We start from the raw sequence: 71,395 nt of genomic DNA on the forward strand, positions 1-71,395 counted from the left end.
AGCCAGGACCAGTCACTTGATCTTGCCTTGAGTCCATCGTGTGCTCTGTGGCCGCGCCTGGTACAGTGCCTGACACCTTGGCTGTAATCATTATGTACTTGGAAACAGTGAAGTACTTTGTCCTCTGTGCCATGCTGCCACATCCTTTACTTCTTGCCTTCCATCTCACCAAGAACTCAGTGGAAAGTCCAACATGGCCCCAGAATCCTATGTATCCCCATTCAGATGAGTCGTGTCCTCGGGTCAAACTTAAGAGATCACCTCTGTTTTCACAGCTTTGGCAGGGATCACTGACTCTATCAAGTGTGAATACACTGTTTGTTTTCCTTCTTCTCTTTCTGTTTGCCATTGGAAAAGTCCATTAATGCTGAATGACATGACTAAACAGTCAAGGGGAGAACAGTTGATGTGTTAATAACTCTTAGGTAAATACCATTTGTTATTGTCACCGCTGAGGCTTTCAGAGAGGTGGCACCAATCCTGATCCAGGACTGTCCTCTTGTCAGCCCTCCATCTTTCAGCAACCTGGAAAGACGGGTTTGAGGCGGGAAGGAGTCTGAAAGGGACTGGTGAGCAAGAGGAAGGAAAGGCATGGGAAAGAAGTGAGAACTCTGAAAGAGACATAGGGTAAGAGCGAGGAAGGTGCATGCGCGCGCGCGTACACACACACACACACACACACACACACACACACACACACACATTGACGCTGAGCAGAGAAGTCGGAAAGCTGATGATTCATCACATCTTTTACTTGATTCTGTATTCTCCATGCCTCCTCCTCAGTAGTGCCAAGGTCCCTTGCATTTACGGTTTCTGAGCAGCTCTAACTTGGTCTCATCTGCTCTTCCACTGACATCGAGGAAGTGTGGGTTTTCCTCCCAGACCAGGCTAGGCTCCAGAGGGAAGATGATGTTAACTGGATTCAAAGAATCAGCATAAGAAATTTGCATGGCATTGCCTTGGAGACAGAGGAAAGGGAGGTTCCTTGAGGATGTCCCCATGTTGGGGATGGAAGACCCCTGTGATTATGAGAACCTGTAACGTGTACTTGTAAGGATTCATGAATGGGAAAACAAGGGAACTGGCTTTCCCTCCTAGCTAAAAGCCTGTGTGACCTTGGGTCTATGCATTAAGCTCTCTGTGCTCTTAGGACAGGGTTTTGCACCAAATGATCTTCCAGCTCTAACTGTGATTAGGAAAGGAGGCTTTTTGAACTGAAACCCACATGACTGGAGGTAGCCAGCCACATGACACTCAAAGGTGCTTTTTGGGCAGAGGGAAGAGCTAAAGCAAAGCCCCTGAGGCAGCAGTGAGTTTGGCTGTGACCTTCAACAGAGCATTTTCAGTGACTTGATGTGCACAGAGACCAGATCACGCTAGTTAATGGAAACGCATTGACTTATAAGGCAATAGCCAATAATGGGTAAATGATGATTCAAAAAGTGAGTCTTGAAAAAAAGGAAGAAAATGGTATTAGTATCATTTGTGGCAGACAGTGGGAGTTCCCAGCCATTCCTGCTTACGGACCTCTCATTTCCCTGCCCATTTCGGTGATCTTCCCTCAAAGCCAATATTGCCAACCAGAAAGCCGCATCCTTAGAACACTCGTATTAATGACTGTAGGGTATGTGTGGGGTTTGGAGATAAGAATAATAAAATCCTCCCACTCCAAGTCTCCACTGACAGCATCAAACTTGTTTGCACTGGTAGCTACTGTCACCATTCCAGCAAACACAGAGAGATTTGTTTTGGATCTTTATTTTGATTGTTCTCTACAATTCAGGGTCACCTTTCGTTTCCAAGGCTCCCGGGATCTTATTTCAGCCTGAGTTAGTTTTGTTCACTACCCTTTCCACCCTTAACCTTCTCCTCCCAGTCAGATTCTAGATCCCGGCTGTCCCTTCGATCTTTCTCTGATTATGGAAATGTTCTACGGCAACACTGTCCAGCACTGGAACCAGTAGCCATATGTGGCTGGGCAGCGCTTGGAATGCAGATGTGTGACTAATTTCTATAATTTTAACTCATTGATACTTCAACAGCCACATGCGGCTAGTGCCTGTAGTTTGGGACAGATAGTCCTAAAGAGTTAAAAATTCAGGGTGGTTCACAGTTCCCCAAAAGGAGTCACTTGGCAAGTCCACTGTGATTGCTGACCAATGCATCAACGCAAATAAATAACACCCAGGGCAGAGAGGGAATTTCTTCCTAATGAGAAAGAAATAGAATATATTAGAAGTTGGCCAAGTGTGATATGTATGAATATTACCAGCATACTAATTTGGCCCAAACAGGAAAATACTGCTTCTCCAAAGTCAGAGAAGTCATCTCTACATATCATCCTTTCCCTGGGTGTCCCTTGATGAAAAAGGTCCATTTTATGTACATTTGGGAAGTTGGGAATGCTTTCCCCTCTCTTACGGGTTCACAGTGCATACCATTATCATAAAGGCTCTAAGAATTCTTAAAGAATAACTTCGTAAGATTTTGTGTGACTCAGTCTTCCTCCAATATATTGAACCATGAAGCTGTGTGTGTGCATGTGGTATAAATTAGCATCCCAATGAACTAGAGAACATCAGAATTAGGAAGATGGGTTTTGGGGAACTGAGGTCTGGGTGCACAAGGACAGCTTTACTGCTAATTTCTAGCTGTGTGACCTTAAGAAAGTCATTTAACCTCTCTGATCACTGTTTCCTTCATGTGAAAATTGGAGATCATATCTATATATCTGAGACTTGTGGGAGGATTAAATATAATTATGTATGTAAAGCACATCCCATGGTTCCAGCAACAAGAGGATCTTCCCCAAATGCTCACCTATTATTGTTTTCATATTATAGGCTATGAAGTTAAGAACTGAATGACTGAGACTTTCTGGGCCCCAGGAGACAACATAGCTCTACCTATGTTATGAAAAGATAGAACTCACTGCCTACCTTGAAATATTTGTTAAGCATCGTATGGGAAGCCTGGGAGCGAGTGGGAGATTTTCTACCTCCTTCTGTCCATCCTTCCGTAAGAATGTATGCTTGGCATTGAATGACTCCCTGCAATTCATTCGCAACACAACAGCCAGAGGGATTCTTTTAAACCAGAGGTGAGAGCATGTCACTTCTCTGTGGCTCCCCACCTCACTCAAAAGAAAACCCGGAGCCTTCATAATGTTCTCTGTGTTCTATGTCATCTAGCCTGCCAGTGACTAGTTTACATCATTTCCTACTATTGCTTATTCTGCTCTGGCAAATAGACTTCCTAGCTGCTCTTTGGACATGCCAAGAACACCTGAAGGAAACTCAGGACATTTGCACTTGCTGGTCCCTTCAGTACATTATCATTCCCCCTTATCTGCATGGTTCTTTTCCTTCTATCTTTCGGGTCTTCACTGAAATCCTTCCTCCTTACCCCTGGTGAAACTTGCATATATCCCTATATATCCCAGCACTCTCCAGTCCTCTTGGTTCCACATTTCTTTATGACACCTCTGATATTTGCTTGTTAGTGTTTGGTTTCTTGTCTGTTTCTATCCAATGAAACTTGAACTTCATGAAAGTCAAGATTTTTATCGCTTTTATTTTCTACCATAGATTAGAGTCTAGGATAGTGCCTGGCACATAGAAGATGCTCAATAAATGCTTACGGAATAAATATGTGCAAGAATTGCATGCGTTTTGTTGCTGTAGACCAACTGCATTTCCTCTGGGTGATTTGCTGAAACATGAAACACAATTACAGGCTGATCTCTGTGGTTTTTATTCATGTTTTCTGGGACCCATCGAACAAAAAAAACCATACTTCCAAAAATAAAATTCTTTCATACAATAAAAATACTCAGTTTGAATTTCATATAGTTTAAAGGATAAGATTTCTGATTTTTTTTTTAAATAGTGGCAGTAGGATTGTTTCCCAGAAATTGTCAACCCAGAAGCCAAATGGGAGAAAAGCAAGAATTATGCAGATAGCTACAGAAAGATTAATCCCAATTAAGCTAAACTTGTGAGGGCTAATACGTTTCAATGGTTCATAAGGCACAGTCTCAAAATGGGTTTTTATTAAATGCTCTATTTCCTATTCCAGAAAAGACATCCTGAGAACCAGTGCTGAAGCTAATCCAGCTCTGGTATTGTGACTACTATGCTGTTCCTTCTTTCACAGCGCATGTATCCATGCAACAGTGTCCTGTGGAACATCTCTTACGTTCTGTAGAATTAAAGACACTCCTCACGTAGATGGCTCCATTCTGTGCCCACAGTAGGCACTCAACAAATGATTTTTTTAACTATAAAAGAATAAGATAATTGACTTTCCCTCTTACTATTTTGCCTTTTCCTCTATTGTATAGATTTGAAAAGCAACACACTTGCAAAATTAAAATCTAACATGCACAACTAACCTTACCAAAAGATCCCTTTTTTTCAAAAAGACAAAAATATATATATAAACCAACCCCCAAACACTAGAACTGCTTTACACTTAAATAGCAATGTACATCACATAAACACATTCATAACCTTCGTTGGTTAAAACAGGTCAAAGGTCCATTACTGGCTTCTCGTACCAGATAAGTCTCACAGCTCCTAACAAGGGAACAGAATTCTCATTCAACATATGTTGACTGGTGGAACCAAACAACCTGACTGTTTGGTTTCATTTCAGGACAAGTAGGAAGGCAAAGTAAAAAGTCTCACAGTAGAATGCTCATCTAATACATAATATATTCTCGAAGTTTTGGCCATTGTGCTCTTATTCCAGTAAAGAAATGATTCACATCCCAATTGTGGATATGGAGAAGTCTTCCAGAAGACGTTCATTTATTAAGTCAATACATACTTACCAAGGACCGAGCCCATGCTAGGTGCTGGGAAACAATATGGATAAGATCTAGTTCCTGCCCTCTAAGAGCTTACAGTCTAGAAAGGCTTGAACTTTGAGGAAGGACCAGCATGTTCAAAGGAAAACTCATCACCTGGGTCTGCCCTGTTCAGAAGGCAAGTTCAAGAATCTGTGGGTGTATGTTTCTGGGATCCAGGATCTTGCTCAAATTTTAAGAAAAATATCCAGGAGACTCAGATTATGTGAGTCTGGTAAAATCTTAGCAACACTTTTCTTGCCTCAGATTCCCATGAAAATGGCAAAAAGGCTTAAAGCCTAAGCCTTGGAGCTCAAGGAGACCAGGTGTAGGGATGTTGTGAACATCCAGCAGAGCTAAGCTTCTTGAGCGAGAAGCTGTGAGTCCCCAAGAGATGGGGGTTTGGGGGGAGGCTTCACTTGATGCTGGCTTATCTCTGGGATTTTGCTCTCCCTTGCAACACTGTGGTGGGAAGTACTCTGTTCACACCCCAAGCTGGCATGGCTCAATTCCCTTGAGTTCTCCAAGTCACGAACAGCACATAGAAAATGCATCAACTCAAGCCAAGACAATAGAGAGATATGCTGAGAACTTAATACTCCAGCCTATTTAAGCAGGAACTGGGTGCCAAGAAACCGTCACTTTCAACAAATAGCACAATCTGTTAATTATCTGCAGAACTGTTCCAATCGGTACTCCCCAGATTTACTTACTGCTGAGCAGAAATTGCTCTTCAGGGGGAGGGTGCAGAAAGAGCCAAGGCCAATTTGGAGGAATGTGAGAAACTTGCTGGTTTGGGGAAAGGTGAGCTCGGGGAAGGATCTAGCGCCTCCCCCCCCCCACCCCCGCCCCATGATGAATAGGCAAAGCCCGGGAAGAAAGAACAGAGAATGAATTAGCAGACGTCCCTAATAGCTCCACACGATTCAGATGCACACAGACATGCAAACATTTATTCATTTATACCAGTTCAGATGTTTAGATGTTTAATTTGTTCCAGGTGAAATGTAGTAAAATGCTGGAAACACCTCAGAGTCCTTCAGCTTCGCTGGGAAAGCAAGGTGCGTCTTTTAGGCAGCGTGCTTCGGGTCTGTGTGGCTCATTGTTATTTCTCTCAGGTCCCTCGGTAACTGTTACTTGACAACACCCAGTAACACCTCTGTGGAAGTGACCAAGCCAGGCAGAAGCAAAAACGGACTTGGTTGTACCTTCAGAAGATCATCTCGCTAAGCTGCCGCTCCAAGGTTACCATCCGTAATGGTTCTCGTTATGATCAGGACAAATTCTTAATTCTTACTTCCAACCTTCTGAATACATTACAAACACTCCACAACCTTTGACTATGACTCGTTCACCTTCGCTGGGTGAGACACCGCGGTAGGTGTTCTATTTGTTGATGACATTAGCTGTCTCCATCCCCATATTATTGCTCAAAATAGAGAGGCAAAAGGGGGGAGAAAGCGAAGGACGTGGGGAGCCAAAAAGAAAAGGTGCAAAAGGGATCTCAGTGTTCAAACCCATTTTCAAAGTGTCTACAGGCTCATGTTCCTCCCAGGCTGCAAGGCCCAGGAGTAAGTCTCCAGGCAGCCTGGAGCAATGCCACTGGAGAAATCCCCAACTCCTTACTGACCATAGCCCCTGAACTGAGCATTCTGTTTCTCTTCCATCTACCTTTCTTTTTTCTGTCTTTAAAAAAAAAAAAAAATCCTCTGGACACAAATCTAGGCAACACACCATTCACTTTGGGATGAGTCCAGATTAGACAGGAAAGAAATTATCCAAAAGAGCAAAGATTTTCCCTGGATATCTCTCGCTCTCGCTCTCTCTCTCTCCCCCCCTCTCATTCTTCTCTCAGCATTTCCTTTTGCAATGTAATTTTTACTCTGCTTTGCCATTCTAGTGAAATGTCTTCTATTATAATTCTTGTTACATTACTCTGTTTAACTTCTCTGACTTTGGCTCTCATCTGGGATTCTGAAAATCCCCTCTAGATTTCCCATTTCTAAAATTCCCATTGTCCCTAATATTTTAAAATTTAAAAATTGATTGACTTTGAAGTCTTACTTTTACTTCACTCTGGGAACTGAAAGATCTACACATATTTTTGTTCTGAGAGTAAATCGCCGTCTTCGTCTCGGCGGGCTGCCTCAGTGGTTCTCAATCAAGGACAATTTTGCCCTTTTTCAAGGGAAATGTGGCAACATCTGAAGATGTCACAACTTTGGGGAAGGGAGGGCACTGGCATCCAGTGGGTAAAGGTCACAGATCCCGCTAAACAACCTACAAGCACAAGACAGCCAAATAATGCACAAAAAAGAATTAGCCAAAAACATCCATTTTGTTCATCGAGAATCGATGGGCTGTAGGAATACAAGAGCAAACTCATCACCACTTCCTTTTTCCCATTTATTTTCAAACAATTGGGATTGAAAACAACCAAGGCTAAACTCTCTCTTAAATACCTAGAAGTGAGCAGAGACGGCATTTGAAGTTTTTTCCCCCAATCATCGAAGAGGGAGGGAGAGAGACAGCCTTGGCGTCAGGTAAATCATTCTTGAATGAGTAGAAAGCCTTCACCATTATTCTGCTGATTTAAACATGGCAAGTCATGTGATTATGAAGTGATTATAGTCCACTTGGATTTTGGAAGTCTTCATGCTCCCCTCACTGGCTCCAAAAGGTCAGGTTAAACTTCCCAGCATCCTTGGGTTCACCCTGTCAATCTGAGACCTTGGAGTTCACCTTAGTGACCTCTCCCGCCTCTCCCGATGAGGCCATGTGGATGCTTACACACAGAGGACATGTCACCTTTTCCTAATATAAAAACATTTAATGCCCTCTAATTTTTTTCTCTTTCTCTTAGCAAGAAGCACAAGGCTACAGATTCTGCCTTTCTTGCCATGGAAAGGAACTTCACAATAGAGGCAAAAACAAATCACGACCACATACAGCATCATATTTCACAGAAAACTGTGTACGTTTGTCCCCCATATAGGACATACTTCAAAGTAACAAAATAATTTTATCAACTGTAGTGTTCCTTCTTCCCATTAGAAGTAGATGGTTTTCCCCCTCAAGGTACATAAATATCAGAGAAAAGTAGTCTTTGAAATACTTATGTCCAGGAGCTCTTGGCTGGCTATCATTTGGGGTAATGTTTGGGTTCGTGCTCAAAGTGTTGGCAGGTTCAGTTTTCATTTTCTCGCCATCCACGTGCATTCTTCCCAAATTTGTATACGAGTCTTCTTCCGTCTACACGTTCCAGAATTTCTCTTTTGTAGTAATATCTGTAACAAAGGACATCACATAAGGTGGCCATTCAGACAAAGACCACCAGGGGAAACAAGCGGTCACGGTCAGGGCTGGAAACACCTCACCTCATCGCTCGGCTGAGTTTTTCATAGGTCATGCTGCTGTTGTTTTTCTTTTTGCCCCATAACTGAGCCACAGCTTCTGATTTCAAGAACCTGAAGATGCCCTCAGACCGGTCTTCCCACTTGATTAACCCTGGGTTCTTGTCTGGGTTCAGGAGGATGTCACGGATGAATTCCCATAAGTGGGTCCCTCGTGGATCTGAGGACAAGTTGGAAAAGGAATTTATAAAGGGCCTAAGTCACAGCAAAGAAGGGGGAGAGGAAGCATAGAGTTGCCACATCTTCTATCAAGGAGAACATACTCAAATTTCCCCTATCCACCGGCACAGTCAGATCACAGAATCACCATATATTATATCTTTTAAAAAGGCATTTGAGAACGAACTGGCACAATTGTTTAGTTTATACATCAAGAAACGGAGACACAGGGGCGCCTGGGTGGCTCAGTGGGTTAAAGCCTCTGCCTTCGGCTCAGGTCATGATCCCAGGGTCCTGGGATCAAGCGCGCATCGGCTCTCTGCTCAGTGGGGAGCCTGCTTTCCCCCACCCCCCGCCTTTTTGTGATCTCTGTCTGTCAAATAAATAAATAAAATCTTTAAAAAAAAAAGAAGAAGAAGAAAGAAAAGAAAAAAGAAAAAAAAAGAAATGGAGACACAGAGAATTCAAGTGACTTAACCAAGATCACCCAATTAGCTAGTGGCAAAGCTAAGACAAAGGAATAGATCTTAGACCTCCTATGCCAGGGGAGTCTCTTTTAATTACTGGAGGATTCCTTGCTCAGGATTCCTTGCCATCTGTCCTTTCCCAGAAGAGCAAATTTCAACCACTTTCATTTAGAACCTCAACCCAGGTAAAGCACTCTCAGCCAGCAACTGTGGTTGGGTCAAATGCATGTCAGCAGGGCTCTAGAACTCGAACTCCTAGATTATACTGGGACAGGGTCTGGTAGGAGTTGAGGGGGCCAATTTGACAATGAAGCAGCTACTACAGTAAGATTAGCAACCAAATCCTACTTGACCCCCACAAGACCTGCCCCACACAACCCCTCCCTGCCATTTACTGTGCTGTGTTCATTCAGTTCTGGGGAATGACATGGAGTAACAAATAGTAACAATGTCCACTTGATTTCTTTCTGAGCCCTCCCCTCCACGTCTCTGACAGCTCCTATATTTTCATAAGGTTTTATTATCGGGGGAATGACAACGTCCCAAGAACACTGTTGACTATTAAGAGTAAACAGTCCTTTCTTAGATCAATCACTCAACAAAGGTAGGAAGCCAACAGTCAACAAAAGAGAAAAAGAATACATCTCCATTGTCTCTGCTCATCTTCTCTTCCCATCCATTTTTCTGGAGAGAGCAAAATGGCTAGCCTCTTGCCTGCAAGCAGTTCTCACTCACTGGGTGTCCCAGTTTTCGAACAAAAAGAACAGCACAGGGAGAAAATATCCAGGGGAATCTCCACTTCGAGAAACTACGGAGAGACTCACCATGCCCGTGAGGGGTGCTCCCACTGTCTCACCCTAAACAGGCTGAGATAAATAAGAGGAGGGGACAGGCAGAGGCAATATTTGCATAAAAGCTAGAGGCCTCCGGTTACACCCACCCTGAAGGGAAGGGGCAACCGCCACCAGAAAGCCAGCCGACTTACTGTGCTTTTTGGCGTGGGACTTCGCAGGGTGGTCTTGCTCCTTTTTCATCTCAGGTGACTCTGCTGAAAGGAACAGTGAGAGCTGCTTAATTTACCTGTCACCTACAGTCATCCATGCCACTCATTCATCCAGTCATTCAATTGATATTTATTGAGCACCTACTATATGCCTGGCACTGTTTGCGTGTGTGGTATATGAGCAGAACAAAACAGATGATATGTACTATGAAGAAAAATCTTGCAGGGTAAGAAATGGGGATAGGAGTGTGAAGGTGGAAATAATTTGTCATTAAATATAAGGCAGTCACAGAAGACATCTCAGAGAAGGGGACCGAAGATGTGAGGGGGACAGCCAGCCACGCACAGAGCTTGCAGAAGAACTGCCAATGAATAAGAACAGTAAATGCAAAGGCCCTGAGGTCAGTATGTGTTTGGTACATTCAGAGAATACAAGGATGCCAACGTGACAGTAAACAAGGGGCCGAGGTTGAGATCAGTAAGGCTTTGTGGGACTCTTTTTGGATTTTAGCTTTTATTCTGAGAGAGATAGGAAGCCACTGAAGGATTTAGGACATTGAAAGAAGTATGTGTGTGTGTATGTGTGTATATGTGTGTGTGTTTTTACATAATACAAAATGTAAACACTTATAACAAAGAAAAATGGCTTTTAAGCCAGAGGAGTGCCCTTTTTTGGCATGCAAAGTTATATTTTAATCAGTCTGACAAAGGGGCCATTGACTGGTCTGCACTCAGTACAGAGGGCCACCAGTGGACTATGGAAACACAGATTAGTTAACAAATGACTCATTATGGTAACCCTTGTGAGTATCACCAAAGACACAATGACAGAGGCAGATCTGGTGAAATAAAACTTCTTAAAAAGAAAAATAAGTGGTCTAGTGATGCCTGTGCGCACATATGTGTGTGTGTGTGTGAGTGGGCACTTCAGGCATCAGGAAGACCAAGGCATAGTTTACCAAAAAATCTCTCAATCAGTAACCCAGCAATCTGAATACAGAGCAATCCCTAAATGCAAGCCAATCCTGTTAAGCAACCGGGCTGGTAAAATGCATCTCCCAGTGCATAGTACATCAGCGCTTCCTAAGCTAGGGTTCACTGATCCCCGTGTGGCCTTCCTGGGCATTATGGACTGACTGAAACTCCATGTAGATGGAGAGGACACATGGCATTCACTTCATTGTCAAGAGTGGCTGATGATTCGAAAAAGTTAGAATAACCGTTAGCTCCTACATACGACGGTTAAGAAGAAGTGCTACTGTTTACTGAGCCCTTACTGTGTGCCACCACTGGGCTAGGCTTGGTACAAGAATGACATAGTCACCTCACTCAATAGGCTTCTGAGGTGGGGACTATTACGAACCAAAGATCTGTATAGGAGCTGAGACACAGAGAGGTCAGGTGACTTGTCTAAAGTCACACAGCCTGAAAGTGGCGCCAAGATGTGAAGACACATGATTTGAATCCAGAGGCTTCAGTCACAACCACCATTCAGAACCAATCCCAGAGACAATGGCACCTAAGAGATTTCACAGAAGTCTTTCCTGCCGAGAATCAGGCTCGGTTTTCCAATGCCTGAGTTCGTGGGAAAAAGTCATTCCAGCTCAGTGATTCTGGATTCCCCAGCATGCATGGACACATCCTCACACACAGTCACCTATAGGAGCACCCGGCTCATCACAGCTCAGTGTTCCCGGCTGTTTCTCCACGAGCCGTGGTAGGAGGAGGACAGGGATGTCATAAGCTCTGGTCAGCTGAAAAGCCTCTTCATGCGGAGGATCTCTCCCCCCGCACTGTCGGCAGGCGGGCCTGCACCTGACTTGGGTTTCTCTGAAATCTGGAAGGGCAAATTCGCAGGAAAGGCAAGGAGACTCCGCTCTCCCGCCCGGTAGGTTTCAGGGTGAGATTGCGACATCCCGTCAGGATGTGACAATATTGCGACAGGTCTGGCACTCACCCCGGTTTCCAAGTGATACATCACTCTGACAGGGCCGCGTTGTTCTGCGGACAAAGGGTGGCATTTACCCAGGAGGCCACAAGCAAAGTTCATTTTCCAGAGGCATCCAGAAGGGATACAGGGCCATTACTTCAGAGCCAAGGTTGAATTCAGGAAAACTCAAGGGTTTTCAGCGTATTGGCCTCTATCATTGTTCAGGCATTTCGAGCTGTTATAGAATCAGTTACTTTGGAGGCTCAGGCACCTTTGTGACTAAGAAGGAAACCGTGGACCCTCTCCCCAGAAAAACGCATGTATGTGTATCCTCATGAGAATCTGTAAGCAACTTCAGGGATCTAGGCTTTCTCAAGGAGTCCGTGGACTCCAGACTTAAAGACCCCAGACCAGACAGACCATGAGAGAATGTTCTCTGTGAGATGCCAGCCATTTACCCAGAATGGACCTCCATCCAGCTTCAAGAAAAACCAAAGACAGAAAACAAAATAAATCCCCCAATAAAAATGTTTCCATCATCACATGGAGGAATATGCAGCCAAAGGCAAAAGAAACTCGGATTTCTTCCAGCCTCCTCTTCCCGTCCCCAGTGTGTGTGGGCAAGCTGTGGGACACCGAACCTGCCTTGGCACTGAAGTCTTTTGATCTGAAACCTCCCCTTAATACGATGGCCTCTCCCCCCGTGTCTTCCCCTCACCCTAAAATAAAAGCCAAAAGCTTTGAAGTTAGCCATGTGGTTAAGTGATTCACTCCTGTAAAATAATGGCTTGCTCTGGGGAAGTCGTCCGGCCCGGCTTTCTCTCGCTCTGCTCCCAGGCACCTGAGGCCGAGGTCCCGTCTGGGCAAGGGGAGCACCAAGCCACGGGTGTGTGACTTAAGTGCCAGGGCATGACTTCAGCTATGCCGCTTTGCAAGAAGCGAAGATTAGAAGCATTTGCATGTGATTCAGCTGTGAGCCATTTCTTTACGGGATATACAAATGTCAGTGTTATAAGAGACCATGACACCCTAGCTCTAGGCTCAATAAGTCAGTGAATAAACACATCATGCCCGAGTTGGCGTGATTGGCTCGAGGACTATCGGGCAGATCAGGAACATGGGCAGCGGCCATTTTGTGAAATGGGCAGATGACAGAGAAGTCAAAACAAAGCCCGCTTCCCCACCTGCGTTTATCACAGAGGGTATCAGTTTACGCCGAGCCTCGCCTACTTGGCTTGTAACTTGCTTCAGAGCATAGCAAGATGTTTAACTGCACCCAATTTCATGGGAACTTGAAATCTACAGACTCCGACGAATGACAAAGGTCCTTTTTTTAGGGGGGGTGGTGTTCTGGTCCCCTCCAGTAGAGATTAAACCTTTCCGAAAGGAATGGACCCCCAGGCAAGGCTGTAATTAACTAGCCTTCTGGAGGACCCAGGGCTAGTTAATTACTCCAAAGAAGCTGCCAGCCCCAGACACTGTGTTGACTCTATAAGGAATAATTCCAGTAGAGGTCCCCGGTTTCTTCACCGTGTTACAATCCAAGGATAGGAATGGGCGACAAGGGAATCCAGGGTCAAGGGAGATAAAGGAGTGCAGATCTGCAAAGCCCGTTTTAAGGATTATTTAAAAATGGAATAAGGGGACAGTGAGTTCCCTATTCCTGCAGATATGAAAACAGAATGGTCCCATGTGGACTGTGAAATTCTAGAGGGTTAAGTCAGGACACAGAAGAGAGAAGGGCGGCCAGGCAGAGAGGGCAGGAGGGTTGTGACTATGGCTTTTCTGTTTTCCAGGCACCTCAGGACCCAACAAGCCCCGAGGCTCAGGAAGTGGTCGGTGAAAGTTTATTCTAAGCTGCAATTTTTTGCCATAAGCCAGAGACAGAACTGGAAGGACACAGGAGGTGCCACCTGATGAGGTGGGAGAGGAAGTCAGAGTGTGACCTGGTGGTTTCCTCGGTTCTGAAACCCTCGGTCTTGACTGGGTGACAATGATTGTTGCAGAAATTCCACCCCCCCCAATCGGCTCAGTTCCCCCAGAACAGCAGACCCACTGCAGAGCCTTCCCAGTATCTGATCTGTTTCCAAAGTTGAACAAAAACTAAGAATGACACCTAACATGGTACCCACTGTGAGAAGTCGAGAAACGAATTGCCCTTCGTTCTTAACCTCAATTCTAGAACCACTGACATTGGTTCCCATCCCTGTTTCATTCAAAACCTCAAAACCTCATGATTTCATTTCTTAAAAACACACTGAACAAAAGCAAAAACAAGGGAAGTTTTCCGGGGAGGAGAGGCTGTATGATTCCAAGTTCCTTCACAGGCATGCATTTAAATCCCGATTCTGAAGATGCCCCAGCTTCAATTCCAGGAAAACAGCAATTGACCCATGACAAGTCTAAGCTCCAAATCTCATAGACCCAAGCGGTTTTACAAATTCGCACCCAAGTCAAGGGACACCACAAAACCCTCTGTTCACCTCCCCTGTGCGTTCATGCTCACAGGGCACGTGCCAGTGGGCTTCTTTGTAAGGGGAGGGGGAATTGTCATCTGAAAGCCCCTCTCTGGACTCCTGAGGGACCAACCCTCGCAGGGGAACCTTGACTGGGAGTCAAGTATAGCCCCCACTTGCATCCATTTTTAACCAAGCACAACTATCGTCAACGTAATTCATAAAGCGCAGGGGTTCTGACTAATCAGAGTCTTAATGAGCCATCAGGGTTCAGGCTTAAAGGCTGATCTGTGATAGACAGGGTTCTAGAAATTTCCAACAGCTACCCCACTACCCAGAGATCATCCCTTCAGGTTCTCTGACCTTTGAAGGCCACTTTTAGGTTTTCTTTCTCTGAAGTCAGACATAGTTTGTTGAAGATTCAATACAGCCTTCTTCCCCCATACATAGACCCAAGTCCGAACACTTTTATCAGATAATTCCCTAAGAGCAAGCTTTTGCTGACAGGATTTTTTGTTGTCACAAGAGACTGACTTGATTTCACGAGGGACAAACAAACACTTCCTAGAGGCTTCCTTGCTGGTCATTTTCAAAGTACAGATATTGGCTCAAAAACAGACCTTTTAAAAATAGTAACTCCATTCCCTTCCCAGTGTTTTAACGAGAAAGACTCCAGCAAAGTGGAAACATAGGGTATTGTGATTCTCATTAGTTTTCAGTAAGCACTTGCACGAGGCACCCTCAGCCCCTGATGTCAGGACAGCTTACCGAGAGGAAGGTGACCCATGCTCGTCATGGAGATCTGGGCCCGACAAAACGTCTTGCTGTCCAACAAATCTGTAGCAATGAAATGACAAACGACATTAAGAGCCCCCTCCTTAGAATGTAATTCTGTGGCTGTTAGAAAACAGAATAAAAAGAATGTCAAAGGCCCTTAAGTGTTGGGGAGTTAGTTACCTACTGTGCTACCATAGTTGGTGTCATATAAAAAGTTTTCTTCTTTCCAGGTGTTCATGATGGAAGGATCTACAAAAGACAGAAAATGGGAATGGTCAGCCATCATATTTTCCTAGGTGATGAGTTTGCCTTTTCTAACTCACTGCTCATCGGAGAGGTGCTGGACCTTGTGGGTGGTCCTCTGAGAGGCAGGATAACATTCTGCTTCTACCACATGTTATTTTATAAGAATCTTAACTCCTTTTTCTTCCAGTGTCCAACGGGAGATGGGCTTTGTTTTGGCCCCAACCATGTGTTCTACACCTACGCCTCTTTAGAAAGGTGAAAGGAACACTGTAGTGAGACCCTGTCCTAGGTCCATGCTTTGGCTTCCTGGGGATCTTCCCAGCATGCACACAGCAGGCAGTGGGCTCTGGAGCCTGGCCTCGTCCTGCCTGCTATTGTATAATCACCAGAATATTCTTACAGTAGAAAAAGAAATTATTATGTTCAAATAATTCTTAATTAATGACCATCGTTTCCTAGAAATATCTTCCTGGGAGAATTAATGTTTCTCTCAGGAAAGTCTAGTCAGTCTTCATCATGGTGTTTTCATGATTGAAATTCTGGAAGCTCTCCCTCCAGTGGAGTGACACCCCCCTTCCTTCAGCATTTCTCCAATTAACTCAAGCGATGACACAAAATTCTCAAAACAAAACAAAGGAGAAGGCAAAGAGAGTGTTACCAAATCAAGCAGACAACTTTTAAGAGGGAAGCCCCATTGCCTCATCTCTGAAAAAGAAGAGCGCTCCCTCTCCCCCCACCACACCCCTGCAGAGGGCTGGGGAAGCATGTCTGACTCTTTGGATTTCGGATTCCAAGGAAACTCCCGTCCACCTACGCCAAATGAAGCCCAGCTCCTACACAACCCCCACGTCTGGGCTGATCTCCAACAGGAGCATATTCTTTCCTAGCCAAGAGCTGTGAGACAGGGCAGGCGTTCTCACCTCGTCCCCACCAGGAACTTCCTGCTTTCCCCGCTTCACAGACGGAGGCTGCCCTCAGCTCCCCTCCTGTCTGCCTTCTGAATTTCAGGGTCAGGGTGGTAAGCCACTGGCCGAGTTTCATTTTGTTTTTATAGCATAAATAATATAAAGCCTGACTCATCGGCTAAGTCCTCCTGTTTACGACATAGGGATTTAGCTGGTATTTTAACTAATAGCTACGTGTTTGGGCACCCCAAGCCCGATCTCTTGGGGCTACACCCTCTCTCCTCGTTGGGTCACCTCGTACACCTGTTGTTGTCTCTGAAAACAAACTGAACCGAAAAGGTTTGGGGGGTGTTGGCCCCTTTAAGAGCCTCTTCTCCCCTCCTCCTAGGGTGGACCTTCTTCTCCGCCCCTTGGCTCAGCTTTTCTGAACTGGCAACACGAGAATGTCTGGACGGTCAAGGAGGAATTACCGAGTTATTTGGGCCCTCTCCAACACCAGCAGGCTCCTCCAGTGGGGCTATCCGTCAGGTCCCGGTGGGAATGGGGGTGGAGCCCGAGCCTCTGGGCCAAATCCTGTGTCTGCCTCTAGGGCAGTCAGACCCAGAAACACAGGCCATCCAGGGAACCCAACCCCTGGCTTCTGTGGTGGGTGGGCGTAGGGGGTTGTGCAGGGCGGGGTGGGGGGCAAGGCCAGGAAGACCTAATGAACATGCTTAACAGCTATTGCTTTTTCTTTAATAATGGTGACTAGCCCCTCATAAAAGAGTAAATAACTGCATGGGGCCAATTTCAGCCCCTAGCAACTCCCAAATCACCCAGGGTCAAATTCTGTCCGTGGTGACCCGCATGCACGCCTCAAGGAGGCCTGTGGCGACCTCGGCCATCCGACATGGCTCCCAGTCTCACTGCTGTGGATGTGGGGAGCGACTCTGGGGCAGCGGCGGTCTTATCATGGCCAGGGGGCCCTGGGGGACTTACGGAGCTCTCCCTGGACTGAGAGGTCATAGGTCAAAGGTCAACATGCAAGAAGCTCTAATGGATGCAAGGCGAGGCCCTGGGGCACATTTCTCCAGGCAGTACTGCCTGCCCCTCCCCCTCACCACCACCGCAAGTCCAACAGGTCCCCAGGAGAAAGATTTGGGACAGAGAAAGGAGGACTGATTGGATCGGGAAAGGAGAACAAAAAATAAACGTAGATCCTCTGAGACCGCAGACCCTACTCAGAGTCCAGAATAGTGTCATTTGTCTAAACGTGCACCTGAGGTAGGGAGTGGGTTCCGCAGCTGCTTTTGGATGTCCCCCAGACCCTCCAGAAGCTACAGAAACTGCAACAGCAAATCTGTAGTTTCCTCCTTTTTGGGAAATGCACTCCCACCAAAGGACGAGTGGGGAGGAAGCGCTGGACTTTTCTCTTCTCTCCCCTTGTTTCTCCTAACTTGGCCCAGCCCAGGACCCTGACTCTCTTTGTGTGAGAAGGAGGCCCTCCCAAACCCTGCATTTTCCCCAGCTCTTGGACTCCAACCTGGATGATGCCTTAACCAGCAGCGGGAGGTGTGGACAGAGGTGTGGACAGCTTCAGTCTAGATCAGAAATAGTTGGCAGTCCCTGGTCCCCAAGGCAAGGAACGAGACTCACGGTGGGGTGGCCCATTGGAGAGAGCCAGGGAGGAAGCACCCCTTGGCTTCCTGCCAGAGCACTAGACTTGCCCTGCTCCCACCCTCTCCTGACGCCCTCCCAGCTGTCCTCCCCAGGCTTGGCCTCCCAAGTTGGCTACTCACCACTTTGTTCTGTCTTGACGATGACATTGTGTGCGGACTGGAACAGGTCGCTGCTGCACTGGCCTGTGGAGGACAGATGGGGAAAGTCAGAGCCGGACAATATGAAGCCAGAACTAAAACCAGCTGCAAAAGGTCCAACAAGGACAAAGCTGGCCATTGGAAGGGTTTCTGCCAGTCCTGCCGCCTATCCACCTCTGTGTGCTTAGGTCAGTGGGCTTCCCTCTCAGCGTTTATAAACTGGAGCCTGGAGTCCCTGGCCCCGAAAAGCAGGAACTGGGGCATCTACATCCGATGCAATTATTTGACCATGTCGAGGGAAGCCATCCCAGGATGGTGGAAATAGAACTTAAGAAGTCAGAAGGCCAGTTTTCCCACTGATAGTCACAGGCACTTGGCCTTTCTGGCTCTTGGTTAGCTCGTCTGAAAATGGAGGGGATTAAACCAGATAAAGCCAGTAAAGGCCTCCAGGGTGCTTTCTCCTACTAATATAGATACAAGAAGAGAGCAAAAATCCAGGAAGAATCATTTTCATCAGCTTGATTCTTCTTCGATCTTAAACGTAATCAAACCCATTTTGATTAGATCCAATCTATGAAATATATCTGGATAAATGAAACAATATTCCTCTTTTATGCCTTGCAACTCCTCTCTTGGAGATATATATATATATGTATATACATATATATTTTTTATATTTATATTTATATATTTATATATCAAATATAAAAGCATATATACACCACACATGTGAATGAGTTTAGCATGTTTTTTCCTCCCCAGCCAGGTTTTTACAAATATCTCAGGAGCAGAGGTCATAACTTTAACCTTTCTGACCTTCATGTTTCCCATCTGTAAAATGGGTACAATATTTATTTTTTCATAAGGTCATTAAATGAATCAATTCACTTAGAGTGTCCAGTATTAACACTCAATGAATATAAGCTAATAGAATGTCTACAAAAAGGCGAACAATGAAACAAAGGAGAGAAATCTGGTCATTAGACAGTCAGAGGCACCGACAGCATGAAGTGGGGACAAAGAAGTTATGGAAGGGCAAAGAGGGAAGGTCAAAGACGGCCACCGCCCTTTTGCTCTCTGCCTCCTAAGCCTCTGCCCCTGGCTTCAATCAGGGCAAAGCTTTGAAGGAGTGGATCTAATTGAAGGTAAGGAGGTAGGTATATTTACATCTTCAAGTATAAGTCTGCTCCTTCTGAAGACTCCTGGGGGTTATTTATAGAGCCTTGTTTGGTTTGGTTCTAGTAAAAGAAAAATGAGCAACCATCTCTGTGAGGTGGATGGGAAGAAGGGAGTGCCCGGGAGCTGAATGAGGTCATCCAAAATGGCTTCCCCAGCTGCCAGCTTCACGGTCAGACCCTGGGTCCTCCTTAGTGTGGATGCAGCTGTCAGGGTCTGAATCTGGTTCATAGCCCTGGACCTCACGCTTCCCAAAGTTCCAGCTACCTGCTCAAACATAGGTTCTGCTCAGACGTGCCTGTTCTGATATGGACAGGCCGGCTCACTACTCCTGTATAATATTACTGTCTTCCAAGATGCTCAAAGCTCCCAGAAGAACTTACTTTTTTTTTTACCAGCATTGTCAGGAGAACCTTATGTCAGTGTCAAAGACATTCTGCAAGACTGGTTGTTTTCCCTGTCGTGTCTTAGAAGCCAGGATAGAACGTGTGTGAAGAAACTACCGTGGACGGACAGTGTTGAGGCGCTAGGCTGCCTCTGCTCTAGGTGGGGCCTCCAGATAGACACATAGGGGGCTCTAGGGCAGCACTAATTCCAGAAATCTGCAGAAACATCCCACACGTGTCAAGACCACTGGTTCTAACCTTTTCCCTCCCTCTCTTCTTTCTCTCTTCTTGAGTTTTGGACTCTTTAAGAATCTGCTGAAATATTGAGAGCCTTCTTCTCCCCAAAACAAACACAGACCTAATTAATCCTCCATCACTTCTTAACACATGTAAGTCCCATCTTAAGAACCTTGGTCTAGAAGTTTAAAGAAAAGAAAAAGCACCCATGATGATCTCAACAAGCAAGTGACTGGAAACTAGGCTATCCAAACCTGTTTGTAGAGGTGGGGCAGGGGGCAGAAGAAGAAAAGTTTTTCCTTTTTTTAAAGATTTTATTTATTTATTTGACAGAGAGAGATCACAAGTAGGCAGAGAGGCAGGCAGAGAGAGAGAAGGAAGCAGGTTCCCCACTGAGCAGAGAGCCCAATGAGGGGTTCGATCCCAGGACCCCGAGACCATGATCTGAGATGGTGACCTGAGACCATGACCTGAGCCGAAGGCAGAGGCTTAACACACTGAGCCACCCAGGTGCCCCAAGAAAAGGTTTTCTGAGAGCAAGTGTTCTGTGAATGCCCAACTAGCCTTGTCTCCTTAAAAATTAACCAGAAGGAGAAAAGCAATGACCTTGAGTTCCTGTGGGTTTGGGCACCTGGAACCTCAGATTGCACCTGTTCTCTCACCTCCTCTCTCCTTCCCTCCCTTGGGAGACAGTGATTTGGAGGTGAGACACACACACCCCCACCCCAGCCTTGGATGTCTAGCGGGGTAGAGAGAGGTAATCACCATTCCACTTGAGGTGCTGCAGGTTGCCGTAGAGAAGCTGGCCCGCCGCCCCCGCCGCCCGCGTGAACTCCTGCAGGCTCATGCTGCACAGGTGCTCGCCGTTGACATCGAACTCCTGGAAAGGGATGCAGGTGGCGTCCAGCTGGTTGGTGTCCAGGAGGTGCTGGAGCCACTCCCACACCTGGTACTTGGTCCAGTACTGAGGATGGATTTCATGCCACTGGCCTCCAAAAAACCCGCTGGCAACTGTAAAACAGGAGGCGGTCCCGTGAGTGACCCGTGGTTCTTCCGGTACATAATCTTGGACATGGGGAGGCACCGCTCGGCTGCCAAGTGTGGGCACAATGGCAGTGGGGATGTTGGAGCATGAGACGGGCTCTAGAGAGGAGGCCGTCTGGAATGTGCCTCCCTAACTCTTCCCGTCCTCCCTAGCAGAGTACTTAGCCCTGGGACAGGACACAGCCTGAATGCCCCGAGATTAGGAGGGCATCCCACAAAGTACAGAGAAGGCTAACACATCATTACAGTTTCACCAACCTATTACCTATCGTCCACACCCACACAGTTCCCTTCCTCTCTTTTCTCACTCCCATTTTAACTGTCTTTTACACACACACACACATAACCCCAAATTCAGACCATTTTCAACCAAAAACGAGGCCTGAGAGTAAGATTCTTTTTCTCCATGATGCCTTTGCTCCTCCCCAGAGTGGTCCTGCTTAGCCGCCGGCTAACTATGCTGATCTACCCCAGCCCCACACCGGTTATTACAGCCGCTGTGATGTCACTTCCCTACTCTGCTGCCTTCAGGAGCTTTCCGTTACTCACTGAAATTGGGCAAAAAATGGCCAAGCCAGGCATCGAGGCTCTTCTGTAATTCTCCTCCAAGTGACCCATCACTTCTGCCCTTTTTCTCTGGTTCTTTCAGCCTGGTTTATATTCTGCCAGTCATTCCCGGTTGAAGACTTAGCCAGCTTGCTGAGTCCGGCCATCCCAAAAACCCATCACAGACCATCCCCCCCCCCCAAAATTATTATTCAGGGCTTGATGTCCCCTGAATCTCCAACAGATGTTCTTGATATTTCTCCTAATGGCTTTTGTCATGTTCTGCTTTGCTTTACGCATCTCTAGGTTCTGGCTTATTCTCCTTTGTAAATTGTAAAGTCAAGGTCATGGACTCTGTCTTAGTCATCTTTGCCTCTCCTACAAAAACCACCTCAGAGACTATGCCATCATCATAGGTGCTCTCTGTATATTTCTTGGTGGAATTTCTTGCCAAAGAAGAGATAATGTAGAAATCCAGAAGAGTTCCAGGTGCATTCACAACCTGATTAAATAAATACCAGTGAAGAAGTCAAGTTCGTCCAAGCTAATCGATATAGCTGAACTGGAGATGGGCTAAACTTCTACATAAGGGAATTCCCCGTGTTCCCTTCAGAGAACATCACAAAGTTAGCCCAAAGTGCTGGGAGGGGATGGAGAAGAGAGAGATATCCTCTGAGCACATGGTAACGAACCTGAGATCTTACCGACCCCTTGAAAACAGAGGTCACAGGGAGGAACTCTCATCCAGGAATGATGAGGGGCAGGGATGAGGGGAAGACACTACTGGAGCCCACTGAGCTGAAGTGGGGAACTGAACTTAAGGATAGACCAACAGCGGAAAACAGAGGGCAAGAAAACTGTCCCTACTTTTTTTTCTTCAAAGGCACGTTAGATCAGTACTTCTCAAAGTCTAATGTGATTGTCAATCACCAGGTAATGTTGTTCCAATGCAGATTCAAATTCCATAGATCTGGAGTGAAGCCTGAGTTTCTGCATTCCTAGCAAGCTTCCATACGATGACGATGATGGTGATGATGACGATGAAGATGATGACTCATGAATACAGTTTGAGTGCCAAAGAGCTAAAGAGCTCCAAAGGTTTGAGTCTCATAATGGCCATTCCCTAGCCCTCAGCACCCCCAGAGAGACTGAAGGGGTAATGTGTCCAACCTAGTCCCACTTGTATTCATCCCCTCTGAATCCATCCCCTGCTTCCAGACCTCAGGAGCACTAACGGCAGGAGATGGAGGTCATTTAGGGACAAAGATGAGTGCCATGGGTCACGCTTACTACTCACAGTATGTCTTCACTCCTCATACATCATGGCCAGACAAAAGCAGCCCTAAAACCCTCTGCCTGGGGCCTGGAGGGGAAGCCAGTTGTGGTGGGGAACAGGGACAAGGATCGGAACAATCCTTATAGAAATCCTACAGAAATATTCCCAAATATACAAACACACAGAACTCAGACTGAATACTTCCATGTCCCTCCAATTTTGGGGTGTCTCACAAAAAAGAGCTGTTTAAGGATGGGATGTGGTTTTACGGCTCCCTGAGGCTTTGATCTTTTTTTCCAAAATAATTACATGACTACGACAGTACAGCTCTGAGTCTGCAAACAAGAGACAGTAACTCTCAGTAACCCGACAATAAGCTTCTCTATTTCCTCTTCCAACTTCACATGATCCAGACTAAAGAACAGTTCCCGATATCATATCCTGTTAGAACATGGGAGAACCAGAGGATTTTGTCTCAAATCGACCAGGGGATTCTTCTAGCTGCCGGGGGGCTCTTTACATCCCCAAAGTTTTAGGAAAAGCTGTGAAATGCCTCTGAGTTCAGCTCTTGTCTGTTGATCAACTTACCTCCCTCAACCTCAATCATGATTGGGGGCTGGGCCTTCTTTGGGGCCTCTGGAAGTTAAAACATACAAGTGGAACCCAAATACTACTCCCTGAAAAGCACACTGCCCCAGCTTTCTCCAAAGCATGCAGGAGGAACGCTGCCATGATCCAGGGCCCAGACTGGGAACGCCACAGGCTTTCTAGTCTGAAGAAACTTCCTACCCAATTGGGAACCCTCCTTTGAGAGCCTCACAAAGAAGCTGAGGCCTGCCACAGCAAAGTTCACTGCCCAGAAAGGACAGCAGTTTTGTGGCTAAGTGACCAAGTAAGGGAAGGTCCCCTGACCACGCTTCCCAGCCCTGTTTGACTGGGCTTCTGCTGGAGAATACAACCCTTCCATTATCCTCCGCCTCCTGCTTTACAGACTCCACTCAGCGGCAGGTCCTCTTCTTTCCTCAGAAGAAGCAGGAGCAGCAGGACCTCCTTCAAGGAGATCAGCAGTAAGTATGGGGCAGGAGAGGGCCTGGAGCTCCTTAAACCCAGGGCAGCCTGAGGCACCGGAGTCTGCAAGACCTAAGGCCTTCACGGCAGGGGGTGGGGCCAGATTCGGCAATGTCTGAATTCTGCTCCCGTCCACAGTAAGCCATGGCTTGATCCCCAAACCCTCTATTAAGCCCCCGAAGCAGGCCCTCCCTTTTCTGACCCAGGGCTCTAAATGAAAGCGCTTAAGGGAGGCACATGGTCTCCTAACAAATCTCTCCCTTTACACAGGGAGGCCACTGGAAGATGAAGCAGAAAGGATAAGATGCTGTGACCCTGTCTTCCCTAAGTTCCATGCTTCTGCACAACACACACGCACACAGGTGCACACGCACACATGAATGCAAACACGCACGTGCGTGCACACGTGTGCACACACATACACACCTTCCCCCACACACACCCCTTTCTTGATATCCAATCTTGATATCCCAGCCAAACACTGTTAAAAACATCAACAGGTGGCCTTCCCTTCTGGCATATCTTCTAGCACCTTCTCTGCCAGGCTGCCTCGGATATTGGGAAGAAACGATGGAAAATCTCCAACGGGCTTCTATCTGGAGCCCCAGCAGCCCTTGGGGACCTCCAGCATGATGTGTTCTCCATTTCCCCGCATCCCCACACCCCTGCTGAATAAAACCTGTATTTTTCAAACATGAAGTTGGGAAATGAAGCCTAATGAGAACAGAGGGGGTAAAGCCCCTGGGGGGGGTGACACTGACACCTGTGAGGTCCCCTTACCATTGCAGGTGGGGTAGCCGTCTGTCCAGGCTGGCTGCTGGTGGAGGAGGTTGTTGCTGGGGTTGAGATTCATCACACCACTTCCTTCCAGAATCATGATCTGTAAGGGGACCAAACAGGGCGCTCAGTCAGGGCCTCCTGGACTAACGTCGTCTGAGAGCACAGACCATAGAGTTAACCCAGGAAGAAAAAAAAAAAAGAATTTGTCCTTCCATCCATTGCCTCCAAAGCGTGTTACCACAGTGCTTTCAGTAAGAGCAAAACTCCCCGGCAATTAAAAATTTCCAGGTTCAACTTTCATGTGCATGAGGCAAGTTTTTACAGCCCCCTATTCATAAATGAATAATCTCTGATCAGGAATGAAGCAGAGGAAAAGGCAATAGCTGCTCGCAGGGCGAGTCTGGCCAGCAGCCACGGAGCTGGGTGGTTTTTTTTTTTGGTGTTTTTTTTTTTTTTCCTTTTTACAAAAGTGAAAATGCCAAAGAGATTTTGTGTGAAGTGGAATTACAATCAATAAAAATCCAAGCCTGTAGCAGCCAACCCTGGGCACCTGTGCGGGAGCTCGGATCTGAAATCCGACGTTCACAAGTCCCCACAGTAGAGCAGCCCTGCACTCAGACACGTAGACACTAAGATTTCTTAGTGCAGACAGCCGCCACGGCCCAGGGCCACGGCCACGGCCACATCTCTGAGGACTTGAGTCCTGTGTCCCTAGAGCGCCTCCAGTATTGGGCTCCATGATAACATCAGGGATCAGTCGGTTTCTCCAACAAGACACTGCCCCTGTCCTTCCTTCCTGGTGAAAATTCTGACAAGCTTTCTCTCTCCTTTTAGAGCCCTGGAGAATACCAGAGGCTTTGAAGCTCACCTGGACGTGACTTTCTCATCTCGTTTTTGTAGGAAAGGGCATGGAGGAAGAGCCTTTCTCACATGGGGCCGTTTGGATCTTTTTGAAACGACGTAAAAATGTTACACTTTAGAAACAGTCACCTCTGTCCTCGGAGTGTATATTGTTCCCTTCCCTGAGGCCGGCCACCCTCGTCCTTTCAGACTCAAACCCTAGAAATGTGTTCAATCACTCAAAAGAAGAGTTGCCTGTTTCCAGAAGGCGACCGAGCGTCCCTCATGGCCTATAAAGATAACCTGCTCTTTCTAAGCTGTTGGGGCTGGGAGAGGAGGTAACCTTATAGCAGCAGCTCATGGAAATTTTTCTGCCTATTTTGGGGAAATCTTGCATCCTTGGGTCTCACCAATGTCCCCAGGGTTGAAATTGATCAAACAGGGCAGTTCCAGCCCCCCAAACCCCTCCCTCTAACTTAGCTCTTACTTCTCTGGTTCTAGGTAGGGCTTCAGAGAGGGAAAGAGGGGTCTGGCATAGGCATACAAATTCATTTGTGTATTGATTTATTCAACAAATACTTACCTGCCTTACAACGGGCTGGGTACTGTTCCAGGGACCAGGGACAGAGCAGTGACTGGGAGTCAAGCTAGTCCAAACAGGACATTTGTGATTATTATTAACAGTGTCATGGTTGTTTGGCAAGTAATTAGGCCTGAATTCTGCCTAAGTAGCAGGTAGAGAAGGAAAGATAGGACCCCAGCAGACCACGGGCTGGGAAGAGGGCAGAGCCGGGTTCTGGGTGGTGGCATCAAAGCCAGAAAGAGCTTGATTCCAAGCTCTACCCCTTACCAGCTGCTTAATACTAACCCAGACAAGTCACTGTCCTCTCTGAACCCATTTCCTCCCATGCAGACTGCAAGTCACCGTACCTACTGTGTGCTTTGGCTGGAGGTTAAGTGGGTCTCTATGCCTGGAGTGCTCAGCACGAAGTAAGGCACAGCTATATGGCTGGTGTGATGAGAAGCAGACTTGCTCCCCCTCTGGTAACTCAAACCAGAAACAATCGCGGGCCTCAGTTTCCCCGCACAAAAATGTAAAGAAGGTGACTACTTCGATTCTTCCGTGCCCGGTCCCGAAGCCTCTTTGCTTCTCAATCCCGGAGAAGGGAGACCAACCCAAGTCAAACCTTCCTCTCCTTTTTCCCATCCAGCTTTCTAGAACACTTGCCCTCAGCTAAGCAATCCGATGGGGGGACTCCAGGGCAAAAGAAAACCTGCAGGTCCCCCAGAGAGGTGGCTGGGGGAGGGGAGGGGCATGGCCCGGTGTTCTGTTTGCTCAAGGCTGGGCTTGTTCCTTGGGCGTTTGTTCAACCACAAGCAGTAGAAAGGTTACTGTTTAACCGTGAAAGAGCTGAAGCTCAGAGCCCTGCCCATCTGCAGAGAGAAAGGACTGACCCTTAGGCCTGGGGTTGGGGGTGGGGAAGCCTTCCCTGAAACGCTTTCGGAAGGGTTTGCCTACAGGGCTGTTTCCAAGCGGCCGTTCAGTGGGAGCAGGCCGGGCCCTGGGCCAAGCCCCAGCTACTCCTCAGCCAGTTCAGGGTTTCCATTCCCCCTCCGCCCTCCACATCTAGAAGGCAGGCTGATATGAGGGCTAAGCACCCCAACTTTGGATCTGGGGAGAGGTGGGCTCAGATCCTACGTCCCCCACTTGCCATGCATGAGGTCAAGCCACTCCCAAGCCTGTATAGCCCCCAAAAGTTTCCGATCCTCCCTTTCCCCAGCCATAAAATGAGAACAACCCCAGACTCAAAGCTGAGAGAATCAAACGAGGTCGTGCGTGTGGAAAGCTTAGCAGGTTAGAACAAGGAATTCAATAAATGTCGCAGGACAGCACGGGCCACTTCTCCACTTGTGACCAAACGCCCACAAGCCCCTTCCCTTGGGGCAGGTGATCTTTTCTCTCTGCCATCTCCTGAAGGCATCTGGAACTACTCTCAACCCACAGAGAAGCCTTTAGGACCAGGAGGCCCCAGCAGCCCCAACACTGCCCGCCCCCCACCCAAGAGGCTGGCCTATGTGCAAGAGCACTGCGCCCTTCTGCTCCCCTCCCCCACCTCCCCCCATGCCCCCCCCAACCATGTCCCACCCCCCACCCCGCCAGGGAAAGCAGCCAGCTCAGTGAAGGGCCTTTTTTTTTTTTTTTTACTGGGCACAGTAAATGGTTACTACTCATAAAAGAGTTTTATGTATCTTAACCCTTACTGAGTCAGAGTTCACTTGAGCTCACCCAGGCTCCTGAGAAAAGGAGGTCAGCCGTCATGGCGCTGCCTGGCCACTGCCCTGGGGTGGGCCCAGGAGGCCCAGGGCTAGCATCCCTCAGAGCCTCTCCCCAAGTCCTACTCCCTCTGAGGCCCAGTCCCTCAGGTGGAAAATGAGGACATTTGCCCCCCACCGACAGCCTCCCAAGTGTCTTGAGGAGATCAAATGAGATAATAGATAATAAATGTCCCTGGAGAATTGTAAAAAAGCATGATTATAACCAGCTCACCCACACTCCCATATACTAAAGTACACTTTCTATGACACGTAGGGATTACTTTATGGGGTATAAAAAGCGATCCTTTTAATTACAAAGTAGGGGGATTTTTTTAATGCTCCTCTGTAAGCTTCCCAGTTTACCATCAGAGTAGATTTTATTGTTTCTTGAAGAAAAAAGCATCACTTAGATACAGGTAGAGAGCAGACGTCCCATCCATACACCACGTGACCTTGAACAAGCTAACCTTTCCAAACTGAGTTTCTACTCTGGCCTTCAACAGGGCATGGAGGGAAAGGTCGATGTCCTGTTTTGAAGGATGAATAACCTACTGGTTTGAAAGAGGGCTAGCCCAGCACGGCACATGTGTCCTCCAGCAAAAATTAGTTTCTTTCCCTTTCTTTAAACATCAATTCTGAAGGTGTTTCTCCACCACATTTAGCTTGTTCCCAAGACTGGAAGAAGTAAATTCGGAGCCTCAATAGGAACAATTCCACCTTTTGAATCAAAAGCAAGCAGAGAAAAGAACCCTCGTCTCCTCATCTCTATCTCAAGGGGGAATTCTGGCAATGACCCTGGCCGCGTGCTCAGGGTGAGAAGCCGACTTTCTCAGAGTCTGTGAAACTGACATCCTGGGCTTCGAGGGCTCCATGCTGTCCATGCAGGATGGTAGCTGTCTCCCCAGACTCTAGCCACTGCAAGCCAGACACAACCGCCACCAGGCCCCTCCCCACAAAATGTCCCCTGTGGCCAAATCACCACCCCCCCCCCAACCCCCGAGAACACTGGTTAAAAGGGAGCCTGTGGTGGCCGCAGGCTTTGATCATGCTGGTGTGGTGACCTTGGGCCGTCCCCTAACTTTTCTGAGCTGCTATAGCCTCTCCTGGGAGGCCGGCATGGCATTAGGACCCACCGCAGAGGTTTGCTAGAGGATTAAAAAAGATAAGGGGCTTTAAAGCCCCCCCCCCACCCCGCCCCATGCAGTGCTTGGTACAAATAAAGAGTAATTACTTGGTAAGTGGTGGTGAAGAAAATGCAGGGGCATCCGGGCCACCTTTGTCTCTTCCTAGGTGCTGTGCGTTCTGGGAATAGAGCAGAAACTTCTTTCAAACCCAAAGTGAAATGAAATATGGATTATCCAGAGGTTTTTTCCATCTGCATTCTCTTACCCCTCCCTCCCTTCACAAGAGGCATCAGGGAGAATGGTATTTGACTCTGCACCCCCAGCGATGGTCCCGAGTTCCACACGCAGCCAGGACCTCGCCCTCTGCACTGCATTTCCTTTCTTTCTCCCTCCCTCCCTCTCTTCTTTCCTTCCTTTTCTTTCTTTCTTTCTTTCTTTCTTTCTTTCTTTCTTTCTTTCTTTCCTTCCTTCCTTCCTTCCTTCCTTCCTTTCTTTCTTCCTTCCTCTCTTTCTTTCTTTTTAAAGATTTTTTAAAATTATTTTTAAGTAATCTCTACACCCAACACGGGGTTCAAACTCACAACCTGGATATTGAGAACCACATGCTCTTCCAACCGAGCTAGCCAGACGCCCCGATCTGCACTGCAATTTCTAAGACCGACACTTTTGGAGACAGAAGCCTGCTCTTCGTTTGAAAAGGGGGAGGCACGCACACTGCCAGTAGACCGCACCGACGCCTACCTCACGCCAGGCTTCCAGTCAGGACCTATTTGACCTTGGGCATCAACTCCCCTACAGATGATGAGCTGCTAGAGTTTGGCCAATCCCAAAGGCATTTTTGCAGAGAGACAGCACTGCTGTGTGCTGGGGCAGCCACAGCCCATGTTCTGGGGGGAGAGACAGGCCACTTTCTGCTCCCCCCACCACTTTATTCATGGAAAGCTGCAGGTTAAACACAATCCCCACAGTGCCCTAATCGATAAGGACTTGGACCACATCTGCATCATTCACACGGAGAGACGAGCCACCATCCTCGTGGCCAGTCCTCCTCCAGGCTTCCATCAAAGCCTGAGTTCCCATCTAATACCAGCTTGACCCCAACGCAGAGGATGGGGTGGGTGGTGGGGGTGGGAAAAGTGGGGGAGCCAAAGGGTTGACGGGGTGACCCAGCACCTGGCCTGGCCCTGAAGTTTAAGAGTCTCACACTTTGGGGGCACCTGGGTGGCTCAGTCTTTAAGTGTCTGCTTTCAGCTCAGGTCATGATCCCAGAATCCTGGGATAGAGCCCCACATCAGGCAACCCCGCTCAGCAGGCCTATTTCTCCTTCCTCTGCCTGCTGCTCCCCCAGATGTGCTCTCGTACTCTCTCTCTCTCTCTGTCAAATAAATAAATAAAATCTTAAAAAATAAAAATTAAAAAAAAAAAGAGTCTCACACTTTGGCTACTGCTCAGGGACGCAAATGGGAGATGGTGGAGCGTAGTCACAGAGACTGAATGTCCCTTATATAGTCAAGGTGTGCGGAGCTCCAGACCTCGCCTCACGTTCGCATCTCAAGAATGGCTCGTTAAGAGGAAGAGCTCATGCCTCCGATGGTAAGGCTAGAAATCTTTTTTTTTTTTTTTTAAGATTCTATTTATTTATTTGACAGAGAGAGACACACGAAAGAGGAAACACAAGCAGGGGGAATGAGAGGGAGAAGCAGGTTTCCCGCTGAGCAGCAGGCCTGATGCGGGGCTCAATCCCAGGACCCCCAGATCATGACCTGAGCCGAAGGCAGACCCTTAATGACTGAGCCACCCAGGTGCCTGGGGTTGAAATCTTGATTCTGAACCTTGGCAGGTTGTGTTGACCTCCAGGAAGTACTATTTTCTCTAAAGCTTCAGTTTCCCTATATGACAAAAAGTGGGGGGACATGGAGCTGATGTGTGGGAAAAGTGAAAATATTTGTAAAGTTCTCACATATTAGCTTGTGCGTGACAAGTGCCCCCCACGCGTCAGCTATTAGAAGTTCTGCCTGTGAGTCTCTCATTAAAGTGTATTGGTTGGCTTCAAGGACAGTCTTGGGGTCAGGGTAGACCCTTCAGAGACTGGAGAGTGCAATTGTTGGGAGCGCCAGGCTCTGGGGTCAGACAAACACAATTCACATCCTGGCTTTGCCAATTTGCTAAAAGGGCAAGTTTGGACAAGTTATTCAGTTTCTCTGGGCCCTAATTTTCTCATTTATAAACTGGAGATGATATGAAAAGGGTTGTTGAAAGACAAAATGAGATGATGCCTATAAAATCCTCAGAGAAGTGTTCAACACATAGTAAGGACTTGGGGAATGTTAGCTGGTTTTTATAATTATTATTATTATTTATTTATTGTGTTATTACTAGGATTTTATTGAATCTCCAAGGATGAAATTGACAGCCAAGTTTTTTCAAGCAAGGCCTGGAACTTCTACCATCTACACAATGTTTTGCAATTCTAGCTTTAGCTGGCACAGTCAAGTCTATGTTGGACCTCCTGCCTCCCCACCCCTCGTCTGGGGCCTCTGTGTGGAAATGCTGTTAGGCTCAGCTGTGAACCGCCCCTCTTGGCCCCGGCTCACAGAAGCCGTGCTATGGTCCTCTGGGTATGGTCCTTGCTCAGGGACTAAAAGCCATCCCTCCTGCTCCCCTTCCTCCCAGCAGACACACCATGCTTGGGACTGCCAGGAACCGTGGGAGAGCACAGCCCCACAGGCTCTGTGTTCTGGCCTCCGCATTGGACTTTCACCTGGTTTGCAGGTGCAAAGGACAGCAGCATGTCTAAAATGGGGGTTCCTGGCAGAGGGTGGCCAGAGAGCTTCTCTGTCCTCCAGGCTCCCTTAGCACAAGGAGCACTCTGTCACTGCAAAGCTGGGATTCCAGCTCACAGGGACAGAAAAGCAGTGGGAAGATGGCACCCCTGGGACTCTGGCAGGTTGCTGGAGCCATTCACCCCAGAACCTAGAAGGTTCTGCCCATCTCAGGGCCCCTGACAAGGCCAAGGACTGCTCGGCCGCTCTCTCTTCTTAAATATACAGAGAAAACCTGCCAGCAGAGACAAACACAACCAGCTTGGGTCGGGAGGGAGGTATGCCTTTTGCTCCGTATGTGGAGGACTGGACGCTTTAAGCTATAAAAATACATACGTACATACACACATACATATGTAATAATATACAATAGAAGCTGGGGTTTATTGAACATTTAAGATGTGTGAGCTCTGTGCTGAGTTTTACATGCATTATCTCAGTCAATACCCACAATAGCTCTGTAAGGTCTGATATCATTCAACAGATGGCCTATCTAAGGCTCAGAGAGGTCAGGTAACTTGTTCAAGGTCACACAGCTTAACAAGAATTAGAACTAGAAGAGATTTCAAACTCGGACTGTCTAGCAACAAACTGTGGGAAATGAGCCACTTTCTGCTGAGAAGGGGCTCCTTTGCCAGAGCATAAAATCGCCTTCAACCCATCCTCACCCCCACCTGCTGTCCATATATAGTCACAGCCTTCTCCCTGGGCCATCTGGGGCCTCACACCTTTACCAAGCTTCTCCAAAATTATAAAACTCTCTGGCTCATTCAATTATGCTGGGATCCCGGTTGAGCCCCTCTTCCCTCTTTGTCAGATCAACCTGTAGCCATCTCTCTTGGCAACGTATCCAAGCGAGCCTTCAGAATGAAAGAATAGAAAGTCGCCTTCATCTAGCCACTTCATGATATGAGCAGGTAGGAATGCATTCATGGCTTAAAAGCTAGGCCGTGATACTCCTTTAGCCATTAGAATAGATCTCTGCATATATACAGTATATGTACACACATATATATGAACATATATGCCATGCATACATACATAATATAAATACTTTTCCTATGACTCAAAGTTATTTTTATTTTATATTTTGGAAATAAACTACCCATAATTATTTTCTTCAGCCGAATTAGACCTCAGGACAGAAAGCCTGGTGTTTGCTGTGAAGGTGAAAATATACTGGGAGCAATCAGGGTCACAGAGTAGATCTTAAGCAAGGCTTGGCCTGCATTCCCTGTCACCAGGCCCAGAGGACTGTGAGTCAAAGTCACGGTCTGCCTTCCTCCTGACTCCTTTATTCATTCAACCACATCATCCCCAAAGTGCCACAGAATTGGCTATCTTGTGGGTATTTTTACTCCTCAAGCCAGAGGAGCAATTAGGCATTTTAAATAATTACTTTTGTGATGACAGCGATATACAGACCATTCTCAGGCCTTAATCAAAGTTACCAGCAGGTGAATTCACAGCATTTGCCCTAAGGATATTGTAACAGCTTGCTGACTTCCTGTTTCAATATGACTATCATTTCAAAAGAACTACTCACAAAGAGGAGAAAAGAAAATCCACAGACATGTGAAATTTAACTGGATTAAGACAGGCAATAATTCTTGCTTTCCAAATGAATCAAGATGTGAATCAAGCTTAGGGAATGCATTTGATCCTCTCGGGATTACATCACAGGTAATTTCATACCCTCATAATGTGTTTTGAAATAGACATTTCATGTTCCCAGGGGCAACATCTGAAGTATTATTCCTGGGCTTTCAAGCGTTTTCGTGAGTGATGATGTCGTGTCGGGAAGCCAAGTGTTGATCCATGATAGATACACTTTCCTGACGGTAAGCCATCTGGAAATATACATGTTATGCCGATCGTTATCATTCTTGGTGCCAGACCCAGACGAGATGCAGATACTGACAGAGAGCAGGCACCAAAGTCGATCCAAAGACAAGATCGCCTTACATGACTTTCAGGGCCTTTATCAGTCCCTTTCAGATGTGGCAAACTAAGAAGAACGAGGCAAGCTTGACTCTAAAAGGTCATAGAACCTTTTGACATGAGGCTCTCATCTACACTCATCCGTACCTTGCTTTGCATATATTCTGGGAGCGCTGGGCCCTCTGAAGACCATCTCTACAGATCATTGACCTCTACCTCATGGATCTTTAAGAAATCTCTCTTGCATCCACATTGGATGGACATCTAAAGAAAACTTTGTAGTGGAGTCAGGGTTAGGAGATGTAAATGTATTCCAACCTATGAGAGAAAGCCTCAGAGATTTTATTCTTGCCCTCTTTCTTAGCATGGGCATGGCTTATTCCCCTACAGTGACACCGGGAAGAGCCCCACTGTCCCTCTTCATTGACAGGTGAAGCAGGAACCAGACTGCGACCAGCAGGGCCATTCTGGACATCCATTTGTCAATGCAGTAATGAATTCACCATTTTCCCCACATCACTGTCTCCCTGCTAATCCCCCTTCTCTAGTCTAAAACCAAGTAATCGTAAAATAGAGAGGAAAATGAATAGGAGAAGAAAAAGAGGCCTTGCTTCCTGTACACCCGTAGGTCTCTGTAGGTCTTTGGAAAGGCACAGATATGGAGATGGGAGCATCCAAGATTCCCAGGATGCTTCATTTCCATCCAGGCTGAAGAGGCCTTACAGGGCTTCTCAAGGTTTGATCTATAGACCACCACCACCATCATCATCACCTGAGGAGGGGCAAAACGTCAGGTTTCCTGGGGTCCTACCCCAAACCTCTGAACCAGAATCTTCATATTTTAGAACTTTCCTTAACCAATCCTCAAGCATTCTCATGGTTGAGAACCTCACCTCCTCGCCTTCCCTCAATGTTCACAAGAAGATAACCGACTCCAGGAGATAGTATCCTTGAAGGTAACACCTATGAATGGAAATCCATGTAAAGCCAGAGACAACACATCCCATCCAGAGAATGGGAGCTCCAAACCAGCTGTGGAGACTCCGTCGATGTATCATTCGCCAACTTGAAAAAGATAAGCTCCCGGGGCTCAGTACCACCAAACTGTGAAATTCATCAGCGCTCGGTTACTCACAAGTACGAGATTCTGATCGCTGAGCGAGCAAACCTGGCCTCAGAACACAGCATTTGCCAAGGATTTCTACGACCATCACTTCCATCCAGAGAATCTCATACCTGGCCGAGACACCCCTTACCCAATCCCGCCCCCATCTTAGACCCTCAAAAGATGACTTAGCCCCCCTGGATTGCAGGCCTCATACCCCAGAAAATCGACGTCTTAGCCTTCAGTGGAAAGAAAGGGTCAAGGAGACGTGCTTGTCTTGCTAATATAAATATTCATTCATCCCCTCCAGTTACTATATATTTATTCAATGTCTACCAGATGCTGGGCAGTCTGCTAGGGATAGGAGACACAACGATGAACAAAACACAGAGCTGTCTTGCCCTGATGGGACTAATTCAGCAAAGACACCGCTTCCCAAATAATGGTGGCTCTTTCCAAAGTCTTCTGAGCTCATTCCCCACCTCCTGCTGCGGACAGAGTGAAGCTTGCCCAGAGGGGAGCCAGGCCACCTGTTGGCATCTGGAAGCAACCAACCTTGGAAAGAACTGTGACTGTGTCGAAAAGCAGGTCCTCTTCTGTCCGGTAACCCCAGGGCCTTGCCTTCACGGGAAACCCATACTGAGCTGTCGAGTTGGCGGCCAGGATCATGCCCCCGAGTTTCACAAAGCAGCCTCAGCCAAAACCAGTCTCCACTCGGGGCAGGATAAAGTAGTTAGTTGTCTGGGTGGCTGATTGTCTCTCCCGGAGACAATGGCGTGTTTATGTGCGGGAGGGTAGGGAGCAGGTTGTTAACACAAAACCCACCGTAAACAGAGCTGTTAATTCAGTTGCTGGCAGGGTCTTCTGTTATCTTCTGAATACCTCCCAGAGGGTATAAGCCCTACCTTTTCATTTGAGTTGGCAGTAGAGTTATTTTTTTGCACCTGTTGCTCTGCTCCAATAACAAGCAGTTAAGCATTGATTTGTTGGAAAATAAACAGAAAAAAGCAAAGAAAGGCATCTGCCCAAACAGCCTGAGCTGGTTCGGCTAAGCATTCATGCCAATTTGTTTTTCCTATAAAAACCGAAGAAAAACCTGTGCCTTCAGTTTGGATGCTACCTTCCCACTCCCTCAGAAGAAAAGGATGTATCGAATTGACCCGCCAGAGCTGGCAGGGCCAGGAAGCCAGAAGACACTGTACTTTTCCATTGGCTGGTCCTGTGAGGGCACTGAGGGGTGTCCGAGATCTGCAGAACGACATGGCCAGGCTCCAGTCAGCCCAGGTTAAGCTCATGAATCAGATCAACAGGGGCAGAGAAGGGACTGCCGGGATGTGATCAAAACCCAAACCACACCCTTCCCCATGGTTGACTTCCGAAAGTCAACACGGCCCAGGGAGTAGGTGTGGTCTACAGGTAACCTAGAGCAGAGACTCAGCGTGTTGTGGGGAGTCTCAGTCCCGCCTCTCCCACAGACTTCCTACGTCCAGCCCTGGGCAGCAGGCATAATTTGAAAACCTCTGGTCCCTGGACCAGTTTTTCCATCGGTGAAACGAGGCTAGCCATACCTACCTTGAAGGTGGGCTGTGTAGACTCGCTCATGTCCTGCTAAGTGACTTGAGATCCCACTTCCCAGGTAGAAAGGACCTGAGATGTCTGGGTTCGGGGTGTGATTTCTGCATTAATTCAAGCATCACCGCACTCCCTTTCTCATTGGTTTGTCAACATCACGTGATGAGCTCAAGCCAAAAAGGGCCACAAAGTGCTAAACAAATCACTCCAATGCAGGTCACAACAACACTAATTAAGCAATGGTATCATCACACAGCCTTCAACAGACACACAGTCGGAGAAAGCCCCCCCAACACCTCTTTGTAAGCCCTGAGAAGAAAGCGCAGGACATGGGCAATGTGCAATGTTCCCCTAGATTGCCACCTTCCCCTGGCTTTCTCTCAGCTGTCGGGTCTTCATTACCACCAGACCACTGGCTTAATGGGGGAGTCATGGCAGCCGGGGGAGGCCTCCAAAACACCGCTTCTCAAGGAGCGTGAAGAACAGGGTGTTCCGACAGAGGGATATGGCTGGCTGGGCAGTCCCCGGCATTCTTGTAGTGAGCAGGGCAGGGAGTGGAGAGCCTCAGAACCAAACAGGGCAGCCAGAAAAATAAGAGATTTAACGACACCCTCTGTTGACTGAAAAATAAACAAGACCAACTGTGCCGGAATGCAGGAAGGGTGGAGAAAGGTAAGAGGTGGGGACTGGAGCCAGGGAGGGGCTGGGAGGGCCTGGAACAAAGGATTTGACCGTTTCGAGATTGAAGTTTCTTTCCAAGAAAAAATCAAGATGTTCCAGCCAAAGAAACATCAATAGCAGCTACATGGCACCTCACGGACTAACGGCAAAATAACAACCAAAACTACAACAGCGATGATAGTTTCTATTCTTGGAGCGTCCCCAGTGTGCTAGGAATTGATCGAGCTACGCTTTACATGAATGATCTCATTGAATCTTTGCCATACTCCCGGACACGGGTACTCATATTACCCCCATTTTACAGATGAGGCCCAAGAGGTTAAGTGACTTAGCCAGGGACACAGAGCTAGTAAATGGACTGGATATATTACAATGAATGTCCTGGGGAGTTGGGGAGGCTGGAAATGACAGGAAATGCAACATCGTTCTCTGTCACTGAAAATGGATCCTTGTATTTCTAAAGTGGAAGAGGATGTCTTTTAGAACCTCACACTTCTGTTTTGCGAACGGAGATCCTTTTAGAATGGCTCCCATCGTTTTTTTTCCCTAAATGTGAGTAGGAAGCACACCTCTCCTTCTTGTGCCCGACAATAAAACATCCTTTAGGTGTCCAACTGTCCCAGCGTTATAGAAAGAGCAGATCACGGCCACGCCAACCCACCTGTGAAAACTTTCGTCTGACTTCTTGTTGAAAGCCCCAGATTGACTTAGGGACTGGGCTTGGCTGCTTGAAGCTACCTCAGACTTATTAGCCATGATAAAAGAGCAGTAATAATAACAAGGGGAAAAAAAAACTGTTGAGAAGTGAAGGGGAAGTTATGGCTCCTTTAGAAGAGCTCTGGACATCTGAGCCGTCACACAGGGATCCTGATGACAGACCTGCTGTGTCGTGTTGTAGACATCACACCGGGGACAGACAGACTGTGGAAGTGTCATTTGGGAGCCTGAATTCCATCACTCTGACCAACAGATCTAGGAAAGCTCCCCCCATCCTTCTTCCACCATGTCCATGACCCTGGAACAGTTTGTAAAAACATAGCTATAGAATGCAGACGGAACCTCACAAGGCTTATTCCATGATCATCTTTGAACTTGAGAAGCAACTACTATCTGAATTTCCTCATAGATTAGAGGATTTCCTCTTTAGAAATAGGGTCTTCTTTCTGCACAGATAATCGTTAAGTGACAATAGCCAAGAAGGCCAAGTTCATGCACATCATCCTCTTAACAAGAATGATAGATTCTCATCACACCCGGTCTCATTTTCCCTTCCAGTAACACACTTTGCTCTGCTTCTCCTAGCTCCCTGTGTATGTAGTAAACACCCTGGAGAATAAGAAATGAAAAAACCCATAGGAAAGTAAGCAACTCCCTACCAGAATGACTTTCCAAGGAACCAGGCACATTCCAGCTGGTTATTCAGCCTTTCCTCCAGTTGCTTTGGAGGAAAGAAATCTTTATATTAAAAAAAAAAATCACAAAATTCACCAACTCAGAAACTACAGCATCCTTCAGCTTTCCACCAAAGGTCAGCTAGATGAGTAAGGGGGATCTCCAAGCAGATTCCCAGCTTCCCAGTATCAGGAGCTGTCATACATCACAACAACTTCATCATATGCAGGAATGGACCAAGCTTCCTAATTCACAGGGCTCGGTATCCCGCATTCAAAAGCTTTTTTTTTAAAGAATTTCAAGACCGCAATAGCAGAGCATTAAACCATGCCCAAGGGGCGCCTGGGTGGCTCAGTGAGTTAAGGCCTCTGCCTTCAGCTCCGGTCATGATCCTGGGGTCCTGGGATCGAGCCCCACATCGGGCGCTCTGCTCAGCAGGGAACCTGCTTCCTCCTCCTCTCTCTTTGCCTGCCTCTCTGCCTACTTGTGATCTCTATCTGTCAAATAAATAAAATCTTTTAAAAAAATAAAAATAAAAAATAAACCATGCCCAAGACCTTTCTAAGCATGGAGCCCTGTGTTACCGCATGGGTTTTATATCCAGGACACTGACCCTGTCCAGGGGGTCAGTCCCATCCCTTCCCTTTACCTGCAGCCACACTCTGTCACCATGGGGAGCAGGGGGGAATCTTTTGTCTTTGCCCCACAAATGACCTCCTGAAGTAGGTGGTAGTATTAAACAAAGTATGACATTGAACATGCCTGTAATAACACCTGGCTTACAGCAGGCACCCAGCAAATGCTAGCTGTTATTACTATTATTACTATCATTATTAATTATTATTAATCATTATCTCCATTATGCCAAGATCCCTCCACAACTCCAGAGCTACCCATAGGCAAAAACAATGAGTGGGAAGAACATATAGCCTTGTTTTAACAGAGACCATCTATTAGCTGACATCATTCACAAATCATTTCAATGGCCCCATGCAAGAGAATGATATAAATTAAGGGTTTCTCGACTTTTTTTTTAAAGATTTTATTTATTTATTTGACAGAGAGAGATCACAAGTAGGCAGAGAGGCAGGCAGAGAGAAAGGGGGAAGCAGGGTCCCTGCTGAGCAGAGAGCTTGATGTGGGGCTCGATCCCAGGACCCTGAGATCATGACCTGAGCTGAAGGCAGAGGCTTTAACCCACTGAACCACCCAGGCACCCCGGGTTCCTCGACTTTTATTTATATACATGGACCCATTTTGCAGTCTGCTGAGACCTATGGACCCCTTCCCAAAATAATGCTTTTAAATGACAAATTAAAATAACAAGATTAGAAAGGAAGTTTATATTGAAATACGATTATGAGTGTACTTCTTAAAATTAATGTGTGAAATCATAATAATATAGGTGCTTCTTTATTAACACATTAAACAAGAATATCTAGTGCAGGTCAAATAATGTCCAGGAAATCAAAGTAGTGATGAACAATGATATTTTGAGACATCGTCAACAGGCATAATGTGATACGAAAATGTCTGTTAATCTCTCTTGGGGACAGTCAGTCACAGCTAATGCTATCCTAGATTTTGCCTATATTTATATTGAGAGAAAATGTTAAATTTTAGTTAGATTATTAAGAATAAAAACATCATTCTCTTACACATCCAAGTTCACCAACTCCCTGAATTTTTTCTACAGACACAAGGAGCCTCTTTGATCCTAGGTTAGAATCTGGCTCTTTTATTAACCGCAAGGACTATTTGTTCAACAGCTAGAAACCACGTCCCCATGACTAAAACACACTATCAGACACTACAAGTGTCATTTGAACAATGTACCAAGAGGCAGACCCCATGGGTCTTGGCGATTTTTTTTCAAAGCCTCTAGAACCCTGAGGGTAGTAGTCAGTATACATCTGGAGACCCTATCAAGAATTTTCAGGGTGGGCAATGGTATATGATGTTGTGATTAGTCAAGTGAACTGCCTGGAGGGGAATCAGTTTCTTCTGGAAACCCCTTACATGCCAGGCATCAAACACACAGACAAGTACGTGCTGGGTGCCCACATCAGGTCTTCCCTGGAACTCCCCCAGGCTGTGGTTTGCAGCCAGCTCAAGACAAGCTCAATCCGGAGGTCCCTCATTAAGATGGTTCATCCCATGTCCTGGGCAGAACCTACGTCGACCACCTTGAAAAACAGAATCCCAGAATTCTACATCCAGTCTGACCCAAACAAGGTCCTCTGAGAACGCCCATATTGAGGACTTATCCTCAATTTCCACTCTACAGATTACTAATTATTTACTCACAAGCATTTGTCCGGGTGTTTTCAGATTTTTCTGTAATAATTTAATCCTGACAACAGCCATGGGCAGATGCCATTAACCTCGTTTTCCAGATGAGGAAATTTATAATCTAGAGCTTACATAACTCACCCAAACTCACTCAGCTACTCAGTGGCAGAGTCAAAACTGAACCCAGGTACTCTGACTCTAGACCTGGTATTCTCTGTAACACATTCCAGCTGCTTCCAGGCAACCAAAATCTCATAGCCTCCTGCCCGGTTCAGATACACAAGCGGCCAAAGTCTACTACTGTTCGTCAACGTCGTTCCACCCACAGCCTTCCAGCTGGTGGAGTTAAGACAGGTGAAATGTGAGCTGGGACATTTGGCTGAACTTGGGGCCCAGTCTGAAGCCCCCTGCAAAGACAGAACAAATCTTGTGAGTGGTTATCATGAAGACTGCGCAGAAAATAGCCTTCACCTTCCAGACCTCACTAAACTCATCTACCAGAATCTATTGTTGGTCCTCCCGAGGGAGTATTTTCAAAGGTTCCTGAGAGGGATCGCAAAATAATCTCTACAAGACAACCATATTCTCCAAGCTCCATTGTCATATACTAAATGTAGAAAGCCCTCTCTGTGTTCCATGAAAGACCCAATAGGCTCTTAGAAGACGTTTGTATCAAGTTGAGAAAGGGCAGGCAGGCTGGCAGAAACTTCTCTTATCCACGGTTGACCCAATGAGACCCAGCCCTCAAGACTGTTTGTGGTGTGTCCATGACACAGAGTGAGGGGGAAGTGACAAAAGATGTAATTTTAAGGTCACCACAATCACAACAACTTCAAAAAAAAGTGGGCATCTAGACGAGGTCAGACAAAAGTAAAAATAAGCAGCTATGGTAAAATAATGAGGTTAATGAGGAGGTGTCTAAAAATATTATGATAAGCATTTAGGTTCCTTTTTATTTTTTGGCTTTGTTTTCCTCAGAAAACATGTTTTAAATAAATAGGTAGATACTCTAAATAATGATGAAGATGCTTCTAAGAAAGACAGAGAAGGAGGCTCTAAGGGTCAGGGTGTGCAGGAAGATAGGAAGAGGAGAGATAATGTGAATCCAATGAACCAGAACAAGGCGCCCAACCCACAAAACAAACTGAAGACCGAGTGTGGTTAGGTGCTAGCGAAATGAATTTTCAAAGGAGTATTTTACAGGGTGTCTCTTTCAAAACAAGACCAATTAACCCCCCTGGAGCCTCCTTAAATGGGCCACCCTGTCTGACCCTATTGCAAGGTCTGGTTACTCCAGATTCAGGCTGAGGCCCTCTGAGAACACCAAGTCTCCAGGGGGGCTGTCCAGCAGCCGGGCCGGCCATGCTCTCCTGCTTTCGTCTCAGTTCTCCTCTAGGAGATGGGAGTCCGTCTCTGGCCGATAATCACTGGGCAGCCAGTCAAGCAAGCTGATCAGCACCCCTCAAACGGCGTGGGCTCCTCCGGGTGCCCGAATGTTTTCAGCGGGCTACTCTGGTGTCCTACAGAAGACAGCATCAGAGCGCCCCGTGGCCATGCGCTTTGGTCCACTTGCACACCCCCACCCACCTCGGACGCCCGAGGCACACTGATAGAGATGAGACGTTGTCACGCGAGCAGACGCTGACACCCTTAATGAAGACTCCAGGAATCTGGGCGTCGTACCTCCCCCGGGGATATCCCTTCAGCCAAGTTCCAAAGACCTTAAGGAAGGGCTCCCGCTGACCTTTTTGCCTGTGTCATCCTTACCAGGGTATCCCCCAGCCCTTCTCAGCTGCCGCAGACTCAAGCAACACCTGCTGACTGCTAGGCTTACCTGCCTTCTCCCAGCATCAGAATCTGAAGGTGGAAACAGATCTTAAAAATAATCAGGTTCAAATGCCTTTGTCTGGAGGAAGGAACTAAAGCCCAGAGAGGTGGGGTGTGCCGCCCTGGGCACCCGGCTTTGCCAGGACTAGAAAACCAGGTCTCCTGACTGCCAGTCTGGTGGACTGCCTTATGCACACTCCACTCCCATCATTCCAAAATGTAAGTCTGAAATTCTCTGGGGGAAGATTCTTGAAGAAATTTTTTTTTCTTCCCCTCTGCAGCCCGATACATTTTTTATCAAATAACTCTAAGGGATCCATGGAAATTTCTACTCTAGCACCTCTCAGCTTCCTGACATCAATGCCATTTGGCTTGAACATACGCCTCACCCTAATATTAGCTGCTGTGGGAGCCAATATCTCCACTGCATTATTTGTTCCCTGCACACCCCAGTAACTTGGTCTTTTAAAACCCCATCAAACTGAAACAAACATGATATAGTCACCTATGTCTAGCGAGAGCCCAGTCACCTTCAAACAGATCATGTTATTTAAAATCGTATTACTAAAAATAAGACAAGAAAACACTAAATAAAATTAATTATCGTCCTCATCTCTTCCATTGTTCGGCAACAGATTTAAGACAACACTGGCAAGATTGTGCTTGCCATCCTCCCTCTGTCTTCAGAGGGCAACTCCCTACCACAGACTCAGTTTACTCAAGCTGGAAGCCTCGACATGGCATCAGTTACCCGGTAACAAACCAGGGCGGCAACGCGCACTCCCTAAACACAGAGCCCACAGTGGACTCCGTGCCTCCCGACCAGAGCCCCACCCAAGCAGGAATGACTATCACTTCAGTTTTACCAGAAAGAGATCTCAAACTAGGGAAATGGGCTGAAACAGCCACCAAAAGGTGTCACCGATATCAAGTTCCAAGTTCACATTTGGTTTCCTACAACCGTGGTGTTACTCCTCAAATTCGTTAGCCGGCTCTGCTGTGACTTTCTTGGTATCCACCCCACCCCACCGCCCAGGGTTCTCTGAAAATCACATCTCTTGGAAAGCGGGGTAGAGAGGCCTCCACCTGGAGAAAGGGGAACAGAGTGAAGGGTTTCTAAATGATTTGTTTAACCTTTTCTGTCTGTGCCTGATGCTTTGGCATTGAGCAGAGGCGGTCTAAAGCATACAGCCCAGGGCTAAAATTCCCTAATTTGTGGAGCAGGGGGAGAATGAGGAGAACATAAAACATTACAAGAGTCCAGAAAGCTAAATTCTACTTTCTGGAAGCGAACTTTGGCCCAAAGCACTCACATTCTGACCTGGGACCCAATCTGAGTTTCTTCCACTTTCCAATTAGCTAATTGAATACAGTTGAGTAAATATTTTAACCTCTCAATTTCCTTTTTGTCTCAGCGTCTCAAGGGTCAAAAAGATATTGAAAGAGGTAATTTAATGGGAGCCAAAAGGGCATGGAACCATTAAGTGTGAATGTAGGGCTTCTCAGAGGTCCAGAAAGATCCAAGACATTTCCATTTGGGGGAGCTCAAAATATATTAAAAAATGGAGAAAAACGATCAAAAACCTGTTGTTTGAATTTAACAAACAGATGCTTTCTAACACGAAAGGACAAAATAGAATTGAATTTGCGATCTTCCGTACATACAAGGCCTGAATCAAATTCCTTGCTCTGCCCACAGTCATTCTAGAAGGGGCCTAATGCCGCCATCCTGAACAGCAATGCAAGAGAACCTACAGCATTCATGCCCTCCAAGTTATTTTCTTTTAAAACATTTCTATAAAATACTTCGAAACGTGAAGAAAGATTGTCTCCATTATATTTGTTATTTTTTCCATTGTGATCACAGACTTCCCAGGGACCCTCATTTCAGGTTCCCTTGGTTTTTCACATCCATCCACACCAGTCGTCAGCAGTTGGTGTAGAAATGACAGGTCCTACGCCACGCTGGATTATAAGAACACAGAATGGATGACTTATTTCATAGTCTCAGAATGCTTGATCTCCAAAAGATGACAAGTGAAACCTTCTGTCAATTTCAAATACAGCTGTTAAAATTACTCTTGAAATCTCTGAAGAGCCTCTTTCTGGTGGGACATCTTACCCATGAAGTGCTTCCTAATGACTTCATCTTCCCTATTGGAAATCAACACGTCCCTTGACCTCCATGGCGTGAATGCATGGCCACTTGTGGTCCTTGTCTACCCTTTTACACACTGAAAGTCTCTATCTGAAGACATCTTCACACCCATGCCTGCAGAACCAATTCCTGAATTAGTCCTCCATGGAAAAGTTCTCAATCCAAAATCCCCCACTTTCTCCCTGTGACTAAGGTCAGCGCAGATGACTAGCAGCGACACCTGTGAACATAGATGCACGGGGTCTCCCAGTTCATCTTAGAAAGACACATCCTTCCACAACACTCAAAGGCAGGCAGTGAAAATGTTACTTTCCTGACTCGATGTTGTTATTTACTGCCAATGTAAGTCCACACTGTTCCCAGTTCTACCCACATTGAGACCAACTACGCTTCTCTTTGGTGGTCAAACAAATGAAAAGAGTCCCTGTTTTGGAAGGCATTTCGTGCTGCTGACTCACGTCCGCCTGTCCGGTCTTAGTAGCCCATGATGGCACAAACGAAGGGTTGGTCTGTTCCCTTGCAATGTGGCAAAATCCTTCGTCATTTTTTCTGGAAAGAGCCGTTTTTAAGTGTTCAGCTCTCCCCAGGGTCCTCACCTCCTTGGCCTGCCTGACCACTTTTTCCAGCGTGAGTGCATATGCCGCCACCCGTTTCCAGCCATTTTCCAACAACGTGATTACACCAAAGACAAACCTGCCTTTCTCTCTGACCGGTGAGTCAGAAAAACTACCAAGAGGAGACGTCTCTGGAAAGTGAGAACATGTGCTCTGAGCCCCAATGGCTATTCAGCCAACCCCGTGTTTCACCGGGTTATCTCACGGTCATCTATCTCTGTTTGTTTCAGAACTCAACCCAGGGACATGGCTTTGCCACGCAGAGAGAGGGAAACCAGGGAACTCTTTAAATTCGTGGTGGTTGGAAGTCCAGACTCAATGAAGCAAATTCACAGATAATATCCGAAGAAGCCCAGCTGCCTCCCAAAATAAGACTCTAACCGGCCCCAGTGAGGTAAGCACAGGTGAGGCGAGCTGCACTTCCTGCCAGCTGCCTCCGGGAGCCTGTTTTATTTTCATCTGATTCAAGGCAGGCTGCCCTTTCCACTCAGGTGTTCGAATTCCAGGTTCCAAAGAAGGTTTAAAAATAAAAGACTTACCTCATTTACCTAAAGATTCTGGGTGGGAAATCCAATAGCTGTGGCTAATGGAGGGGAGGCAGCAGGCAGCCCGCACGCCAGCTCCCACGGGGACAGGGAACCACAGGTGTTATCACGTCTGAGCCCTCATCAAAGTGAAGATAAATGCATATGACAATAATTTTAAATCATTTTGTAGGATGTTAAGCAATAAGCCACCAACCGGGAATTCCCTAAGTCACTTCCCCCTCTTCTGATTGGCTGCCGGGCTCTTTAAAAAAATAAAATAAAGGATTACAAACATTGGCTCATTTGCATTTGGCCAACTCACACGTTAGTGTTCAAACAAAACAGGTCTAACCAGGTTATGCCTGTGTCTCAAGAACAGAGAGACGACCTGTTAATGGATGAGGAATTGATTTGGTGGTGACTGTTCTTTTCAGCTTAGAGACTGTTTCGGGTGAAAAGCGCCGTGCTAGCCCCCCAAAGACACCATCTCCCCCAAGACATGTAGAAGCGAACTAAGCAGAGGTTCAAACATGGAGGATATGATGGTACTGGGGAGTGGGGACCCTCTTAAACACCTGTCTCGTGTACTAATCTGTATTTAGTCAACTCTGCTTTGGTATTAAGACCTGTGCCCTGGCCGTGCAGGTACCAGGGTCTGATGGGGCTCTCCGCAGGCACCATGATGGCGTCTTTGACAGAGACACTTGGCGACGTCAATGGACTTGGAAAAGTCACTCTCCCCCCGACCCCAGCTCCAGATAAGAGCTTTGGGAAATCTGAAGGAAGAGTCCTGAGAGGGAGGGTCCACTCTGAGCTGTTCAGGCAAGAACAGTCAACCCTCAAGGGCTGACGATCCGGTTGGAGGATCACCCAGCTTCTTTATCCCTTCTTGACACTTACCTGGGTTTTTTTTACGTTGACACTCCCTATAGGAAGGAACTAGAGAGAAAAAGAGCTGAAACTGGAAATAAAACAATACAGTGTGGACAATGGGGCGCCTGGGTGGCTCAGTGGGTTAAAGCCTCTACCTTCAGCTCAGGTCATGATCCCAGGGTCCTGGGATTGAGCCCTGCATCGGGCTCTCTGCTCAGTGGGGAGCCTATCCCCCGCCCCCGCCTGCCTCTCTGCCTACTTGTGATCTCTATCAAATTAATAAATTAAAAAAAAAAATCTTTAAAGAAAAGAAAACAGTGTGGACAAGAACTATACAGTCCTAGTCTCTACAAGGGGGTATCCTGGAGAGGATCCATGAATTTCAAGTGCCCTGGCAACCCCCATTCCCCTGGGCCAAGGGCCTGCTTCACTGGGTCACAAATGCATTCCCGCCATGTAGGTGAGTGACGGCTGCTGGTGAGGAAAAATACCACCCCCTAACCATTAACTTTCTCTCTTGGGTCTTCCTGGACACTGGCCTGACATGAGCCAAAGGTCCATGCAGACTTCTTTAACTCATCAGAACTCCCCTTTGTGGGAAAGAAAAGGGAAATTGAGTTTTGGCAAAGAAACAAAGATTTTGTGATCAAAACCAAGAAGTTCCTTGTATAAAAAAGAAAGTGTGTATGTGGGCAAAGACTGAATAGAACAAGAAGTAAGTGTTTGTGCTATTCAGGTGGAATGGTGAGGGAAAGCAATGTTCCCTCCTTGCCTGTGTTCCTACTTTATGTAATCTGAATGCAGAGGTTTGGGAATGTGTGAAAAACTTGGTGGGAGAGCAGGGGTGCATTGGGGAGGGTCTTGGAACTCGGGCAGGTCTCGGAGGTTTGGAAGGTTTGGGGAGGGCAATTTAGGCAGCCCTGAAAAACCCCTTTGCCTCCTAGCCTCCACCAAACATCGCCACCCTCCCCTGTTGTCCACCTGTGTGTTTCCCAAGGGCCCTGTTAAAATGCAAATGTCTGATAAAAACAGTAAATGTCATTACTGCGCATTATCACATTAGCCCCAATTAGTTTATCAGCTCCAGATCTGAGAGCAGAGCCCTGAGGGAATAGACTGATGATGTTTAGCTTGAGAGATGAATCAGGAGCAATCTCAAGGAGCACCTCCACCCACTGGGGAGTACTTGCGCGTGCACTTGTGTGTGCGTGTGTGCACGCACGTGCACATGTGTGTGAGGGTGTGTGTGTGTGTGTGTGTGTGTGTGTGTGTGTGTGTGTGTTGGGGGCGGGGTGCTGTGGGCTGTTATTAGTGCCAGTGTGACTCCAGGAAGTGAACTTGGCCTTCTTTACGATTTTGCCTGAGATGAACCTGAGACCGTGGTGGGGCAGGTGGCAGCGAGGGGCTGTGTGGTCAAGAGGGTACACTTTAAAGACAATCCCAAAAGTGGTGTGGCTTACTGGTCCAGGTCCAACCACTTAAAATTTACAGTCCCTTTCATTCCTAGCTGAAGAGTTCCGAGTACATCTGCGTTCCTTTATTCACTCTTCTCCTGCTATTTTCCATCAAAGGACTACTCCCATAAGGCAGTCCCCAGAAGAGCCATTTGGGGATGGTGGCAGTGGAAGGGGATGGAAAGATGTTACCTCATACTCACCAGCTATTCTATTTGTGGTGTCTTCATGTATATAAAGTACCTAGCGATGTATCTAGTACTGGGTTCTTGTCAAGTATTGGTTCTTTTCTTTACCTGGATCTTAGCTGAACCTCCTAGAAGAAGGACAAAAACAATACTTCCTCTCCCCCTCCCCCCACCCAAAAAACACCCAACCTGGATTTTTTTTTTTTTTGGCATGTTAAATCCATAGAGAAATTTCTTCAGAGTATAAGGTCTTTCACCCTACCTATGGTCAATTTCAACAAGAAAGCACTTGCATCAAATTAGATGATGGACTGATAGATGATAGATCAATAGATAGATCGACAGAGAAAAAATGGGTGGAAGTCCTGATTTTTCACTGAGAATGCTACAAGTTGGATTTAGGGCTGAGACCTTCTGTTGCAAGAGTCTCAAAATACATCAAGCACGTCTCTCCTGCATATGAAATTTACAAGTGTAACCACAAAAACATCAAGTGCACCAGAGCCTTTACACAGATACGTCCTTTGTTTTCTGAAAGTCATAACCTTCTTGAGGAGGAATCAGGCAAGGTTCTCGTTATCATGTCAGACCTCCAATCCTAACACAGATGCCTTCCATTCTGTGCTCCCAGGACCGGGGAGGGGGGTGCGGGGAGAGATTGAAGAAGACACAGGAATGTGAACAGAGTGCTGAGACAGAGCCAACTGCCTGAGCTTTACAGATGGGAAGTCTTAAGAGAGAGGAAGAAAATGCAGGTTGCTCTCAGGTCAAGATCCAGATAATACTGGGATTGGGAACCAGCTCTACAAACCCAGTTACTCTTTCTGGTCTTCCCTGCAGACCCAAGGCCCCATCTCCCTCTCCCAGTTCTGCACAAAGACACTTGAATCAGGTCCTGATGCTGGTTCCCACAGAAGAAAAGAAAGGTAGAGCACACCAGACCAGGCAGTAGGCAATAGCCCGGGACCCTGAGTTCAGTTGGGTTGTCTACTAGGATACTCCTCTTTTCTAGTAGACATAGAACCAAAGAACCCCAGGAGACCTTACTTCCTAAATCAAGGCCAAGATAAAGAATCTCTCCAAGCCAAGTATAAAGCCCTAAGGGGTCTGAATCTTAATACCAACACAGGCTGTGGTTACAAGGTTAATGAGAATTCTGTGCTTGCTTTGTGAGAAAGAGGATGCTTGCTTACTTTACAAAGCACCTTTTAACTAGAGGCCCTATATTTATTTTTGAAGGCAAGTGTGTGTTTGTGTATATTTCTGTCTATCATCCCCTCTTCGTGACATGGAGTTACCTCCGGGGCAGAACCTGACAACTGTGTAGTGAGAGCCACACGAGAACATCACTGTAGAACAGACAGCAATGAGAAGTTCTGTCTATGGTGGAAGGAAGGTTACATAGAGCAGAACATGATCACCAATTACGCTGGCTAGAGTCAAATAAAGAACTAGGATTCATAAATAACGTCTTCCTCCTAGCCTACTCCCCTCTAAATGCCATGTTCCCCAAATCCTTACATTTTGACTTAGATTAGATTCCCAGGAATCTTTGAATGCCCCAAGGAGAAGTTTCATGGGCTCCGAAGGTTCTGTCTAGGAGATCTGACACTGATAGTTGTCCTAACAGATTTGCATGGCACCTCTCTGATCATGCCTTTTGCCATCACTTCTGTGCCTACATTTGAGCAAATCTTCCACCAATGGCACATACCACTGAGCCTCTGAGGTGGGGGACAACCCTAGTGCTAGAGAGGGACAGGGTGGCTTACCCCATCTGGAAAGGATGACCCATTTCCCACAGGCATGTATGCGCACACACACACACACACACACACACGCACACACATAGCTCCCCTTCCGGCCACGTAGTAAATCGCCAGTCTCAACCATGCACAGACTAGAGTTTTCAGAACGCCCCCTTCCTATTTAATCATTCTCAACATACCCATTCTTGCCTGACTTAAATCACCCGGCTCTGTTCCTTCACCTGCGAGGTATCGTGCTCTTTCTTACCTTATCTTTCCTCGCGAACAGCTCTACGCTCAGGGCCAACTTCACTGCTGAGATAAGCACTTCGGTTCTCCAACCCAACAGCTTTGAGTGTTGAAACAGTATGCCCGTCAGCGACTCCGAGAAGGCACATTCTCCTTCTCAGAGCAGGCGGGAAGACGAGGCAAACGTTGGCCACTTCCAGGCAATCTGCTTGCAACCAGTATTTTCTTCTTTTCTGTTTGGGGAGGTCTCTTATAATTATAGCCGATGTTTTATGTTGTTTTAGCATAAGAACCCGTGTGCCACTCTCACGGAGCCCCCAGACAGAAAATGGAATGAAGACATGCTGCTGTGTGTGGATTGGGGGGGGGGGACACAGCTGGCCTCTCCCCTAATCTATTGCCCTCCCTGGCTCCCCCCGGCTGCACACAGCTCTCTGCTAGATGGTCCCTCTGACTCTGTTCCTTGCTCTAAGCCGACGGAGCCTCAGAATCACCTTCACAACTCCAGAGGCTCTCTCCACGCCCACCAGAGTGACACCTGCGGGGTTGGGTGACAGCAGAAACAATAAGCAATTTTTTGTTCATTACGATCTATTTATATTTTGTGAGCTCCCGTATTATTCCATTCATGATAAACCAGAAGACTGGGTTCCTACCATCTAAAAGGACATTTTAATGGACCTGACCTTGGGTGAAGGTCTCCCTGCTTGGTCTCTTTTACCCAGGGACTATGAGAGACAGCGGACTCTCAGACCCAAGGAGAAAATATGTAAAATCACTGCCTAGATGCCTAATGTTTTCGGAGAACCCATCATTTTGGAAGGCTAGGGGTGCTCGGAACCTATTCTCTCACCCTAAAAAAACAACATGACTCAGCTTTCTCGGGAGCAGCCTGGTGTGATAGAGAGGAAATGGATTTTGGAGTCAGGACAACCTTGTCACATCTACTTAAACTTTAGGTCTCAGTTTCCCTAGCTGTTCTTTGGGAATCTTGACTTCTGGGGGAGCTGTAGGGAATTAAGTGAGAAATTGTGTAAAGCATTAGCAGAGTGCCTAGGATTCAGTGGGCTCTCAGGAAATGTGTACTGTCTCCTCTAAGTAGGAACCTTCAGTCTTCAGTGATCCCCTTAATGATACATGAGGCTGTGTACAATGGTCAGCAAACTAATTCTCCATGTTTCAAAAGACAAAAGAGGAAAAGGGGGTTGAAGATGGAAAAGTCATAAGAACAGAGAGTGATAATTACTACTTTATGAAGTTTTAACCATGTCCTGGTCACTAGACCGAGAATTTAATTTGCATCTGCTCATTGAATCCTCATAAAATTCCATCAGAAAGGTGTTATTACCATTCTTACTTCGCAGATGAGGAAATTAAGCCTCATAAGGCTGAGAAGTAATTTGACCAAGGTCACACAGTAAAGCTAATGGCTAGAGCTCAGACCACAGTCAGTGTCATTCCAAAACGAGATCTCCAAACCACAACCCTCTACCAAAAAAGAGAAGCTTAACAGCTTGTTGAAATTTGGACTATAATACCTTACTGAGGCAGGGAAAACCAAGCTCCATTCTGGAAGGCAATTGGAAATGTGAATGTTTTTTAGAAGAAGGAGATGGTAAAGTTGAAATGAGAGAAGTATGAAATAAACAAACAGGTCTGGATCCTGTTATGAAAGTTCTCAGCCCCTGCCCTTCAGTACCAAATACGTAAAAAAGCTAAATGCTCAGAGTAAGAGTAGAGGGGAAACCCATTGGAAAAGCTGTGACTTGGTCTCGCCTGGGAAATCATGAGACTCTTTTGACACAAAGGTCACTGTGCCACCCACCAGGCTTAATAGCACTAGGCAGGCTAAATACCACAGTGAGAAGCCCGTAGGCATCTTGGTCCAGAAATGGCAGAGGTGTAGATCAAAGAGTCAGTGCAATGATGAAGCCATTAAATATGAAGCTTGAATGGAATCTAGTTGAGGGTGCGAATTGCTATCAATTCCTAGTTTTCTTCCATCCCCGTTCTCCATAAGCAGTTGAGAGTGGATCAAGGTAATATTAAATGCTAATTAATCAGATTCTGCCCCTAAATGCATTCCAGATAGAAATTAAGGGGGGAGCCTGGGAGGCTCAGTGGGTTAAAGCCTCTGCCTTTGGCTCAGGTAATGATCCTAGGGTCCTGGAATCGAGCCCCACATTGGGCTCTCTGCTCGGCGGGGAGCCTGCTTCCTTTCCTCTCTCTCTCTGCCTGCCTCTCTGCCTGCTTGTGATCTACTGTCAGTCAAATTAATAAATTAAATCTTTAAAAAAAGAAAAAGAAATTAGGAATTCTGGGTCTGCTCATGCCTCTGGAAAGAATGCATCTAGACACCTCCTGGAAATAGTATCTGAGAGTTGACAAACACATCCATTGGGACTGTGCAAAAAACTCATTTACATAAATAAATTATCCATTCAGTCCATTCAAAACATGTGCACCTGCACACTGGTGGAATGTCAAGAAAGAAGCCCTCAGAATTATTTCTGAATAATTATCCCATATTTGGGGGAAGTCCAGATGAAATTTTCCCTCGTGTATCATGGCATGTCTATGATTTTTCTCCCCTATCTCTCCCTCACCCCCGTTCTTAGCAACTATATGTGAGTCCAGGGTTTGAAATTATTCAGTCTGTCTTCCTGGACAAGGACAGTGTACCACACAGTCATATTTTGAGACCTAGTTTCTTTTATGACAGTGCCCCAGGAAAGTTTTATGAGAATCTCGATTTAAGGTTTGAGGTTAATGGCTCTGAAATTCTGAGAACCAAAAAATATTGTGTAGGTGGGTGTACAGTAAAAGTGAAATGAGGAACTCCCTCTCTACAAACTTGACCCAAAATCTGTACTGTTGGTTTATCTGAAAACTTCTCTGTCAGTGGGCGGGGGGGCAGCCCTACTTTAAAAGGGACCAGCCACCGTCTATCCACTTCCTTACAGCAGAAAACATGGAAGCCATCGAGTTCTGTTATGCTAGAAAGAAGGGGACAGCAGGTGAGGGGCAGGAAAAACTTCTGACAAGGTGACTGTGTGAGAAAGTCACGGTCATCTTCCCGGGGAGGTTCTCCAGCAACAGCAAATTCGGTGTGGATGGACTTTTTCCAAAAGACTTCAAGGTCTGCCCAAGGCTCACCGTCCTCAAACTCACCAGTTTGTGGGTCTCCACATTGCCAAAGCCACCAGAGCAGAAAGCCTCAGGGACTCCAACCCCAGATCTCACAATTGTGTGGGGTTGAGGTGGAGGGGGGTACCCTTGGCAAATGTCTGATTTTTGCTGATCTCTTTTCTTTCCAGCTTGGCAGGTCACCTTAACTTGGAAGCTGAACGCACAGCTAGGGAAAATAGGCTGGTTAGGGGATGGGTCAATGCTCTGCAAGCCTTGGCTGGGGGTAAGATTCTTTGAACAACCAGGTAAGACAAGTCTAAGGAAGTCGCAACACTATGCCAGTGTGGGTATAGTCAAGAGGCTTCCAGACCCACCGCGGATCACCTCATGGCCCACGGCCTCACTGAGAGTGCGCCATTCCCCTAACTGCAGGCGCCATTCTCCAGAGCTCCCGGCAGCCAGCGTTAGGTCATAGAGCTGAGCTGCTAGGAAAAAGGGTGTAGCGAGACCAAGAAGGAAAGAGACAGCTGCATGTTTTATCCTGATGCCCGCAGACAGACTGGGAAATGCTCCCACAAACTCACCCTGGTAATATTTCTTACCATTTTTGTCACAACTGTACCAGAGTTTCATGCCCACGCTCCCATTCTTCATGTCTGCCGCCTTCTCAGAAAGCCACTAGATCCTTCCCTCAGTCAGCAACGTTTGCCACCTCTCCACTCCCTGGAGGTGTTCCTCAGAGAGAAGTCTACCTTACAGAGGCTAGTAAGCGAGAGATGACTTTCAGTGCAAATCATAATTTTTATTTTTTAACAGTTCTGTGTTTTTGACGTGAAGTCAAATTTAGTTAAGCATAAAAGGGAGTCCATGTAAGTCAATGTGAAAATTATGAAGTGAATAAATAGGGAAGTACACAGACATGGCAAAAATAGTGTTCAGAAAATATAAGATGGAAATTGGAAAAATAATGGCTTCAAGATGCACAGTCCTAACTCCCTGAGGGCAAGCCACTTACCTGCCCTCCCCTACTTGGTCCCCACCGGTGCCTGAAGTCCACTGGCCCCGAGCTGGGGCGCCTCCCAGGCGCGGTGGCCTCCCACAACTCCTGTGCATGCGTCACGAGCTCATCAGCTTCCGGCATGTCCCACCCCTTGCACCATCCCGTCCCCATCTTCACCCGGTGGGACGCACCCCATTTCCTCCCTTCGGTCTCCTACAACTGCTTCATCGAGGTTGAAATCACCAGTTCGTTTGTACAGATGGCCCCAACTTACCATGGTTGGGTCAAATAATTTTTAAACTTCGTGGTGGGGCAAAAGTAATCCACATTCAATAGAAACCATACTTCAGATTCTGAATTCGGATCTTTTCCCCGGTTAATGATACGTGGTCCAATCCTGTCACCCGATGTTGGGTTGGGCAGCCACCCCATCAGCCCCCATGACCCCAGGAGTCCACAACCAATACACCCAAAACACTCATGTGCCCACCCAACAATTCTGTCTCTCACTCCCAGTACGGTAGTCAAGAAATTACATGAAATATTCCACACTTTATTATAAAATAGGCTTCGTGTTAGAGGATATTACCTGACGTGGGCTAATGTAAGTGTTCTGAGAACATTTAAGGTGGGCTAGGCTAAGTTAGGAGGTTTGGTAGGTCAGGCTTACGAAGCACATTACGGACTTCATCATTTTTCAATTTACATGGGTTTATCAGGATGTAATCCCACCATGCATCAAAGAAGAACTGTACTTGGGACCACTCAACAGCCAACAGTGAGCTAAAGTTTATTGAGGTTCTCCCATGTGCCAGGTTCTGGGCTGGCAATGGGGACGCAGCCATAGGAGGGGGAAAAAAGGTACAACTCCTGCCATCACAGAATGTAGAATCTGATGAAGCAAGATGTCAGCACGTTCCCTATTCTGTTCTGCGGCGCGACTTTGGGGTTCTGCTTTTCCCCTCCCCCAGCCAGCCTGCCTTACGCAGACAGACAGGGTTTTCACTGTCCTATCCCCAGAAAGACTGGACCTGACTCCCTCTTGAGCAGCGGGACTTTGAATTGGCCGTTCCCAGAGGTTGAAACTCCAGACCTGGGGCTCAGGGGTCTAGAAGCAGTGATATAACCCCCACACCCTGTGGATGTGTGGTGGTTTAGAAACTGTTCCCTCTGTGTATCTCCTTAGATCCTCCCAACATCCTGGGGCATGTGACACACCAAAGATAGTTGAATTGATGACCCTATGGGGGTCTTGAGCCTCTCTGTGCAAAGTTCTTTAGCAACTGCTGAAAAGGAGGACCTCCCCCGCAAGAATCCTATCGGGAGCAGGAAAAGCCCTGGACATCTTTCCAGAAACAGTTGCTCCTCCTGTTCTCTCCTGAATCTCCCTCTTGTCCTCTGTCTCACCCCCATATCTTTTCCAGAGCCACGGCTAAGCCTCGGCAGGGAAGCTGCAGGTAGAGTAACCCACTCATCCCAGACTTCCCCCAGGTTTAGCAGGAAACCCTGTGAGCCCAGGAAAGCCTAACTGAATGTCACACAGACATTCTGCTCTTCTCTAACGGCTGTGTGACCTTGGGCAGTTACTCACCTTCTCTGAGTCCCTATTTTCTCAGCCGCAAATGGAGATACCACCCCCAGAGCTGCCACAGGGATTAAAGAGGTGATGTAAGAGGTCTAGGGAGCCACCATGCACCATAAAGTGCTGCTGTCAATACCTTTGCAGGTGGACTGGAAGCTGTGTAAAAAGGGATCGCTGCAGTTCAATCGAAGGACCTATGAGCCGGTGTGCCAGGGACCTTGTAGCCAAAACAGATAGCATCTCACCAGGGTCCCTGATTGAGCAGGAAACAAGAGACTTGCTGGCAAAGCACTGTAAACCAAACCCACAATCCACTCGGCACTGCCTCATTCTTTTTCTTAAGCACTTATTATGTGCCAGATACGAAATACTTTATTTCCATGTGATTTCTCACTTAATCCTCACACAGCCCCTCAAGGTAGCATTATAATCCCCTATGTTAAGGATGAGGAAGCTGGAGCTGAGAGATATTTAGTAGCTGGCCCAAGGTCACACTGCTGGAAAGGACAGACAGAAACCAAGCCTGTCGGACCTTGGAATCTAGATCCCTCGCCGCCCCCTGCTCGTATATAGGAAGCATCCTCTTGCTGTGCCTCGGCAGGAGAGGACTGCTGTTCTCCACCAGCACAGAGAAGGAAACAGGGCACCGAGCAATCTCATCAGCCTTGGAGAGAAGGGGAGTTAGCAGGTGAGCCTTTGCTTGCTGGGGGATGGCTTACCCTAAACCCTGCTGGGCTTCCCAGAACCCCAAATAAATATTTCCATAATCTCATTACGTTGCTCCTGGCTTCAGACTGAGGAGAGAACATAGGACCAACTCACGCCAATGAAAGCCAGATTGAATGGGTTGTTTTTCAGTCCTCAATAGTCTAATACGGAGACGCATTCCTGAAGACTGTCCATCACAGGGGAAAGGTTTCCTGACTTAGAAACAGACGGGGGGTTTTTTTGTTTGTTTTTTGTTTTTTTTTTTTCCCTGAAAGATTTATTCATTTATTTGAAAGAAAGAGAGAGAGAGAGAGCATGTGAGAGCATGGGGAATAGCAGAGGGAGAGGGGGAGAAGCAGATTCCCTGCTGAGCGTGGAGCCTGACCCAGGGTGCGATCTCAGGACCCAGAGATCATGACCTGAGCCAAAACCAAGAGTCAGACCCTTAACCCACTGCGCCACCCAGGCACTCCAGAAACAGACAGGTTTCATCCAAACTCTACCACTTAGTAGCTATGCCACCTGGGACAACTTGAGTCTCGGTTTTCCCATCTGCAGAGTGGGTGTGAACTTTGCCCTTGGATTATCAGCAATAACATCATCCCTCATGGAGAAATCACATTATCTGAAGCACGATACTGGCATCTTAGCCTCGACTCCTCCCGAAAACGCTTTGAGGCGGTCACTGTTTTAATCGCTGTTTACAGTTGAGGAAATCGAGGCTCAGAGAATTTAGGAAATGGAGCCAAAGTCAAACATGGAGTAAACCAACGAGCCTAGGTCTGAAAGCCAGGCCATCCAAGACCCTTCCCCTCTCTCCCACTTTCCCTCCTTACCCCCCATCCTATCTCTTGTAGCATGTACCCCATGGCTTTCCATGAGGTGACCCATGTGAACATGCCCCACTCACAGGCCCCCTGTGGTCGCATCCTCCTTCCCCAGGTTCTCAGCCCCACCTCCTGACAAGTGCCGAGAGAGAAGGGAGGGGTTCGCCACTGGAGCACCCTTGCCGTGGGAGCACCTCACTCTTTCCCAACTGCATCGCCCTCCCCAGTGACAGCAAGGGACTGACTCCTCGGTGACAGGAATCCCAAGGGACCTGCATCTCAGGGATGAGCTCCTCACTGCAGAGGAAGGCCAGGCAGCAGCCTGTGGCAGAGCTAATTAGCTAATTGCAGTCGGGAGAGGCACCGTGAAGGCCAAGGGCTCCACCTGGCCACTGGAGACCCCACTGGAATTTTAAAAGTAAATCCTCCCCCATCCTGACCAGCACACCACACAACCCTCTTGCCTCTCTTCCCCTGGAAGTTGGTGCCAAAGAATCCAATGCCAACCACCCCTCCCCCACACACGCACAACTTCACCCAATATTCTCAGAAAGTATGGGAGGATGGCTGGGATCGCACTGTTGGGAGTGTGACAGCATTGTCAAATACACAAAAACCAGCAATGTGGTTGAAAAATGGAAGTCGTGGTTCTTCGTGCGGCCCTACGACCAGGCAGAAATAGATCCTTTTTCAAAATAGAAAATGAAAACCTGCCGCTTTCATATCGGGCAATCTGGGACAACATCCCCCACCCCACCAGGTGAGCCCCGCCACGCCGAAATAGAGGCTCCACCAGGCATTTTGGTTGTTAAGTCTGACAGACATGAGTTTGGTTCCATAGCTGCTATTTGCAGCTGTGTGATTCTGACCAAGTGACTTGACCTCTCTGAGCTTCCGCCTCCTCATTTGTTAGATGCGGACTGTAACAGTACTAACTGTGTTGGGTCACTAAGGGGATTACATTAGATAACCTATGTAAAGAGCTACTTTGTCAGTTATTTTCTGCATTATTCCTATAATGCTGAATTCTGCCTCCTTGTTTCCGGTACTTAGCGATCCATCTTCCACAACTGCCATTGGTCACTGTCTCCCCATAGACCACTGGGCTTGACTCCCTGCCCGAGTTGGGCGAGTTTTAAAATGGAGCCAGTTGAACTGGTCATCAACCCGGGTCTCGGGTTGCTGAGTCTCTGGTTATCCCAGACATGCCAGCCGTGGGGCCTGTGCTGTCGGTAATCCAGTCCTGGAAATTTCCAGTGGCCCCTTGTTTTAGGTTTCACAGGCTAAAGACTCCCTGTTCTCCCCCTGCCACCACTCTCCTGCCCCTCCCCTCACTGTGAGTGCTCACTCCCAGAGGTCATGGGCTCTTTCCATGGAAATGCAATTTGGTTGCCTGGTGTTTTGCATTTTGTGACACCCCAGGCCTGGATGTGACCAGGACACGTGACCAGCACAGCCTGACAAAGTGACACTTTGCAAAAATTAACACCTCAGCCTCCACATCTTCCTCTTCTAACTACCATCCCACTGAGCACAACGGAGATCCGTAAGTCAGAACTTTCTAGAATAACAGAAACCATCCTGACCATAAAAGTGCTAAGTACTTCAAGTAGATTAACTTTTGCTTCTAGACTTTCTGTTTGGAAATGGAGATACTCCATTTAGCCCTAAAAGCAAGCCTTCCAGATAAGCTCAGGCCTGGTGCCTACCATTTTATTGGGTGACCCATTGTCCCATGGCACTTGCCCACAGCAGTCATATAACACTCCAGCAGAGGAGCTAGGAATACTGCTGGCCAGTGGCCCACGGGACCAGTGCAGGGAGCAGGAAGATTTCACTGCTTTAAAACCCCCAACAGAACAGGCAGCACCCAGCGTTGGTTCGAGCAGGGGGAGGCAGGAACACTGTGGGAGGGTATTTTTGTGCAATCTTTATAGAGAAAACTTTGGGGGAATCTATCAAAATTATAATGCTTATATCCTTGGACTCAGCAATCCCATTACTTAGAATTTCTCCCATAGAGATATGTACATAAGGCCCACAGAAATATATGACGAAAAATCGAAAATAACATTAGTGCTCCTCGGTAGGATACTTAAATAAACTATGGTCCCTTTACACCATGAAGTCCTGTTAGGAAGACAGAGCTATATGCTATGACATGAAACAGTGCAAAAACAAAGCTTGCGTATAGAGCTTAAAATATGATGCATTCTTTTTGTTTAAACACATGTATTTTTATCATTGGGTGAATATGTGACAAATGCAGGAACAGTGGCTGCTGGGGGGGTGGGATTGGGGAAAAGTTCACATTCGTCTTTGTTTAGATTTTGTGACAGGTGTATTTATGTCTACATGACAAAAATATCCCAACACAATGGATCTCAGCTTTTCTCCCCACCATCCCTCTGGTAGATTCTTCTAGCAAAGAATGCATAATCACCCCCAAATAAACACTTCCTCAGTGCTTTGCAGTTTACCAAGCACTTTCACGAACAAAATCTCCTTTGAATCTCACACTATCCCCATCTGATTATCCCCATCTTTCCTAGACAGTCTTCTAGAGAAGAGGTTCAGCGGTGTGGGAAACAGCTGGTGGTGGGTAAAGCCAGGGCGAGAAGCCCAGGTTGTCCTCCTCCAACAGTGGCACCTTCCCAGCCCTCCCAGCCGAGACCTGCAATACTCCTTCCCTGGCCCAAATCAGATGATGCTGGCCTCCCATCTTCTCTAGCACAGGGTGAAAACCAGAGTACCTTGGCATTGCTAACAAAGCTGAGGGGGATGGTGTTGGGGGTGGGGCAGGGGAAAAGCAGTAGGGGAGAGATTAAAAAGGTTTGAGAAGGACAAGATACTTGGCATCCTGTTTAATTATCCTGTTTAATAATTCCTATTTAATAATTCCATCAGCAAACCAGGTAAGCACACCCCTAACAGGTGCCTCCATCCCAGGACGGCTCCGTTGTTTGGGGATGAGTCATTTATCCCCACCTTGCTCGAAGCTGAATGGAGGCAGGCTTAAACCCCAGTGTGGTGGTGGGACCACTGCCATCCTAGGTATGCTGCATGAACTGCTGCTCAAGACACCCACAGGGGTTTGTCCTCAGAGCGACCGTAGGAGAGGAGATCTCAGAGGCCTTTCTATAACGAGCACCTACTTGTTTCACATGCTTCAGTGACCCCATGCCCTTTGGAATAAAGTCCATCCTCCCCAGCATAATTCGTAAGACCTCTTGTGATCTGCCATCCCCTTCTAAGCCACATCTCCAGGTATTTTCCCCCAGTATTCTGTGCATTGACGTCACTCAGTACCCTCAACAGGCAGGCCTCCCTCCCCTGCTCTCCCCTGCTCCGTCCTCCCTCCTTCCCAGACTATTCCATAAGCTGTACCATCTGCCCAGAGCATTTCGACTCCCCCTTCTGCTGGCTAACTGCTCTGCGTGCTTCAGATTTTGCCTTCCTCTGGGGAGAGTTCCAGATAGGCCTCCCCTGCCAACATCCCCCCCACCCCACTTACTGAGTGGTTGCCCCCATTCTCCCTGAGTCTTTGTCTCTCAAGCACTTGCCACAATGCATTTGTAATGGCTTATTTGCTTGTGTCTCTCCCTGGCTGGACTAGCACTGCGTGGCTGATGTGTTACAGGAATCCCTAATTATATAATTAACAAATGAAGAATGGCATGGTATGGCTGTCACCCCATGGTAGATGACAGGTACCTGTCTTTAGCAGTGGAACTTGGCCTTGGCAGCCCTGGCAGGCATCACCCAGATCCTGCTGCCTTGATGCGTATGGCCAGCTCCTCTCTGCCATTGTCTAGGAGGTATTAAGTCTTGAGTGACAAGGTCTATTATGAAGGGCAGCAACTGTAGGGAGGTGCGTTGTGAGAAATTTCTGGTAGTTCCAACCACAATTCTTTGGGGGTAAAAATAGAACACCCTCATGTTTACAAGGTGGTAATAGAACCTGATGGCTGTGACCAGGCTCAGGAGGTCAAGAGTCCATTCCCCTGCCTCCAGGCAAGACCGGTTCAATCACAGACAGATGGGAGTCTCCTTATATTATTAATAGGAGTTTATTATCATTATCATTATTATTATTATTATTATTATTATTAGCAGTATAATAATGGTTCCACTAAAAATAAGCATTCACAGGGAAAATGATGTCACAACCTCCCAGTAGTCATTGGACCATGGAACCAACATGGTCTCAACTGTGTGAGGTCTGACTATATCTGTGATGTTAACAGGATGGCCCAATACCAGGGAAAGGGAAGCAAGTGGGTTCTCCTTAAGAAGGCAAAGAAAATGTTCTCGAGTCAGGTCCTAGGGACACAAAGTCACCGGTGTCACTAACAGCTATCCCCCCGCCATTTACAAACGCCTCAGCGCTTCCCCCATGCGCAGGGCTTTATGGCACCTGAAGTCCTCTTCCATCCGTGATCTCATCGGGTCTCCACAAAACCAGGATGGTGCATGCAGCCTAGCTCTAGGAAGAAGCTCAGGCCGTGGCAGGCTTTAGGTTGGTTTCCCAGAGTTCCCAGTCCTAAACAGGTGGCTGGGCTAGGATCAAGGAACCAGGACATTTACTTGCCAGTCTGACATCGTCCACACTTTGACATTCTGCTTCTCCATCCAGGAAGAAGTGAGGGATGGGACCATCCAGCCCCCATGGCCCGCAGTCCAAGTTTTCAGTAAATACATGAGTTTTCAGTAAATACAGTAAATACATGAGTAAATACACTGACTATGTTCTAGGCACTGTTCCAGACTCTAGGACTAGAGCAGTGACTAAAACCGATTAAGAAGGATAGGAGAGGAAGAAGAAGGAGAAGAAGGAGCAGGAGGAGAGAAAGGAGGAAAAGGGAGGAGGGGGAGAGGAGGAGGAGGAGAATGGGGAGGAGAGAAGGAAAAGGAGGAGGAGGAGGAGGGGAGGAGGAGAAGGAGGGGGAGAAGAATGGGAAGAAGAAGAGGAGGAGGAGAAGGAGGAAGAAGAAGGAAGAGGAGGAGGAGGAGAAAGGAAAGAAGGAGAAGAAGGAGGGAGAGGAGGAGGAGAAAAAGGAGAAGAAGAAGAAAGAAAAATGAAGAAAGACAAAGAAACCCAGTTCTCCTGGAGCTTATATTCTGGTGCTGTGGTTTTTATAAGTAGCCGTAAATGACATGATCTTAGATGACACATGGGCCTGGAATTCAACAACATTGAAGTACCTGGTGAGAAAGGTGTGCCCTCTCCAATTGTCTCCCGATCCTTTCCAGACTTAGAAGGAGGCCTCAGTCTGCTGATACCCCTTTCAAGGAAAAGGGAGCAGCTGCAGGAACCCGTGAGAAGTTAATTCCATCCGTGGGTTCTCATCCCGCTTATTAACAGTTAACGCGTGTGGGGGGCAAGTGATGCTAATTTTCCATGAAAGGTGGTGATATGGTCACTTTTTAAATAAAGGTAAATTCTCTGATCAGTACATCATTTTTGAAGAAGCACCTGAGAAGCGGCCAGGACAGGTGGTCAGTGACCGGGGCAGAGCCCTGGGCGTCGGGGAGGCTGGAAGCAGACAGTGCCACGCGCGTGGCCAGGAGCCCCGCCGCTTCCCAAGAGCCACAAGCGCTCCTGGCCCCGGGCTCCTGGGCTTTGAGGATCCGGTATCGCGAGAGCTCCGAGGTTCACGGCTTGGGGCCCTCATGAATGCTGCACCTGCCACCGCGGTCCCCCGCCAACCCTGCCACCACCGCCGGTTCGCGCCACGCAGTCTCCGGGAGAGAGGCCACAGGAGCCGGGCCTGGAGCCCGACAGCAAACACCCTGTCCTTCCCACCACCGCCAGCGACGCCGGCAATTTATCTCCCTTATCTCAATCTCCACACTCTCACTGAGGACGAGGGTCACTCGCAGGAAGCTTCTGGAAGGTAATCCGCCTTCGTTCTTAGAAGCCAAGGGCACTTCTCCTACTCGGCGGGCAGAAGAACTGAGGCCAGCCTCCGGGGAACCCGGCTTTCTCCCAGGGGAAGGGGTGCGGGGGGATGGGTCCCGCGCGGGCTCCGTATCAGGAGCACCTGCGGAGCGTGACCGCACCATGAAGGCACCTTAGGGCCCCACACAGACTCCCCGAGTCAGAGTCACCCAAGGGCGGGGCCTGGCAAGCAGCATTCTGTGCTCTTCCCAGAGTTGGCCTTTCAGCTGGGTGGTGTGGCTGAGGAAGGACCCATAGTTATCTTAACAAGTTAGTAAGTGGAGAGGTTTACTGATGAGGGCTTTGGTGTTGAGCAAAGCTCTTTTCAAATCCTGCAGGCAGCACAAGGCAGTGGCTGAGCGGCCTCAGGCAAGCCGCTCAACCACTCTGAACCGCCCCGTCTGGGCTGTGAAACGGGGGTAGCAGGGGCTCCTGTGCGTCCTTAGATTGTTTGAAGGTTTCCACGAGGTAACGTTTGAAAAGTGCATTGCTCAGTGACTGGCTTCAAGTAGGAGCTACCGAAATACTGGCCAGTATTTTTTTTAAAAGACTTTATTTATTTATTTATTTGAGAGAGAGAAAGAGTGAGTAAAAGAACGCACAACGGTGGGGTGGGAGAGGCAGAGGCAGAGAGAGAAGCAGACTCCCTGCTCAGCGGGGAGCCTGATGGGGGGCTCAATCCCAGGACGCAGATGCTTAACTGACTGAGCCCCCCAGGTGCCCCAGTACGGGCCAGTATTAACACAGGGTTGGGTTTTTATCTTGGTAACCAAAAGGGAGTCACAGCGGTCTGCCAAGAGGACAAGGGCGGAAGAAGAAGAAGTGTGGGAAGGAGGTAGGGGGAGAGCCCAAACCATTGCTGCGGTCCAGACTCCTCTGCTCCTTCCCTTCCCGCTGTGAGGTCCCTAAAGCCAGAGGCTGGGATTCTCTGTCCCTCCTTACTTCTCTGCCCACAGTGATGTGTGCCCAACGTTACCCAGTGACCCACAGACGTGAGGCAGCATCTCATGGAGAGAAATATACCGAGGGATCGAGGAGCATTAAGGGGGACACCTGGGACCCCATGTCATGAATGGGAGGCTTGGGGCAGCCTGCCTCTTCACCGACAGAGGAGGCCCTCCTGGGTCTCTTACACTGAAGTACTTTTTTCTTCACTTGGAAACTGGGGGACAAACAGAAAGCCCATGCTGGGGATCAGCACCTCCTTCCTTCATTCCCTCCCTCCTGCAGCACATGGCCTGCTGGCTAGCCTGCCCTGTGCATTGAGAATTCAGTACAAGGTTGGGAGCCTTCTGGTTCCCCTGCCTCGTTTTGTACAACCTGGAACCCAGAAGGTGAAATGACTCAGCCTTGGTCTCGCCACCAGCCAGCACACAGGGATGCTAGATGTGGATCCAAGCCCCGGCATACACGCCCCCCCCCCCGACCCCCGCACATACTGTGCACACAAGAGGCACGAGCAACAGCTCCGCAAGGACATTTGGTTCTCGGACGCCATCAGTCGCCTGGCACAATGTCCAGAGCTCAGCAACTACTCACTGGGTGAATGAATGAACGGCTGGGGAACCGAATCTACTACAAGGAGAAAAGTGTGGGATGTGGTGGGGGCCACGCTTCACCAGCGGCAGCATGTACGGGACTCACCTGCCGAACATGCAAGAAAGGCAGATGCTGACTCCGGGAGAGCTGGCGGGCTGGGCTTCTGCAATCCCGGCAGGCTTCTGGGTGATGACAACACGGCCAGCCCCGGACGTAACCTGAACATCATATAGCCAGATGGCCTGGACTCGAAGCCCAAGTCTTCTCACCAGCCGTGTAGCCTTGAGCTACTTACTGTGCCTTGGTTTTCTTGCCTATAAAGGGGCGAGACGTGGTACTAGTGCCTGCTTTGCAGAGTCACTGGAGGCGGGAGGTGATGAGTTAGCACGTGTTAATCACTTTGCTCCATGCCTGGCACATATAAGGCATCAGAAACCATTGACTGTCATCAGAAAGTAAAGGAGAGCCTTTCTCATCATAAGGCCATCTCCCTGCTTTCTGTCCCGGACACCCACCCCAGACGAGTCAACACATTCTCCTCCGACATCCAGCTAGTCTTGGGCCAAGAAGGATAAGCCAGCATCGCCCACGGAATGGTCCGGCAGCCCAGGGCACCACGCGCCCCTCCCCCTTCACCCCCTGTGGCTGTGGCTGGTGTGAGTTGAGCAGAGGACAGTGCCCCAGCAGGCAGAGAGCAGAGCTCCCCCTTGGAGGGCTGAGGTCCCAGCGGGCTGTCGTTTCCATCTGTTTTCTCTAAAAGCCTCTCAGAGCTTTCAGGAGGCAGAACATTTTTATCTCCAAGATCCTGAAGAGCCAGAAGGTAATAAAGATCTATGCCGTAGCCCTGTAGAACTCTGCTGATAGCGTCAAAAAGAAGGCGGGCGTGCTTATCAGGGGTGTTCTCAGAAGGCATAAATTCAGAGTCCTCGGGGTCATCGGGTCAGCAAGGGCTTGGGAAAAACTAGGGACCAGGTACCCAGAGGTTGGTTCCTTTTTCTCTGGCTGGGGGATTCTTTATGTCTACTCCTGGCACACAACCCCCCCCCCCCCCCCCGCCCAGCTTTCCTGTCCCCCAGCAAGTCACCTCCCATCCACATCATGCCCACAGAGGCACGATTGGCTGTCAGCAGCCTGAGTGAAAGTGTGGACTTTTGTTTTCCCCCGGAATCCAAGTCTTTGGCTGAAGGAGAAACACTCCACTAAGAACATTTTCCACGTCAGCCACGGGGAAGGGGCAGTTGGAAGGAAAGTGATGTGGTTTTGAGGTAGGGAAGCCCTGAGTTTGAATCAGGCTCCAGCATTTGCCAGCTGTGTGTCCTTGGGCAAGTCACCAAGTTCCTCGTCGGTCAAGTGGGGCTAGTTCCTCCCGTGCAGGCTGTGGGATTCGAGATAACATACAGGAAGTGCCAAGGAGCATGCCAGCGAGCAGCACCCCCATTAATGACCGTGGATATGACCTCCCCAGCTCGGGCTCACCCTGCCCTCCTAGATCCCCGCCTGGCATCCACTCTGCTATTTTAGCAGGTGGACGGCTGGAAGTCCTTCTTTTCGTGTCTGTTCCTTTCTTCCCCATTTCTCACCGTGACCTCAACGAGGGCAGGGACCCTGTCTGATTGATCTTGGATCTCTGTGTCCTATGCGAGACTGGCATCATAAATGGGCCAATCTGAATTCCAGACCCTGAACTTCAAGATAAAGAGAGCCCTCCCTGGCTCCCTGCCCACCTTTGTCCTCGGGGCTGAGGCTTGGCTGAAGGGAGAGGGTCCGGTGAGGGAGGGGCAGTGGCCGCTCTCAGACCCGCAGGCCTGGCCTGCCACTTCTCCCCCGTGAAGCACCTTGGTTCGATCCCCGCTCCTCGGGGAGGCCAGGTCCCGGCATGTGCAGGCAGGGAAGCGCTCAGCTCTGGGTTGGGCATTTCTCCATTGTTTCATTCTCTCTTATCTCCAGCTAGTTAGTGATTAACTGCTGTTTGAAGGTTTCCCAGCCTCCAGAGCTCCCCAGGAGCACAGGTGGCCACCAGATTGGAGCAAGGGAGCCTGACTCAGGGCCTAGCTCTCCCTGTGAGAGACAGGGAGGACCCAGAGGTGCAGCCCTGGGTCATGGGCCCACTGGGGCAAAGCCAAGAGGTTTGGTGCTGCACTAATAGGGGTTGCTGGGAAGGGCATGTGGGAGGTGTGTCTGCAGGTGCTGTGTGTGTGTGTGTGTGTGTGTGTGTGTGTGTGTGTGTGTGTTTGGGGGAAAGGTGGATGACAACCAGGACCCAGGAAAAAGCGACCTGACTTTCTCTCACCATCCGCCATTCTTGCCTTTGCCCACCCCCTGGAGCTTTCAGTATAAACCTTGACTGTGGAGCTTCTATCAGAAAGGAGCTATGTTCACAGACATCCCCAAAGGTTGGAGCATACCACTTTCCCCTCCTTTTTAGCCAGCCCCAGCTCAGATGACCCACCAGGGAGACCAGGCTGATTTGGATGAGCACTGTCCAGAACTTTCCAGAAGACACAAAGACCATTTGCTTTCCAGAATGTGGGTCCTGCCTCCACCTTTCCCTTTCTTTAATGCCAGGACTTTTGAGTTGAGGTTGTACCTCTGTAAAGGGACTTTCAGGGAGATCTAGAAGGCCCTAACATACACAGTAAGCAGAATGATTGGGAGTACACGTGTAAGCACATTTTTCTAGGAAAGGGCTTCTATACTCAGCCCAAGGGATGTGAATCAGAACTTATCACGTCTCACCCTAAAACCCTTTACTCACTTCCTGTTTGCTCCATCGTTTTTATTGCAAGCGGGGGCAAACCCTTCCCCTGACGTAAGGGGACCCCGCCTGTGAACCCCGGGATCACGATGCTCAGGCCCCACCGGCTCCCTCTCTGCCCGGACCCCTGGCCTTCGCCCTTGCGGTTCCCTCTCTCTGCCTCCAGCTCTCCTCCAGCTCTTCTCACAGCAGCCCCTTCTCAGAGTTCAGGTTCAGGGCCAAAATCTCACCTTCAGAGAGGCGTGTCCTAACTGCTCTCACCGAGTCAGCCTCATCCCCACCCCACCCCCAGTTCCCCACAGCTCCCCGCCATGTCTCCAGAGCACAGACTAGGTCTTGCTTCGCTTGTTTGTTGAGGGTGTAGAATATAAGCTCCCCAAAGACAGGACCCTGTGACTGTCACTGCTGTAACTCCAGTGGCTGGCGGAGCACCTAGTATTCAAAACGTGTGTAGACTGACCAAATGGACATGAAGCTGTCCTCAAGTTCTCAGAGCAGTTGGTTGTAAACCCCCAAATTTAACAGCTATGGCTCTAAATCAGAAATCAGCAAATGACAGCCTTTGAGGCAAATTAAATCTACAGTCTGTTTTTGGACAACCTGCAAGCTGAGAATTTTTTTATGTTTATGTTTTATGTTTTCTTATGAGAGAAAAAAACCCAAAAGAATATTAATATTAAGGAACACATGAAATATATATGGAATGCACATTGCATTGTCCATGACTGAGGTCATATTGGAACAAAGCCACAATCACCTATTGATGTGTTCTCGAGGGTGTGTCTATGGTGGTGACAGACTGCATAGGCTGCAAAGCCTAAAGTATTTGTTGCCCAGGCCTTTACAGAAGAAGTTTGCCCACCCTACTCTAACTAATACTAAAAAGGGAGGAAGGGGTGGAATCCAACTGGATCCAAGAAGGAATGGAGGAAGGGAAAAGAATAAAAATAAAAGAGAGAAAGGAAAAGAGAAACAATAAGGAGAAGAGGGAGACAAGATTTTATTGAGCACCTGCTATGTGCCATGTACTGCATTTGGTGCTCTACCTACTTCATTTCTCAGGTCTAGACAAAAACTTCAAGTAGAGGCAAAATCTGTGAGCAAGAAGCTTCCATCCCCAGATGCTGTGTTTCCTCTGAGTACCTGTGGCCTGCTGACCATCCAGCCCCCTCTCCTGCCATTAAGGGACATGGCTCTGACCCCTCCCCATAGCATTTTCTCTTTTAGACATTTCTCTCTGCAAAGATCAAAGCTTTCTTGTCCTTTTCCTCCCTTAAGTTCCTGCTCTGTGTAAAGTGACTACAGACATGAAGACAGGTTTTCTCTGTATTATTTCCATCCTCCCAAGCTATCCAGCATGACAAAGGCCACACAGTAGGAACTCAGTAAAGATCTACAAAGTGATTAAATTAGACAAGCAACCACACAGAGCCTTGGTTCTCTTAATCACCATTTCTTAGGACAGAGGACCCCAGTGGAGAGCATTTCCGTAAGGATGACTAATGGCAGCAGATTCTTCTTGATCATGCTACAACCCACCCATAGAGACCTAAGGGTTCTCAGCTCTCTCCCCCAACTTCCTGTCCTGGGTACCCTTCTGTGGAGCTTCCCACTTCTCATCCCACAGCCCATGTCCCTTCTGCTTATCCTATCACGGTCTTAGGCTCTTGCCTGGTCCAGGGAGAAGCACGTAATTGAAGGAGGGCTAGTAAAGTTGGACAAGTGGCAAGAGAAAGAGAGCTTATATTTGGAAACTGCCCTTCCCCCGTGGTCGTTCCAAGACAGGAGTGGGAAATCCAAGCGAGCAGGCTCAATAGAAACTAGTTCCACATGACGTCCCTGCATGATAAGAGGTGATACCACATCTATCTGGTTTTTCCTGTGAGGGTGATGACTCTGACTTTGGTGGCTGGTTTGGGAAAGGGAACAGGTCGCCTTATAAAAGAGATGGAAGACATAAACTCATGAGCACTGGTCTTGGGAAAGCCAGGAGGGAAGGGGAAGGCAAAGGGATGGGACAGATGATTTCAGAACTATGACTGATACATCGGGGAAGGCAACCAGGAGAGAGCTGTGGGGTGCAGCCTGGTTCCTTTGCTTTTGATGACACCATCGGCAGAAGGCTCTCCGTCTCCTTGTGCCTCCCCCGCATCTCTTAGAATGGCTTCCAGCGGCAACTACCAATGACTCCTGGGAGAATCCAAGATTGGAAGTGAGGCAACTCTGGGTCACAAAGTCCCTCTTTTCAGACAGCAGGAAGAACCCACGGAAGAGAATCAGATGGCAGCAGCAGAGAAATCCGTGGAAATCATAGCAGAGGAAAGTTGGATTGCGTAGATTGCCTTGACTTGCAGATGTGATCCATCATTTCCCAGGTAGAGGCAGACCTTTCTAAGCGTTGCCCCACCCACGCTTTCAGTCTGCAACTACCACGGTCTCCTCCAGTGGGCGTGGCTCTTTTTGCACAAACGAAATTGAAAAAGAAAATACAAGTGTCTGTACAACTTATGGTCTTTTTTCAAAAGATTTTATTTATTTATTTGAGAGAGGGAGAGAGAGAGAGAGAGCACAGAGGCAGAGGGAGAGGGAGAAGCAGACTTGCCGCTGAGCAGAGAGCCCACGAAGTCATGAACCCACATCCAGGTATAAGCCCCAGGACACTTCAGCGCCTGCTCTCAAGGTGACAGTACCGAGAGAGTCATCATGTCACTGTTAGTAAAATGAACAACTGGGGAAAGGACTTCAGTAGGAGAACAGATACCTACGTTGATAAATAAATCCACAGCTTCCCCATTTGTTGTTTTATTCACTTTTTTTCTGTTCAGCACCTTTCCTTCTCTTGTTAATAGGTGTAAGAATCACTTGGGAAGCTTGTTTAAAGGGCAGAGTTTCTGCCCCCACCCTCAGAGTCTGAGTCTTGGGTCTGGGAAGGTGTCTAAGGCAGTGTGGGGAGGGGGATGGAGGGGGGGCTTGTGAGGGCAGCACCTGACACCAACACATGTGGTCTTCGAGTCACATTGTATCTGGTCCTTCATCTTGAGGTTCCATCTCAAGCTGGATTACAAAACTCTACGGGCCACATGTGGCCCCTGCTTACTCATCATTTACTAGGCAAAGCGTCCTGATTGCCTGGATCAGCAGGATCAGTGGAGGAGGGACTGGGTGAGGGGGGGGAGGGGGATGCATTTCTCCTCCATAGAACCCAGTCCTTTGTGTACAAGAGAGCCAAACTGGAGTATGGCTCCATTTGTCCTCGCTTCTGTGATTCTCTCCCTCGATGGCCGTGTTGTCCCATAAGTAAGCAGTTTTCCAAGGGACCACACAGCCCTACCTCTGTATACAGCAGCCTCTATATTCGATAGCGCTCCCTTAAGCAGAACTCTCTGGGAATGAGCACTTCCGGCTCCTTCCATCCCTCCGTGGTCCCTGTACCCTCCCAGCGTGTCTTCACCAAAAGAACGCTAAGTATATCTAGAGACCATTTCCCAACCCAATGGAGAGAATACGATTCTAATGGCTTGAAAAAGGCAACACATGCATGGTTGATACCGAAACTACAAGACCCAGAATATCTGATTCATTATTTGACTGCTGTTGAACTGGGTAGGGTTCAGACAAATGTTGGCCGAATTCCCTACACACACTTACTTCCCTGCCTCTGTGGACAAGGAAAA

The 71,395-nt window shown here is 47.7% G+C and overlaps 1 protein-coding gene across 3 annotated transcripts; it reads right to left on the reverse strand.

The window, feature by feature from the left end:
* Nucleotides 1-6,665: 6,665 nt before the first annotated feature.
* On the reverse strand, nucleotides 6,666-45,951 carry LOC111150020 (ETS homologous factor). 3 transcript variants are annotated; one of them, XM_022507335.1, is made up of 9 exons: nucleotides 45,741-45,951; nucleotides 24,518-24,617; nucleotides 20,569-20,814; nucleotides 17,987-18,049; nucleotides 15,238-15,306; nucleotides 15,049-15,117; nucleotides 9,877-9,939; nucleotides 8,230-8,425; nucleotides 6,666-8,139 (listed from the first exon to the last, which is right to left on the reverse strand). In XM_022507335.1, exons 2-9 carry the CDS (start codon nucleotides 24,612-24,614, stop codon nucleotides 8,040-8,042), a joined length of 903 nt encoding a protein of 300 aa, XP_022363043.1. In that variant the 5' UTR covers nucleotides 24,615-24,617; nucleotides 45,741-45,951; the 3' UTR covers nucleotides 6,666-8,039. The 3 variants fall into 3 exon arrangements, with proteins under 3 accessions (XP_022363043.1, XP_022363045.1, XP_022363044.1); XM_022507337.1 differs by lacking the exon at nucleotides 45,741-45,951 and adding an exon at nucleotides 24,905-25,003 and having other exon boundaries at nucleotides 8,040-8,139; nucleotides 24,518-24,621; XM_022507336.1 differs by lacking the exons at nucleotides 15,049-15,117; nucleotides 45,741-45,951 and having other exon boundaries at nucleotides 8,040-8,139; nucleotides 24,518-24,614.
* Between the last annotated feature and the right edge of the window lie 25,444 nt (nucleotides 45,952-71,395).

The sequence above is a fragment of the Enhydra lutris genome, unplaced genomic scaffold, assembly GCF_002288905.1.
Source record: "Enhydra lutris kenyoni isolate GAN:26980312 unplaced genomic scaffold, ASM228890v2 scaffoldscaffold22, whole genome shotgun sequence".
NCBI lineage: Eukaryota > Metazoa > Chordata > Mammalia > Carnivora > Mustelidae > Enhydra > Enhydra lutris.

What these genes read in the sequence shown, in the direction of transcription:
- LOC111150020 (XM_022507335.1), bottom strand. Translation starts at nt 24,614, where the DNA reads ATGATTCTGGAAGGAAGTGGTGTGATGAATCTCAACCCCAGCAACAAC. An exon ending in CGGCTACCCCACCTGCAATG is followed by an intron (nt 20,815 to 24,517) that starts GTAAGGGGACCT and finishes CCTGTTTTACAG; the next exon opens with TTGCCAGCGGGTTTTTTGGA. An exon ending in GTCCCACGCCAAAAAGCACA is followed by an intron (nt 8,426 to 9,876) that starts GTAAGTCGGCTG and finishes ACTTGTCCTCAG; the next exon opens with ATCCACGAGGGACCCACTTA.